Source organism: Lactuca virosa, chromosome 5 (assembly GCF_052849685.1).
Source record: "Lactuca virosa cultivar CGN04683 chromosome 5, Lactuca_virosa_CGN04683_v6, whole genome shotgun sequence".
Taxonomy (NCBI): Eukaryota; Viridiplantae; Streptophyta; class Magnoliopsida; order Asterales; family Asteraceae; genus Lactuca; species Lactuca virosa.
This window is the reverse complement of record NC_136430.1, coordinates 278,479,399-278,551,487: the sequence shown is the minus strand read 5'-3', so window position 1 is coordinate 278,551,487 and position 72,089 is coordinate 278,479,399. Positions and strand designations below refer to the sequence as shown.

General features: G+C 36.5%; 1 protein-coding gene across 1 annotated transcript; it reads right to left on the bottom strand.

Moving 5' to 3' along the window:
- Nucleotides 1–53,238: 53,238 nt before the first annotated feature.
- On the bottom strand, nucleotides 53,239–53,858 carry LOC145116058 (uncharacterized). The gene has a single exon (XM_079052423.1). The coding sequence runs from the start codon at nucleotides 53,716–53,718 to the stop codon at nucleotides 53,410–53,412; it is 309 nt and encodes a 102-aa protein (XP_078908549.1). The 5' UTR covers nucleotides 53,719–53,858; the 3' UTR covers nucleotides 53,239–53,409.
- Nucleotides 53,859–72,089: the final 18,231 nt, after the last annotated feature.

The following is a 72,089-nucleotide window of genomic DNA, read 5'->3' as shown; positions in this document are numbered from 1 at the left end:
TCATATGAAATTTGTTTTTGACTTTTTTCTTTTCAAAGTCCTTATCTCTCGAAGTATTACGATTTTCCTTTTAGTGACGTTAGAAAAAAATTAATCGATTTCTTTATGCCTTCTTGACGTTAATAGCGTTATTAATGCGGTTGATTTTTTTTTGTTACTTTTTATAAAATCATAACTCCTTCAATCGGAGTCATATTTTTACAATGCTTATATCCTTGGGATCACTTTGTTATGTACTTTCCAAATACACTGACCTTTATTGAAAGTGGTGTAACTTTTTGGTCATTTATTTTTGACCCTATTATTATTATCATCTAATTGATCATATTTTTCCTGAAATATGAAAAGCTCTATTATCATTGTTTTCTCGTGGCTAATCTCTAATGACAGTCGATGACAGGAATTTCCCAATAGTCACAATCATCTATCTTGATAAAAAAGATTTGCATTTGTCATAAGACTTGCGGTCAAATGTTATCCAAAATCCAATCCAACTGGATATTTGGTAATGTAATTCTCATGTTCAAGAAGATGATTCTACAACAATACTTCTCATTCAAATAATTGAATTAGCTTTAAACTATTGTTACTATACTAGTTTCACACATTTCATGACTTTCGTTTAAGATGTTAGAATGTTCTACATTTTAAAAAATCTAGAAAAATCTTACAAAAAGTTATACAAACAATTATAAGTCCATACTAAACATTTGGGGAGAAAAAATTGTCTTTTGATCCTATGAATAGTAGTAATGGCTCTGTATTCATGATCAAATTATCATCTCAATGTTTCAATCCTCTTACTTCATTTTAGTCACTGCATATTCTTGCAAATTTCAATACTTAATCCTTAGTAAAATACTCAAAAGTTTAGAAGCAATATTTCAATGATATTGTGAATTCCTATATCTGACTGGAGACTAAAACATTTGGGAGGACTAGTTGTATTTTGATCCTATGGTTAGTAGCATGGGCTGGTAATCCATGATCAAATTATCTTCTCCATGTTTCAGTATTTTACTTCAGATATTTTAGGCATGTATGCTTTCTTAGTCCTTTTCTTATCATGGAAAAGAATTTCCTATCATAACATGTCTCAAAACAACCCTTCCTATTGTCCTTGGCGTTTAGGGGTCGTATTAGGTGTATCAATACAAATCTCCTTTTAACCCATGGGCAACTGACTTTCTTCTTCTTGACACTTCCATTCATGACAGTGATTCTAGGAGTATTTGAAGTTGGAGTTTCTATGATTTTCCATGTTAGTCCCAAAAGGCTCTCAACTGTAACACCCCAATTCAGGTATGAGTAATTTTATGCATGTTGAAGTTTAAATTTGAATTTGGGTAAATTTACCTTTCCGCGGCATGGTAGATGTTTTACCCGGTGTGGTGATGCCACATCACCATGGTATGATGGTCATTTAATGATCGCATCACGACACCGCTTTGTGCATAAAACCCTAAGTTTCGGGCCTTGAGTCCTATTTAAGGGATATGATGGCTAGGGTTTCCTCAACCCTTCGACTCCATCACCTCTAAGAGTAGAACATCAAACCCTAACCTCCTCTTGTCCATTTTGAGCTCATTTTGCTTGTTTTATGTCCATTAAAGGAATAAGGAGTGTATTTTTGTTGCAAGGAACCATCAAGAAATCAAAACAAACCCTTCGCGTATCTTCTAGACTCTTATAAGTTTTCAAGGCTCAATCTTTATGGTTCATTTCTCTTAGATCTTGAGTTTATAAGCAAATGAGTAAATTACTGAAATCGTCCCTGTAGTTTGGTCAAAATTACGTGTTTAGTCCCTAACTATTTTTTGCACTCGGACCATCCTTATGGTATCATTTTTCTGCGTTTTTCCGTCCCTAACAGATAAGACTATATTGCCCTTTATTTCTTATTTTAAATCTTTTTATTCTTTTTGTTATTTATTAATTAAAAAAATATTTTAATGTAATTTACTTTAGAATATATCACCCCAAAACCATCGTCACTTCCATAGACCACCACCATTGCCACGGAACACCACTATCACCGACCACCACCACCACCACTGAAGCTAAAATGAAAACTAAAACTGAAACTAACTCCTAACCGCCACAAGAAACAGACCGAAGCTCAAATCAAATAAAAATATCAAACCCCCAAAATTAATTCCTAACCACAAATCAAAATATCAAATCCTATAAAACTGAAAAATATTGATGCCCTGTCAAATACATATATGAAATCCTAACCTGAAACTAAGAAAAATGAAGCCTGAAATGAAATCAAATGCTAACCTGAAACTTAAAACCTAACAACAAATTAAATCTGGTGGCGCCTAGATGCATAACGACGGGATTGTCAGATACTCTTCAAACGTTGGTAGTGGCAATTTAGGGCTTGAACTTTGACTCTTCAGGTGAAGTCGTTAGTAGTGATGAAGAAGGAAACAAAATCTAGGGCTTGGATTTTATGTTCGATGGTGTGAAATCAAAAACCTCATTGTTACTGTTGGGATGAAAACCCTAATTGTGATTTGATGAACAGGATGCGGAAAATAAGAACAGACACAAATAAAGAAGATATGTCGAATGATCACTCGATTTATTCATAACATGAGGAATAAATTACACTTTCGGAATAGACTAAATAATCTAACTCTACATAAGAAACCTTACAACGTGGCGGCTACATTTTGACGCACTCTTAACCCTAATTATGAATAATACATGACTGTTTATAGGGAAAAGACAAGTCTTGGGCTTTTAACCTACACTTCATCAAGGGGGCCCATTGCCATAATCCATGGAGTACTTTGAAACCCTACAATCTCCCCCTCAAAGTATGGAATGGATGACAAGGCTTCAACTTCCAAACAAGCATCTAGCAAATAAGAAATGATCTCGCAACGAGGAATATTTGAAGCAATCCACGAATCTTTATTCTTCAATAGTCTTCAAAAACGGGCTCTAGGATATATGAACCAAGCACTGAAGTAATGTTTTTAAACTTCATTTTCTAATGTAATCCCAAAGATCTTCAAGAAAGCCAAACCCGCCATAAAAAACCCATTTCAGAATTAAGAAACCAAATCACTTCTTGTCTTTGAAGAACTCCCCCTCCAAGTCACAATGATATTCAAATAAGCTAATGATATAAGCCACCAAAAAATATCATGTAACAACCCAATTTTTTAAGATTCGCAACGCCACTTGATCGAGAAAATACTAGAAGTCGGAGATATAACAAGTCCTTAGAAGAGCTCGATGAAGAACTGCTATTGTAAAGGATACTTCTCTGTAAAATCCTTAGAAGAGCTCGATGAAGAACTGCTACTATAAAAGCTACCTTCATAATTCTACCACAAGCTTTATCAAAAATCTTCAAATTTGAAAAGTCACAAATCCAATTTCGAATGGCCATACCAAATTCTCCCCCGATTTATAATCAAAAACGTGATTATAAAGCCTTCTAATGGTCATGAGAGTGATCTTGAATGTATAAAAAATTACTATGCTCCCCCCCCCCCCCCCCCGACAAAATGATATAAACGATGAAGTATAAAATCCGAAAAAGTCGTGAAAATTTGACGTTATTGCGAAAAACGACTTTCCGAACCGCCAAGACTTGATGGAATCTTTATTTTTCTATTCAAAAAAAATATGTGCATTAAAAATCCAAAACTGTTCACCAGCCCTCAAATTGGCAAACTTTTCGAAAAATGAGCTAAAATTGTCACTTTGCTGAAATTATGGGATTAAAGTAATAAATTTGCATCATATTCCCCTTCATTTGTAACAGTTTCTGGAAATGGTCCAAAACAGCCAAACTGTGAAAGCAACAGGGACCAAAAGTGTCAATTCGCTGATGTTGCAGGGACCATAAATGAAACTTTGAGTTATCTTCCCCATTATATCGATTGATTAACAAATGCGACTAGAATGGCGACTTCAAACGAATGTTCGCAAACGAAACCTCAAGTCTGATTCCGATCAACCAATAACATTGATCGACCCTTTCGTTCTCTTCCTTATATTCGTGCCTACTGGGACTCCGAATCCGAGTCCAATAGTGCCACCGTTCATTCCAAGATCGATGATTCTACACCCAAGGCGAATCTCCACAAAACGAATCCAATCACAGGTGCGAATCCGAGCACAAGGTTCATTTTCTGTCCTTCCTTCTTTCGTTCCAAATACTAACATACGAACCCAAGTTCATTCCAGGTTCATTCCGAGTCCGTCGATTATACCCCTAAGCGAATGTTCGCAGGAAGGACTTTCAAGGCAATTTTGACTTTTCGTTTGACCTGAAGAACGTGAAGACCAATGCGAGACTGTGCTCAGATAGCCTATGTTCTGACGTCTTCAAGATATTGCACCATTGTGAAGGCTTGTTCCAAAAACTAGATTAACAAACAAAGCCGACTGTTCGTCAATTGAACATCACGGGACTCCAAAATTTCCATTCAACAATCACGAAACACAATCGATATTCAATAAACGACTGAATTGACTAGTTTAAACACAAAATCAAATAAAATCTTACTTGATTTTGACAAAATTATCATTCACAAATTACGACTTAAGAATAGAATAACAAAGAAGAGTCAACTGGAGGTATACGAAATCGAAGAACGCTAAATCGATGAATCAATATGGGCTGACGCAAAAACACATGAACAGTGGACGCAATTATGGGCTAAAGTAAATGGATCATGAATAGTATGGGACCAATCGATGGGCTAAAACAAATGAAAACTGATCATCAATTGATTTTGGAATAAATGATCGGATCTAATCAGAAAATACTAGTAGAATATGAATCAGATTAAAAAATACAAGATGAACAGTAGAAGAACATCATAAATTTTCATGAACAATAGCTTGAACATAATTTTGATTCCAAGACGCCAAAACACCAATAATCTTCAATAACTTGTGCAGAAAATCATCAAATCAAGAACCGATACTTTAAAAATAATAGATCTTCAAAGCTCTGATACCACTTGTTGGGATGAAAACCCTAATTGTGATTTGATGAACAGGATGCGGAAAATAAGAACAAACACAAATAAAGAATATATGTCGAATGATCACTCGATTTATTCATAACATGAGGAATAAATTACACTTTCAGAATAGACTAAATAATCTAACTCTACATAATACATGACCCTAATTATGAATAATACATGACTGTTTATAGGGAAAAGACAAGTCTTGGGCTTTTAACCTACACTTCATCAAGGGGGACCATTGCCATAATCCATGGAGTACTTTGAAACCCTACAGTTACAGAAGCAGATCGATTAACCTAGGGCATACTCTTCATGATTACATCCGATGGTGGATGGAGAAGGCAGAGATGGTGTAAAATCAAAATCATCATCTTAAAATCAAAACCCACCGGTGGTGATGAAGAAGGCAATGAAATCTAGGGCAGATTCTTGAGGATTACATCTGGTGGTGGATGGTTGTGGGTTTTTTTTACAGCGATGGATGCTTCTGAGTTTTTTATGGCGGTGGATGGTTGTGGGTTGTTCGATGGAGACAATGGTAGATTCTTCAAACGGTAAGAGATGAAGACTTGCGGTGGTGAATGGTTGTTCGAAGGCGACGACGAAGGAGGTTTCCGACGAGAGGGTGCAGTTGTGACAGGCGGCGGGAAAGAGAGGCAGAGTATAGAGTCCGGTGTGAAGAGATAATGGGTTGCAGGTGGGACGGTGACAAGCTTAATTAACATTTTCTTTAATATATTAATTTATTTTTTAATTTAATAAATAATAAAAAACCTAAAAAGGGAAATATAGTCTTTTTATGTGTGTTAGGGACGAAAAACGTAACAAAATGATACCACAAGGACAATCCGAGTGCAAAAAAATTGTTAGGGACTAAACACGTAATTTTGACAAAACCACAGGAACGATTTCAGTAATTTACTCTAAGCAAATTTAGTCAAATTTTGTGAGTTTTGAGTGAATGGTTGGAATAAAGCTTGCAACTTAATTGCTCTTTAATGTCCCAAGGGTATTATATGTGTTAGATCTAGCTTTTACTCACCATTTGGTGCCATGCATGAAGTTTGGACCATATTTTTACCCTTTTTGACCTAGTTTAGGGTGAGACTTACATGATATGTTCATGTTCATAAAGTTTCAATTTTATGGACCTTAAGGGAGTATTAAAGCCTTTTGGGAAGTATAAGGCTTAGAATTGATGGATCAAGGGCATAATGAAAAAGTTGTTCTACCGGATGAACTATGACGCAGTCATGGGCTGACCACGACGTCGTGGTCGTAAGTTTCATGTCTGTTTTGTCGATATTTGTCACAACTAGCATTTTAGCTAGGAAATTCTATTCTTGTGTAATCATTCAACTATTGTAAAACCTATACTCTAAGTAGATATCACTCAGTGCTAATTTAAATTCACCTTTTTATGTTCAACAAAGAATCTAAAAACCCTAAGAATCCCGGTTTGAGTCCATATTGGACTAGGATTTCCTTATTGGACCTAATGGACCAATAAGCATCCAACTCAACCATTTTGGGCTTGGAAACCCTATTTGGATTCTAAATGGACCCAATTCACAAATCTATAACATTTTGGACCATTTGGGCCTAGAATGATTCATTCTAACCCTAATGGGCCTTATTGGGCCATAACAACTCCAATTAACCTTAATGGACCTTAGAACCCATTCTTTTATACTATTGGGCCGTGAGATACCCTAAAGGCCCAATGGGCCGAAAGATTTTATGATTAGGCTCCAAAAATCCTAACTAAAGTTTAATGGGCTCAAGCTATTCCAATTCCTACCTTCTTGGCCCAAAATCTCGGCCCAACACCATTTAACAAAAAAAAAGAAATGAAATGGGGGTTGACTTTGGAGGTGCCACCTCCATATTATTCACCATACAACAAGGAAATTGTTTCTCATACTTCTATGTAAACTTGTATAACCCAACATACTTCAAGACTAGTCTCTCTCCCTCTCTTCTCTCATTCTCGGCCAAAGATACACACACACACACTTCACTTACAAACTCTCTCAAATAATCTCTCAAACACTCACAAGAACACTCCTACATTTTCCTCTAAATTTTCGAGAATTAGAGTATACTTCAAGAGATTCTTCTTCAAGATCATCAACTTTGGTAAGTTCTCATTTAGATCTATGATTTGACTTCTTGATCTCTTTAAAAATCTCCTCTTACACCCATATTTTTTTGGATCATGTTCTTAGAACCATCTAAGTTCAAGATCTACTCAAGAAAGCTTGCTAGGATCAAAAATCTTCTTCCACTTCTTCATCAAAACCGATCCATCACCCCAAGGTGAGTTCATACCCCCTATTTTCGGTTTTTACTTGGTTTTGGGGGAGAATACAAGTTGATTTATGTAGATCTATGTGTATATGCATGAATATGTGTGTTTTTTCATGACTTATTTGTTGATTATGTGCTATTTACTTCATAAATCTAAAAATATGTTAAGAATATTAAGTTATCACTTGGATCTACATGAAAACCTTGAGAAAAGTATATGTTATCACATATAATACATGTAAACTAGTAGATCTGGGATTTATACACTTAAAATAGCAAAAATGAGTGTTGTGTTCAAAGATCTATAAACTAAACTCAAAAATCAGCCCTTGGCAGAAACGTTTTGGTCGAATCTCGAACTGTTTTGACCACCTAAATGATAATATTTTTCAAAACTGTTTTACCTGCACAAATTTCAGGTTTATACCTTTAAAATGACTACTCTCACGTTTTCATACGATTTTTCTACAATATTTGGCGAATTTTACAAAACTGCCTATCAGATTTGAAATATTTTCGGACCAGCCTGTGAAGGTGAGCAATTTCACACCTATTAGAGGCCATTAAAAATTATGAGAAAAATTGTGAACAAAGTAGACAAAATTTCCAAACTTCTAGAATTTACGGATCCAAATTTCGACTTACGATGATTTTTCCACAAATTTTCCAACAACTAGGTCAGAAAAGCCAAAAACCAGAAAAATGTGTGTTTTCACAAAAATCAAGCCAAAAATGATAATTTCGACGAAAATGGGTTTAAAATGATATTTTTACCACAAACTAGTCATAAACACAAGTTTTGAACAAAATGGGGACTAAAGTGTTATTTTTACAAAAATTGGGCCTTAATTGTAAATTTTTGGCTTATTGGGCAAAGAACGTCATTTTTACAAAAAGTGGGCCTTTTATGCTATTTTAGTGAATACTTGAACCAAAACCAACAATAAACTAACAAACGGATTAATTTTGATCATTTTCTAGGTTATTGGGCCTTAGTGGCCCATTTATATGGTTGATAAATTTCGTATACTATTTGCGTGCTATTTGGGCCTACAAATACCTTACATGTGAAATAGGCATTAGTTGTCCTTTTACATATATTTTGGGCCCATGTTATATAATCTCATTCATATTGGGTTTTGAAATGACTCACATGTTTAGCGATGCCCTAGTGGCTCACTTACATGGTTCGTTGGGCCTGGAATGAGTTTTATACGTTTATTTTCGCGTAAATTCGATTAAGGATCTAGTGAGTTTTTGTCGGTTGACACCTATTAAGTGTTCGATCGTAGCCTGTAGTTATAATTAGAGTCTCTTGGAAGGAGAGCGGGGTTTGGTGTATAGATCTATACGAGGATGACACCCCACACCTAAGTTGTTCGCTACAGTTAGACTACATCAGTCTAGGGTGACGATAACCTTATTCTATTTTTCAGTCGGCGTTCACAAACGCCAAGACAGGTGAAATTGTCATTATTTAGTATGGTTATAACGGCTCACTTAGAGGAATTAACGTTATGAAGTTTGCGGAAGACTATTTTATTTTATGTTAGATTACTAGGAAACTTACTCACACTGGTACCCCACCTCGGTGTTGGTACGGCAACATTATCTATTTTCTTTTATGATTGGATTACTCGGTAATTTACTCACACTGGTACCCCACCTCGGTGTTGGTACGACAGCATTAACTATTCTTCTTTTACGGGCAACATCGGGTTGTCCGGGGACATTCTATATACATTCTCTTCAATCACTTTTGACATTCTATTAAACAATAACACACATGCATTAATACAAGATCAGACATAAACATACCAAACTATTTTAAGAAAATACAGGATTTTCTTATGATTACAAAGTTATACAAATCATTTTCTCAAATATACTTATGAATGTTGACATTTTCAAAATAACTTGTATTCTCAGGGACTCGTTAAGCAGAAGAATCAACAAGAATAGGGGATTTTGTTTTGTGTACTGTTAAACATCATACATTGAATGTTTTGGTCATGTTATTTAAAAGATTGTACCTGATGTAAACAACGGTAGTTGTATTATATTATACATGGTAATGATGATGTTATGTTTCATTTATAATCATTGTAATGATATTTCAAGATGAAGTCACGCACAAGCCCCCGGACGTTTCCGCCGTCTGGTTCGGGGGTGTGACAATATTAGACTACAACGCGATCAAGGGTTTGCCACGACGCGGTGGACCATTGACTTTTTGACCAGTTGACTTTTGGTTAAATATTAGTAAAAACGGTCTTTTACCCATGACAAGATTAGAAAGAGAATGCCTCATTTATAGAGAGGGAAGTTATGTAGTATACCTTAATTGCTAAATTAGGGTTAACTACTATGTAGTGGTTCGAGGAAGTATCAGTTCCACCTATCTCTCTATGTGGATTAACTTATTAGTCATTATGGTGAGTTCTCACGAACTTTCTTATTATATGGACTATGTGATTATGTTATGCACGACCACGAATAGCCTCTTAGAGGGAAGTGTGGTCGGGAGGATCGGGCAATTAGAGAATAGCCTCTCAAAGGGAAGTTCTGGTTGTACCATAGCAGTATGATCATGAGCAGCCTCTCGGAGGGAAGTGTGATCGGATGATATGTGCTTCTAGAGAATATCTTGTCAGGGGGAAGTTCTAGACACAATGGTTAGAAATATGATAACATATGTTATGTGGTAGAATATAAGTAATATGTGGTTTATTACTTGATGTTATGTGTTGATGGGTTATTTCATATGATATGTATACTGAGCAAGTTTTGTGATTAATCATTAAGCCTTAGGCTTACAGTTTCTACTTTATATCTTTAGTTGAAGGTCCTTCAGGTTTGAAGGACAAAGAGATGGTGTGATTGGAAAATCTGGACATTCATCGGGGGCATGGCATCCATTTTATGTTTATCTTTTTCTGACTTTGTTTTTCAAAAAAAAAGTATTAACTTCCACTTTTTGATGATGAATTATGATACATTTTGGTTGATGGTGTTATGCATGGAACCCTTTCTTATTATCCCTACTCCAATTTTATTAAAAAAAATATTATTGATTTTGGGATGTTACTAGTTGGTATCAGAGCAATGGTTTGAGAGAATTAAACATACTTCCTAGTGTTCTTAGACTCAAAGCATTGCATATTTTCATAAAGGAATAGTTCTTGTAAGCAAAGATAAATAAAAGGGACTAGTTCTGTGTAGTTGTATATGCGAATTACATGATTGCCAGGTTGGACGGTAGCTTATGATAGGGAAATGAGTGACATGGATTATGAATACGTATGTAAATAATGATCACCAAACACTTAGTTAAGTAGGGAAACTTTGAGTGATCTTCAAGGGAAATTACTCATAGGTGTTAATGATTGTATAGGCCCGTACCATCTGAAGCACAAGATGGGTAGGTGGATCTGGAGGAAGCGCTAAGGGGCCCGAAGTACTAATAGGAGGTGTTATAGGATTTAATATTATCTTAATTGATATAGTAGTATATGATATTTCCTTATATTAATTGTACCTTTTGCGTTCAACTATGGTTAACACTAGGGGTAGGCCAATAGGCAGACTACGGGAGCCCTTCATGGACGAGGCTCCAGATTTCAGGGAGGTGATTGCTAGTGAGGCCAGGGAGGCAGCTCAGTAGCTTCTCCCTAAATTATTCACCCATATCAGGACCGAGTTGTTAGAGACTATGACACGGAGGATTGTTGATGCTACTTAGGGGCCAGGCACAGGACATGATCGAAGAGCAAGCTGTCGGGATTTCTTTCAGTTTCGTCCACCACAATTTAAGGGCAAGAAGGATCTCATTGCTAATATGAGGTAGATTGTGGATATTGAGGTTGCTTTTCATACCAATTACTATCTCGAGGAGTCCAAGGTTCGTTATGCTACGAGCCTTTTGAGAGATGCATCCAAGGATAGGTGGAAACTTATCGGTAACACTCATTTGCCTGCTTAGGTTGCGGTTATGAGTTGTCATGTGTTCTCGAGACTGTTCAAGGAGGAGTTTATTCCATATGTAGAGGTCTAATAGCTCATTGAAGAGTTTGTACCTTTAGTAGTAGAGGTCTAATATTATCTTAATTGATATAGTAGTATATGATATTTCCTTATATTAATTGTACCTTTTGCGTTCAACTATGGTTAACACTAGGGGTAGGCCAATAGGCAGACTACGGGAGCCCTTCATGGACGAGGCTCCAGATTTCAGGGAGGTGATTGCTAGTGAGGCCAGGGAGGCAGCTCAGTAGCTTCTCCCTAAATTATTCACCCATATCAGGACCGAGTTGTTAAAGACTATGACACGGAGGATTGTTGATGCTACTTAGGGGCCAGGCACAGGACATGATCGAAGAGCAAGCTGTCGGGATTTCTTTCAGTTTCGTCCACCACAATTTAAGGGCAAGAAGGATCTCATTGCTAATATGAGGTAGATTGTGGATATTGAGGTTGCTTTTCATACCAATTACTATCTCGAGGAGTCCAAGGTTCGTTATGCTACGAGCCTTTTGAGAGATGCATCCAAGGATAGGTGGAAACTTATCGGTAACACTCATTTGCCTGCTTAGGTTGCGGTTATGAGTTGTCATGTGTTCTCGAGACTGTTCAAGGAGGAGTTTATTCCATATGTAGAGGTCTAATAGCTCATTGAAGAGTTTGTTGCTTTAAGACAGACTACAGAGCCTGTGAATGATATCACCGTACTATTTTACGAGAAGTTGCTTCGTCATGAGTATGTGGCTACAAAAATGTCCAAGGATATACTATGTTGAAGGATAAGATCCGTGACCGTGTCATCGCTGCAAGGTGCAACACTGTCCATGAGATGATTGAGGTAACTTGCCTTCGCAAGATCGAGCTAAAGAGACAACCGAATCTGAAAAGGCCGACCCTACCCAAATGAATAGTAAGCCAAAGAAGAATTTCAAGATGTTTGGAGGCAAGGGATGGCAGGAAGGCTACACCGAGGTGTAGTAAGTGTGGGAGATACCATGAGAGTGAGTACAAGGTTGGGCAGTCTATGTTATAAGTGTGGTAAGTTGAGGCATTTCATCAGGGATTGCAAGGAGCCTTCAAACTATGCTTAAAATACAATCAGTTTGGACACATAAGGTCAGAGTGTCCGAACAGGACCGGTCGATGACTTATTTGATCATTTGCAAGGAGTATCTTGGTTTTCCAAGATTGATCTACGCTCTGGGTATCACCAGATGCGATTCAAAGAAGAGGATGTACCCAAGATAACAATTCACACTCATTATGGGCATTATGAGTTTGTAGTGATGCCTTTTGGCCCGACGAACACCCCTATAGCCTTCATGGATTTGATTAACATAGTATGAAGGCCTATATTATACAGATCAAAAATAGTGTTCATAGACGAAATTGTAACACCCAGTTCCAGGTAAGCATCATTGTGGAGTTTCTAATTTAAAATCATCGAGTTTAGACCCAGGTCACGGCGTGAGCACTAAGGTGTTACAACTGAACCCATTTGGAAGAACGTGCATTTCCTTGAGGCTCACGACGTGACCCTTATGGGTCACGACGTGTATGTACGCGATATCGTTGCTCGCCACGAGGTGCCAGTTTCTATCATCTCTGACCGTGATGTACAGTTTACTTCCTAGTTATGGCAGAAGTTCCTCGAGGAGTTGGGTACTAGACTACTTTTCAGCATGGCTTATGACCCTCAGACTGATACACAGAGTTAACGGACCATTCATACACTTAAAGAAGTGTTGAGGGCTTGCGTTAGCGATTTCAGTGGGAGTTAGGATTCCTACCTTCCCCTAGCTGAGTTTTCTTACAACAATAGGTCTTATTCCAATATCGGTGTGCCACCTTTCGAGCTTCTCTACAGAAGTAAGTGTCGTACACCCGTGTGTCGGGGATATAGTTTACTAAAGGTATCTCCCTGGAAGGGTGTCATACGCTTCATGAAGAGGGGAAAGTTGGGTCTCCGATTTATTGGACCATTCAGAGTAGTAGACAGGGTAGGCAAGGTAGCCTACCGATTAGATTTGCCTAAGGAGCTCAGCCAGATTCACAACACCTTCCATGTTTTTTAGCTACAAAAATGTGTGGTCGATGATTCACTTGTAGTTCCCATGAACGAAATTCAGGTCGATGAGTGCCTAGATTATATGGAGGGGCCAATATCTATCTTGGATAGGAAGAAGAAGGCCTTGCGCAACAAGGTGGTACCCTTGGTCAAGGTCAGGTGGCAACATCGGAAGGGTTCCGATTGGACTTGGGAACCTGAGGCGGAGATGCGTGAGCATTACCCATATTTATTCGCAGCACCGGACTTCAAGGACGAAGTCTGATTTTAAGTGGGGGATAATTGTAACACCCAATTCTAGGTAAGCACCATTATGGAATTTCTGATTTAAAATTCTCTAGTTTAGACCCAGGTCGCGACATGAGCACTAAGGTGTCATGATGTCACCCTATTTGGAAGAACACACATTTCCTTGAGGCTCGTGACGTGAGCCCTTATGGGTCACGATATGAGAGCTGGATGTGAGGCAAACCCTAATTTATGGGGGTTTTCCCATATTTAAAGGAAGTGAGGGCTAGGTTTATCCCACCCTCAGCCTCCATCACCTCCTAAGACCTCCTTTTGAAACCCTACCACCCCATTGTTGATTTGAGCTCATTTATGGTGATTTCTAGCAAAGAAGAAAAAGAGGAAGAGCATACAGTTCATCATTTCTATATTCAAGTCTCACCATCATTCATCTTCACACCTTCAGGACCTTTACGAGTTTCCAAGTTTATTGCTTTTTGAGGCTATAAGATTAGATCTAGGTTTTTATGCCTTATCTTTCATGTATAGAATGATATAGTTTTTGGAATCCATAAAGTTGCCAACTTTATGGATCTCCAATGTCCCTTTGGTTATATAAGTGTTGGATCTGAAGAATGGTTGGGTTTTAAGACTCTTACATGAGCTTCCAATGCCATTTCTTCCTTTTGTGACCTAGTTTTTGTTTGGGACATGCATGTCCAAACAGCCATGATTTTTATGATGTTTTGGAGTAGATAAGACATTCTGGAATTTTTGGTTGCATATATTAAGGGATTAAGATCTTTGTTCTTCAAATCTGTTCAGCTCGTTCCTCACATCGTGAGCACTTGAGTGTCACGACGTGAGAATGATGATTCTCGATTATTTTGTCTTATAAAGTCACGACGTGACCAATAGATCGTCACGACATGATGAGTGGCTGGGTGGCTTTCAATTAAGGATTTTCACCACTGACCATTAACCGCTAACTTTGACCGTTGACCAACTTTGACTTTAGGTCAAATAGAGTAATTTGATTAATATATTGAGGTTTGGTCACTGTTTATTGTATAAATAACCTGTAGAGTCGGTTTTTAGGCAACATTCAGTTCAAATATTTTTCAGACATTTAGGTGAGTTTTCTTCACTGTACTCGTGGGTCGAAGGCACAAATTCCAGCCCACTAGATTATGTATCCTGATATATAGGATGAAGCCATGTTAGATTGGTAGATCTGTATGATTATCTCTATTCGTTGATTTTATGTTGGATTGGTAGATCTCTATGATTACCTGTATTTATTGTTATACATTCATCTGTTGCATATGTCGACATAATGTGTTTTGGTTGAGGCGGTACTACTTTGTGATGTTGGCCAATAAACCCAAGGCAATCCAGCCAGGAGACTGTGTTCCATGGGCAATCCATTCATAAGACTGTGGGCCAGATGGGCAATCTAGCCGGGAGACTGTGGGGAAGACGGGCAATCCAGTCGGGAGGTTGTGGACCAGATGGACAATCTAGTTGGTAGACAATGGGCCGAGGGCAATCCATTCGGGAGACTGTGGACCTAGCATGCAAAGTGTGATTATGTTTTTTTATGTGGGGTATTTTGGGGAAACTCACTAAGTTTTGGCTTACATTTTGATTTTATGGTTTCATGTACTTCAGATGGCAGGGGCAAGACAAAGGCTTGATTGTGCACATCATCCTGGATTTTTATATGATTTGTGATCATGGGATACTCTGATTTATGTTTACGGTTTTGAGAACTATGTTTTTATGTAACTTATGGATTTTGATATGGTTTGAAAAAAGAAAAAATTTGTCATGATTTTGGGATGTTACAAACATCCTCTTATATTCGAAGACCCATGAGGGGCATTTAAGGAAATTATTAGAGACTTTAAGATGTAAAAAGTTGTTTGCTAATTTCAAGACGTGTGATTTTTGGTTGCGAGAAATTCAATTCCTTGGTCACCTCATCAACCAACAAGGGATTTTGGTTTATCCGACCAACGTGGAGGACGTTATGAGTTGGGAGGTTCCAAAAACTCCCACTGAGATTAAAAAATTTCTCGGATTAGCTGGATATTATCTACGATTCATCCATGATTTCTCAAAGATAACATTTATCTAACAAAGTTGACAAAGAAAGGTGTTACTTTCAAGTGGGGAGATAATCAGTAGCGGGATTTTGAGACTTTAAGAAGCTCCGATGTTGACATTACCGAAGGGTGTGGATGATATGATAGTTTATTATGATGCTTCATTACTGGGATTATGGGAAGTCTTTATGCAGAGGGGCAAGTTTATTGCATACGCTTCATGGAAGTTGAAGCCGCACGAGACTAGATACCCGACTGATGATTTAGAGCTTAGGCTGTTTGCTCACCTTAAATATTTGGAGGCACTACATGGTCGGAGTAAATTGCACATTGTATATTGATCATAAGAGTTTGAAATATCTTATAGGTTCAACAGGAGTTGAATACGAGACATATTTGGTGGCTTGATGTGTTGAAGGATTATGACCTGGAAATACTTTACCACCCGGGTAAAGTGAACGCCATTACGGATGCGCTGAGTTGCAAGAAGAAGAGTGTGCCCCTACATGTTACTTGTTTGAGGATGACACTTGGTACCTCTCTATTTGACATGATCAGACAAGCTCAGAATGAGGCACTTGCGATGGAAAATCCGGTTCGGAAAGATTAAGGGGAGACTCACAATTTGGTTAGGGATAGTCAAGGGCTATTAATCAGTTTGGTAACACAGTTTGAAAAGTAAGAAATCCACTTGTTTGGTAGCTATTAATCACATGTGATTGATAAAATAACTATAATTGTTCAACTTGTATCCCCCCCCCATAAAAGCATTTAAAAACATTTAAAAGGTTAATTAAGGGGTATGAACTCACCTGTAGTGAGTGGTTTGGATGAACGGAAAGTATAGGATGCTAGGTGTCAAGTGAAGACTTGTACACACTCAATGATCCTATATAACATATATTAACACATATATGTATTCAATTAGCCTTTACACAACTAATTAACAAAGTTAAGACACCTAGGACATGTAAAACACTTTATATAAGTGTTATAAGTGCTAAGGATTGCATCTAAGTGTTGTAGGACATTGCTATTGAGTTTAGGGTTCAAGGGAACCCCTTACATGAGTTTACGGTTTTATGACCATAACTCATTGAGTTTACGGTCGTAAACCCATGAGTTTACGGCCGTAAACTCACACTTCTTTGACCAATTGATGTTTTGAAGCTCTACAAGTCCTTAGAAGCATTTCCACTTGAAGTATAAGCCTATGAAAGGGATTAGGGCACCATTTCACTCCTAAATGGAGTTTACGGTCCTTGGACCATTTGCCTTTGGGTTTACGGCCGTAAACCCAAATGGTTTATGGTCTTTTGATGTTTTCATGTTCTTAACTCATCAAGGAAAGGACCCAAGCTAGTTCCCAAGGCTTAGAAGGGTAAAGGGCACACTTTGGCACCCTTTTTAGGGTTTACGGTCCAAGAACATCTTGGACCGTAACCACCTTTGATATTGCCTTTTCTTAGGTGATTTCTTGATATATGGAAGTGTAACAAGCCTTAAGATACTCTAGGATAGAAGTACTTACAAGATAGAAGCTTGAAAATGTGTAAAAAGTCCAAGAACACTAGTGTGTGTTCTTGGTGTTCTTGGTGAAACTTGAAGATCTAACCTTTTGGAATGATTTCATGGTTGGAAGTGTGTTAAAACACTAGATTAAGTAATATCTCAACTTAAAGGGGCTAGAAACACTTACAAGTTGAAGATCTTGAAGAAAAAGTCGAAGATACTTGAGAGAGAATTGAGTTTGGATCTTGAGTTTGTGAAAAATGGTAAATAAATGACCAAGTGTCATATATATACCCCCAAAATAGGGTTTACGGCCGTAAACACCCTTGTTTAGGCCGTAAACTGCAACTTTTGGAGCTTTAGGGTATTATTGTTGCACAATAAACCCTAGAGCATCCTCTCTCCTGATATCTCCTAAAGTGCTAATCCTAAAATTCTCAAACTTATTCCAAAAAGCTTGAAATTTAGCGGAAACTTTTCTGACTTCTATTGAATTGAAATGTTGTACAGAATAGAAATTTCGGGTTGTCACATTATTTCGGTAATAGTCGGCTTGTTGATGAACAGTACGCATTTCATCGCCATCAGAGAGAGTTCATATGTTGAACAACTTGCGGACATCTACGTGAAGGAAGTAGAGTCTCGACATGGAGTACCGGTGTTGGTAGTGTCTGACAGAGATAACTGATCCACGTCCCATTTCTGGAAGCGATTCCATGTTGATATGGGTACACAGTTGAGGTTAAGTACAACGTACCACCCGCAGACAGACAGCCAGAGTGAGAGAACCATTCAGACATTGGAGGACATGCTAAGAGCTTATGTGATGGATTTTAAAGGTAGTTGGGATACCTTTTTTCCACTAGCTGATTTCTCTTATAATAATAATTATCATGCTAGTATTGGAATGCCACCTTATGAGCCATTATATGGGAGGCGTTTCCCAACCTCTATTTGATAGGGGACGGGGGGCAGGACAAAGTGAGCTTAGGAGCACGAAGTGTTGGATTAGTGTCTAAGTCCATAACTATATTTGGTATGTACTTGACCCGGTTGTAGCATGATCCTTTTGGGTTGCCTTCACCAAAGCAACTTGACAGGATGATTTATGGAGAGAGAGGATATTATGGTTTATTAATATATTATATGAATAATATATTAAAGGAGAAATCATATTGTTTAATTAATACTGGTCAAGAATTAATTAAGAATTAGTTTGTGGCTAAAAGAGATTAATTAAATAAAGGGGACTGAAATTGTCAATTATAAGATAATTGATTTTGGGATGTGGATCCTTATGGATATGAGGGTGGACGAAATTAGGGTGGACGCCCACCTTGAAATCGTCCAAGCCCTATTCCAGAAGGTTCTTGGATCTGCTTAGGGCCTAAGTTATCCAATTAGGGTTTTGACTGAAACCCTAGCAGCTCAGCTATTTAAGGACCCCTATGGTTGCATATTTCGGTTACCAGAAGAAACCCTATAGTTCCTATAGCCGAAATTGTGCCTCCAATTCCCTCTCTTCTAGATCATCTTCTTGCCTTGGTGTTTGTAATCCATTATAGGTATTACACTTGTGATACTAGGCCCTCAAAAGATCTAGGGTTTGTAAGCTTTGGATAAATTTGCATGTATAATAGAGAAACCTAGATCCAAAGCTTTAGGGTTTTGCATGTGCACATAGGAATGTTCTTTTGCTCAAAACCCATCAGTGGTATCAGAGCCTTGCTTGGTTTCTATTGTATTTGATGCATTGTGTGTTTGTCCTTTGCTTAAAATCGATTTTCTGGCCTTCTGCCTGACAGGCTAGTCGAGTCCCAAAGTGAACTCGACGAGTCCAAAAGGGGACTCGGCGAGTCGGGCTGTCAGACAGAGGGAAATTCGGGATTTTTGCTTATTTTGACTTGGGATATTTACCATAATTGTTTCTAATTAATAAAATCTGAATTTTATTGATTCCTTATGATTATCTTTGTCAAAATAAAAGATATTTGTCATCTAATTAAATAATTATTACCTTATTTGATAAATCTTAATGATTTGAATTATTTGATCAATTATCCTACATGAAAGTGGATTAGGTCAAAATTAGATAATCACCAAATTAATTGTTTATTTGTATTATTTGAATTTTGATCAAGATAGTTTTAAAATGTTTCAAAACTTGCCCTCAAGTTTAGGGATTTAAATTTTTGGATTAAAAGCTTAATTTTGAAATAATTAAATTCCAAACCCTAGAATTTTACAAGTTTAAAATTCGACCCTATACGATTATAATATTATAAGAATAACTATTATATATGTATAAGTTAAATGCTAGTCTTACCGTTAGTAGGCCTCATTCACGAAGCCGATCAATAAGGGGGGTATAAGGTTGCTGCCTATAAAATGGCAGTTTAATGGGTGTCCACTCTCACCCACCGCTTCCTTGATTGGTGGAGGGTCGTTAGCCGAACGGGTAGGATAGGGAAACTAATTCCTCATTACAAGTATAATGAATATATAAAGTAACTAAATGTTTTTTTACAAAATTTCCAATCATAGTTACTTTAGGGAAAAAATGTGAAAATGATGCTATTCCATGGAATTACACTTTGTACCCTTGCCAAGACGTTAGCGGAGCGTGTGTGGTTAACCGGCACACTAATTTGGGTCTAACAAAGGTGGAAAAGGGTGACTCGATGTTTTTCATAGATCAATGGAGCGTGTGTGGCTAACCGGCACATTGATTAGGTGACTGTAACATCGAGGGTACCGTGTACATTTGCATGGTTATTCACACCTTGTTTGTGATCCTCGGTATCCCAGTCACAAACTTGAAGGGCATATCGAGATTTAAACATGCCATTGAAAAGTTCAATGAATCTCAAAGATCTAGGAATTTTCAATACATTTAAAACTTAAATTTTTCTTTCGTTTTTCATGGTGGAAATTAGTGAATCGTCATTCACTTACCTTCAAATTATTTGCAATTTATATTACGGCGTCCCTCTTTTAAGTTGTGAATAATGTTGTTGGATCCTAGCCCTAATTTCTCATTTGGGTGTTTAATTGGGGATTCTTATCTAATCAACTTTGTCTCTTTTCCCTTTCAGATGTCTAACTCGAACAATAACAACGCTTCAGGCTCAACCCCTTCAGGCTCATTCTCACTCATGAGTTTGTGTGGGAGGGTGATTTTTGATGGGACCGATTTCAATGATTGGATCCGCAACATCCGCATGGTCACTCGCTACGAGGAAAAAGGAGTATGTTCTCGATGGAAAGCTGAAGGAGGTCAATGTCAACATTGCTACTCCCAAGGAGATCGCTGCCTTTGAGGCCCAAGAGCGCGATGCTACGAAAGTCCATTGCATCATGCTCACGACTATGACTGCCGAACTCCAAAAGTCCTACGAGGATTTCTACCCCTATGAAATGCATCAGGATTTACTGGACATGTACCACGAAAGCGCCAGGCAGGAAAAGTACGGGATCATCACTTTGATGATCACGACCAACATGAGGGACGGAGAGTCTATCACTGCTCATCTCCAGAGAATGCAGAGATATGTTGACCGCCTGCTGAAGTTAAATGTTAACTTCGAAGAAGAGCTGGCAATTGATATTATTCTTCATTCCCTGCCTCCTTGCTACAACCAGTTCCGCATGACCTACCACATAAACAAAGAGGAGGTCTCATTGAGAAAGCTTCAAGGCCTGTTGAGGACTGCTGAGAGCAACCTCAAGGACAAATCCGTTCCACCAACTCCTACTAATGTTGCCCCCGTCTTGGCTATTGGGCAGGGGAAGGGTAAGAAGAGGAAGGCTCCTTCCAAGAGCCACCACAAGGGAAAGTCTCATGATGGCGCCTCTTCTAGTGGAACCAAGGTTAGTACCACTGCACCCTCCTCCAACCCTAAGGATGCAGATTGCTACTACTGTCATGGCAAAGGGCATTGGAAACGAAGTTGCCCGAAGTATCTGCAGGACATCAAGGATGGAAAGATAAAACCATCCTACTCAGGTATTTATACTATTCAATCTAATGACTCATCGCATGCTATTTCTTGGGTACTTAATACAGGATGTGGTTTTCACATTTGTTCTGATTTGCAGGGCCTAAGAAGAAATAGGGATGTGGAGCATGGGAAGATAAACTTGATCATGGGGAACAGAAGATCGTCGCTTGTCACCAAGATTGGAGTTTACTCTTTAGTGCTTAGTAGTGGGTTAGGACTAGAGTTGGATAATTGTTTCTATTCGCCAGAAATGGCTAGAAACATCATTTCTTTTCATGGTTTATATAAACAAGGATTTAGATTTTCGTTTGATAATGAAAAGGGTTCTATTAATGCTTTCTTTAATGGTGTTTTCTATTTTGAAGCATTGCCTTGTAATGGAATATATGAAACTGTGATGGTTGTAGACAATTTAGAAAATGATGTGTTGCATATTGATTCTTCCAATGATTTGGATAAAGCATGCTTGTGGCATTGTCGTCTTGGACATGTCAACAAGAAACGCATAGACCAACTCCAAAAGGATGGAGTGTTGGAGTCATTCGACCTTAGGGACGATGACGTGTGCGAGTCTTGTTTACTTGGAAAGATGACCAAGTCACCCTTCACTGGTTCTTGTGAAAGGGGTGAGGGTTTATTGGATCTCATACATACAGATGTATGTGGGCCATTTAGATCCACCACAAGGGATGCAAGCCACTTCTATGTGACTTTCACTGATAATTATAGCAGATATGGCTATATCTACTTAATCAGGCACAAGTCAGAAACCTTTGAAAAGGTCAAAGGGTTTAAGCAGGAAGTGGAGAATCAGTTGGGCAGGAAAATCAAGATGCTTCGATCCGATCGAGGTGGAGAATACCTAAGTCTTGAGTTCCACGACTACCTCAAGGATTGCGGAATAGTTTCGCAATTGACGCCACCCAGGACACCGCAGTTGAATGGTGTAGCTGAGAGGCGTAATTGAACCTTGCTAGACATGGTTCGTTCCATGATGAGTCGTGCTTCGCTACCTATCTCATTCTGGGGGTATGCCTTAAAGACTGCCGCCCATATCCTTAACCTAGTCCCTACAAAAAAGGTTGCCAAAACACCTCACGAGATATGGACAGGGAAAGCTCCCTCGTTGGCACATATCAAGGTTTGAGGTTGCGAGGCTTTCTTAAGACGAGAGACTCATGACAAGCTCGAACCTCGTAGTGAGCGATGTATTTTCATCGGCTATCCACAGAACTCCTTTGGTTATCTCTTCTATAGACCGAGTGACAATGTTGTCTTCGTTGCGAGGAGAGGGGTTTTCCGAGAGCGAGAACTCATAAGCCAAGGAGACGGAAAATCAATATTGAAGAGCTTTGAGAATCGAACGATGAAGGAACCTCTAACACTGGCACTCAACCTGAGGAGGAAACTTCTGTTGAACCGATTGACGAGTCCTTACCTCTTAGACGTTCCAATAGAGTTAGTGTTCCACCTGTGTTATATGGTTTTCAGATAACAAGCGAAGGTGATACGTTTATTAGTGATATTACACTAGTAAATTTAGATGAACCTAACAGCTATAAGAAAGCCATGGCAGACTCGGAGTCTGCGAAATGGAAAGAGGCTATGGACAACAAGATTCAGTCCATGTATGACAACCAAGTTTGGAATTTGGTTGAAAATGTGCCAGGTCGTAAGACGGTCGGGTGCAAATGGATCTTCAAGAAGAAGACCGACATGGATGAGAAGGTACACACTTATAAGGCACGATTGGTTGCGAAGGGCTTTACTCAAACTCCCGGAGTTGACTATGATGAGACCTTCTCACCGGTTGTGAAGATAAAGTCTATTAGGGTGATGCTAGCCATTGTTGCATTTCATGACTATGAAATATGGCAAATGGATGTCAAAACCGCTTTCCTCAATGGGAAGTTGGCTGAGGATGTTTACATGAGTCATCCAGAGGGTTTTGTCGATGCGAAGCATCCTAATAGAGGGTGTAAGCTTGAGAAATCCATTTATGGATTAAAACAAGCATCTTGCAGGTGGAATCTTTGTTTCGATGAGAAAGTCAAAGAGTTTTGGTTTTCTGCGAAGCGATGATGAGTCATGTGTATATGTCAAAGCCAGTGGGGAGTATAGTTAGCTTCCTCATATTGTATGTAGATGACATACTACTCATAGGAAACGACATCCCGACCCTGCAGGAAGTTAAGTCCTGGCTTGGGAAGTGTTTCGCTATGAAGGACCTCGGAGAGGCTGCTTATATTCTGGGAATAAGGATAGTGAGAAACAGAAGTAAAATACTAATAGGACTTAGTCAGAATACTTACTTGGATAAAGTACTAAATCGTTTTAGTATGGAGAATTCCAAGAAAGGAGAGTTACCAATCCAAAGCAACGCCAAACTGAGTAAGACTCAGAGCCCGACTACCGAAGTCGAGATAGCAGAGATGAGCTAAATACCTTACACTTCCGCAGTCGGCTCAATCATGTATGCTATGACTTGTACTCACCATGATGTGGCCTTCGCTTTGAGCATGGTCAGCAGATATCAAGGGAACCCTGGCAGAGCACATTGGACCGCAGTCAAGAATATTCTTAAGTACCTTCGGAGGACCAAGGAATGGTTTCTAGTCCTCGGTGGGAGTGATGATTTAAGGTTACGAGGGTATAGTGACGCCAGTTTTCAGACAGACAGAGATAATTATCGATCTCAGTCAGGCTAGGTCTTTACCCTAAATGGAGGAGCAGTGACTTGGAAAAGTTCCAAGCAGGAGACCGTAGCTGATTAAACGTGCGAATCAGAGTACATAGCAGCGATCGAAGCGTCAAAGGAGGCGATATGGTTGAAGAACTTCATCGGAGACCTTGGAGTTGTGCCAACCATAAAGGATCCTATGGAGATTTTCTGCGATAATGAAGGAGCGGTTTCCTTGACCAAGGAACCGAGGGATCATGGCAGATCTCGACATATCGACAGGAAATATCACTTTATTAGACATCGGGTAGAAGAGGGACTCCTCGTAGTAAAAAGGGTATCGTCAGAGGATAACCCAGCAGATCCCCTTACGAAGGGACTTAGTAGGGTTAAGCACTTGCAGCACGCTGGGAGCATTAGGTTGAAAGACGATATTAGTTTAGATTAGATAGTTTCGAAACGTGTAATAGATAAATTGTAATTAACATTTGATGATTAAATAAAGGAGTATTATTTGTAAGTAAATTTACTGTCTTGTGTTAATTATTTACCTATTGTTTCACTTTGCATGTTTTGACTTCCTGAATAATAAGATTATTCGAACAGTCCGCAGTCGCTCATACTTTGGAAGTAGGTATGAAAGACGACTATCATGAATTGGTTGTAGACTGTCTAAAGTGTATTAGACATAGCAAAAGTTTGCTACAACGTTCATGAGTGCTTATGAATTAAGATTTGAGCATTAGATTAAACCCACGCTTGCTTTTATCACTTCATGTAATTTATCACGAGTGATCGCAAGACGATAATATCATATAATCTTTAAACCTAGATATATGATTTATTGTTTGCAAGTTGGTTGTGCATTGATAATGTGTAAACACATCAGTAACTTGATGTTATAAAACACATTGTTGTGCATAATTGATGAGTGAATAGTAAATGCATATAAGTCGAAGTTTATCTGTTCCTTTTATCCTAAGAGGGTAAAAGTGATATTTGGGCCCCTCGATGATTTGGTTTGACTTCTGTGTCGGGTCCGGTCAGGACTGAATTGATGTGTTCAATTAAGTTCTATGTCAGATGAATCATAGATCGAGAAACAAACTGCTGGACAATAAGTATGACTATGTTCCATGTATTTGTCCACGCGATATCTAGAGAACGGAGGATTATACGATCCCTTGTCTAGAGGACGAGTCAGAGTTCGACAACGGCTTTTGAGAGCTATGATTGCTAATCGGATCCTGAAGTCGTACTTGAATTTATAGTTATTAGACTTATCCAAGTGGGAGACTGTTGGATTAGTGTCTAAATCCATAACTATATTTTGTATGTACTTGACCCAGTTGTAGCATGATCCTTTTGCGGTGCCTTCGCCAAAACAACTTGATAGGATGATTTATGGAGAGAGAGGATATTATGGTTTATTAATATATTATATGAATAATATATTAAAGGATAAATCATATTGTTTAATTAATATTGGTCAAGAATTAATTAAGAATTAGTTTTGTGGCTAAAAGAGATTAATTAAATAAAGGGGACTGGAATTGTCAATTATAAGATAATTGATTTTGAGCTGTGGATCCTTATGGATATGAGGGTGGACGAAATTAGGGTGGAAGCCCACCTTGAAATAGTCCAATCCCTATTCCAGAAGGTTCTTGGAGCTGCTTAGGGCCTAAGTTATCCAATTAGGGTTTTGACTGAAACCCTAGCAGCTCAGCTATTTAAGGACCCCTAGGGCTGCATATTTCGGTTGCCGGAAGAAACCCTAGAGTTCCTATAGCCGAAATTGTGCCTCCATTCCCTCTCTTCTATATCATCTTCTTGCCTTGGTGTTTGTAAGCCATTAGAGGTATTACACTTGTGATACTAGGCCCTCAAAGCCTGAAGATTCTTGCAACTTGTGAAAGGTAATCATCTAAACTTGTATTAGTTGTTATTTTCAGTTTTGTATACTAGATCTAGGCTTTGTAAGCTTTGGATAAATTTGCATGTATAATAGAGAAACCTAGATCTAAAGCTTTAGGGTTTTGCATGTGCACATAGGAATGTTCTTTTGCTCAAAACCCATCACGAAGGTTGTTCAAAGGACCACTAAATGTATTCAACATATCAAAGAGTGTCTCAGGACCGCCCAAAGCTGACAAAAAACGTTTTCTAGAAAAAGAAGATCAAACTTGGAGTTCCAAGTAGGGGATTTTTTGTTGCTCAAAGTGTCCCCATGGAAATTAATTATTCGCTTTATGAAGCGCAGGAAGTTAGAACACTGATACATCAGACCTTTCAGAGTATTAGCCCATGTCAAGAAAGTCGTTTACCATTTAGAGTTGGACGAGGAGCTCTAGTAGATCCACAATACCTTCCACGTGTCTCAGAATGAACTAATTATATGTACATGTTAGCTAGTCGACTAACCGTAATCAACTCCTAACTTAATTAAATTCCATTTTTCTTCAAAATTTCGGAATACAACGAACATTTGGTGACTGATCTTTCTTATAGTTTAGAATGTAGTGATTTGAGGAACCTCGGGAAGAGCTTTTATCTAAGGCATGATCTTTCTTTTCGTTTATGAGAACTATTCCCAAACTACGAATTTAGAAAATATTGATCATCCTATCAACTTATCCTTTTATGAGGCGTATAGTAATAGATTTTGGTGGATGAAATTATTGGCATCATTTATGCTTATTAATAACTATCCAATTTATTTAATGAGTCTAGGGTCCATATTTGGCTCTATGATGTGTAAAGGGTCACCATAAACACATTACAAAGTTATTTAGGTAGGCAATAGTATTTACCAATTTTAATCACTATGAAATTCCTAGATCTTTGAGATTCGTTGATTGTCAATGGCATGTTAATCTCAAATTATGCTCATCTCAATTATATGATGTGGTCGTCGTGGATCATAGAAAAATGGCAAATCAACCATGCAAAAAATGTGTGGTCGCCAACTTAGTTTACGCTTGAAATTTTTGAGTTCCACGTCATTTTCACCTATACTTTCAAATTGATGTGTCGGTTAACCACGCGAGCTCCACTAACAGATTATAAAGAAGACATGCATGTTTCATGAGTAACATAAGATTCGTTTTTTATTAATAAAACGAAATTTTTGTTTTATACTTTTAAGTTAATACTTTTAACTTGAACATTATCCTATCAAACCCTTTCGGCAACTCCACTCTTAAAATGAAAAGAGGCGGTGAGGGTGGTAAGCAAGAGCTTTAAAAAACTGACTTCATTGGGGCTTGCAAATTCCTTCTTAAACCTCTCTGATAACATTAGAGTGGGTGAATTGGTCTTGGTTTGACTGATAATGTTCTAATTAAGCATGTGAAAACGCATGTTGTAATGATCACACACACACACACACACACATATATATATATATATATATATATATATATATATATATATATATATATATAAAGCAAATTTAAACATTTTTTAGATTTAGTTTCATATTATTAATTCTAATTATCATGCAAGGACACTTGCTAATAATTAATTTTCATATTCAGATTTATAAATTACAAATTATAGATAATATTTCTATTAATTAAATTTTCAAATTTAAATCACTATCTAAATAACATTCTAAAGGGAATATCCAAAATTTGAAATACATCAGATTTGTTTCTTGCACGACAAGTAAGAAAACTTATGGGGCAAGTTAGGGCTTCGTTGGCATCAATTGCAGAGGGTGTGTCACACCTGCAATGGGTGTGTCACGTCCTATCGACATCCAAGTATCTATTCCAATTTCTTTTTATGGGTTTGTGGTTATTTAAACCCAAGCTTATGGCACCAGGGAAAATGGAAAAAAACCAACAAAAAATGAAAATAACAATTTTGTACCCCAAAACCATAATCTAAACAAAAAAAAAGAGTCAAAACTATTTGGAATAGCAGTGCAAGTAATCATCAACCAAACCTCGAATATCAATGATGAGTTTTTTAGCAATCTACACACACTAGTTACATAGTGGAAACATCAAATTATAACCCTATTGAAGGGTCCAGTAAATGGTTTGGTCTAGGCTTTCATTGTATTTTGTTCGGCATGAGTCTGTAATACTGTTTATGAGTTGTATATGTGTTTTTGGTCATTATGTGTGTTTACGACCGTAAACTGTGTTTACGGCCGTAAACACGTTTACGACCGTAAACCCTGTTTACGCTCCTGTCTAGTATAAATAATGGAGTTGTTGGTCTTTGGTGGTTGTTGATGCCATTGCATTTACAGAAGTGTTCCATCGAGTTGTACCTGACGTTTTTTTGAATATAAATGTGTGCAAGCTCGATTTCTTTTCATCTTATTCTTCTTTTTGTGATTGTTTGTTGCTTGATCATTGGTAAAGATCCTTTTCAGGACCTTACAATTGGTATCAGAGCGAAAACCGGTGTCAAAGCTTCATTCAATCGATTTTTGGGTTGTTTAAACTGATATTCTTATTGTTCAAGCCTGGTTTTAGTGTTTTAGTGATTAAAGGAACTGAATCAACTGCAAAAACGTGTTTCTGAAGGCTTTCTGGGAGTTTACTGTCAACCGTAAACTGTGAATCTTCAAAAACCGTAAACAAAGCTTCAAGAACCGTAAACGCATAAACCGTAAACGCTTAAACCGTAATCGCTTAAACCGTAAACATCCATACCGTAAACCTAGTTTACGGTCGTAAACTCCTCAACCGTAAACCCAGTTTACGGTCGTAAACTGCTCAACCGTAAACCAAGTTTACGGTCGTAAACCTTCAACCGTAAACTCAGTTTACGGTCGTAATCATCATCAACCGTAAACACCTTTGTGACTTTAATTTGCCTCAATTTCAAATGGAATCTCAAAGTCAAAATCATTTTCACGAACTTGATACTGTCATGGGCACTACTACGCGCATTCCAAGATTGATGTCTGCAGATGGCTTCCCTGAGTGGAAGTATAGAATTGAAAAGTACATCAAAATGAAGGACTTTAAAGTCTGGAGAAGCATACTTAGAGGACCTATCAGAATCACTGTTACAGTTGGAGGACAGGTGATTGACAAGGCTGTTGAAAACTACACAGATGAAGAGTTTGAAAAAGTGGAAGAACAGGAAAGGGCTTTAGCCACTCTAACCATGGCATTATCTCCTGATATTGCTCAAGGTTTCCGAGAGTACACATCAGCTAAAGATTTGTGGGAAGCCCTAATTGAGGTATATGAGGGCAATGAAGATATGAAGGAGAGTCGCCAGGACATGTTGAGACAAAAGTTCAATATGTTCAACTACATTCCAGGAGAGACTCTTGAGGCTCAGCTGCAGCGGTTCACAACTCTCACCACTGACATGAATATATCTGGGATTTTCTTGACCAAGTCAGAGATTAACAAGAAGCTTCTAAATGCTCTTCCTAGATCATGGGATATGAATGTTGCTGTGATTAAGAAGACTAATGATTTAAATCGCCTCACTCTTGCTGAAATCATGGCGATCATCAAAGCTTGTGATATTGATGACAAACAGAGAGAGATCAACCATGTGAACTCGTACTCTACTGCGAATCTTGGAATCTCATCCAACAATGCTCTCTCCTCAATCATGACTTCCTCAGGCCAAGTGTTTGCTGCTCAACAACCTCAGATTCAAACCTTTGCTGCTGCATCATCCAGTCCACAAAGTCAACCATTTGTCACTCCACAAGCTGTTCCCCATCCAAATGTACCAGTTGTAGCCTCCTCCTCAAACACAAAGGACACTGATGAAAATCTGGCTCTAGCCACTGGGCTTGTTAACTGCTACAATGCTTTTGTGGCTGGAGAGCTTCCACCTCAGCTGTCATTTGCTGACCTGGATCAGATTCATCCAGAAGACGTGGAGGAGATGGATATCACATGGCAGATTGCTATGGCTGTCTTTAGGGCCAAGCAGTTTGCTAAGAAGACATGGAAGAGCAACTGGGGCATGAATGCTGACAAGAAGGTGGGATTCAACAAAGGCATGCTGCGCTGTTTCAACTGCCATGAGCCGGGTCATTTTGCTCGTGAGTGCCCAAAGCCAGATCGTAGGATGAACAACAACAGGACGATGGTTGCATTGGGAAACAATCGTTCAGGTGCTGCAGTTAATGGTGAAACTGCTATGGTCGCTCAATATTTTGACTGGGAGGACCAGATTCAGGCTTTGAATATGTCAGGGCCAGAAAATGCTCACCTAGCTCAGATTGATGATGCTTCCTTGAAGAATGATGCAGCTGATCCCGAAGCAGAGATGATGGAGCTGCAGTTTGCTCTAATGGTGTCTACTACTTCCGAGCCCAAGAAAAGCGAGGTAAATCTACCGTCTTGTTCTCATGCATGTAATGAATATGTTAAAATCTTTCGTGATGAAATTCAATTTTTACGTAGAGAAGTAGAGGACCTTAGATATGCGGGCTACCAACTTAGGAAAGGACAAAAGCCCCTTAAGGCCCAGCTAGAAACTAAAATAAAAGATTTTAGAAGAATTCAGGCAGAATACAGTGAGAAATGTGAACTGTATGATTATGTTAAAAGACAAAATGATGAGTTAATTACCGAGCTTGATACATTGAAAAGACAATTTGAAACTGCAAATTTTGATTTTAGAAAATTTGATGGATCAAGCGAGGTAGTTGCCAACATGATCGATCAATGCATGCAGTTTAAACGAAACCAACAAAAGGTTCTAGGATATGATAGTGTGCCTCCTCCTTATAATCATACATATCAGTATCAACCTTTATCCAAAGATGAGATTGCCAATGAATCTTTTATGGTTTATGGCAAGCCATCTGGTTTCGTTTCAGGAGGATTTATAAATGTTGAAAGTACTGACGCTTCTACTTCCTCTGCAGATCAACCCTTAGATCAGGCGAAGCATGGAGTTGGAGTTTCTGTTTCTGTTTCTGTTCCTAATTCTGATATTTCTGTTTCTGTTTGTGATTCTGATGTTAAGACTGATAATGTTTTGTGTGATGTTTCTACTTCTGATTCTTTTGAATTTAATTTCTTTGATATGTTTGATGAACTGTTTGGTAATTCTGATGCTTGTGATTCTCATGAAAAACCATCAATTCCACAAGTCACAACATCTGAGACACCCTCACTTATCTCACAACCTATTTCTCATGCATGTTCTTCTGAGAAGAGTAAGAGTGTCTGTCAAGAAAATAAATCTGAGAAATGTAGTACAAGTTCAAATAATAAACATATTTGTTTTAATTGTGGCGTTGGTGGTCATATAGCTAGGAATTGTCAAAATAGGACCTTTGTAAACTATATGTCACCAAGAGGAGAGAACGAATCTCGAGGAAGGTCTTTAATTAGAAAATCCTCAAGAGCTCGTTCTCGAAATGATGATTGGAAAGATGATCGAAGCAGAAAAAGGGCTATTTTTCAAAAGAATAAAAAGGTTTTTAATAACAAATCTCCAAATAGTTTGCCAAAACCGAACAAGGCTCCGCCAAGATCGGTTTCGTCAAAAGGCAATTTTGGATCTTCAACCACTTCTGGTAGAACATCCAGAGGCTCAGTGCAAACTCATAAGAAACCTATTTCAAAACCACCTGAGAATGTTTTAAAACCTAAATATCATTGGATGCCCAAATCAATTTCCAATCCATCATTACCATCCTCTGAAGTGATTAGGAATGAGGATTCTAATTTGAAAACATTAAAGGATAAATCAGAGAAAGCGAAAAGGAAACCCAGGACAGTAATGACCTGGGTTCCCAAATCTAAATGATTCCGCTCATTTTGCAGGGACAGTTGCGGAGGAATGTCTTTCGTCCTTGGTACGTCGACAGCGGCTGCTCCCAGCATATGACAGGAGACATCTCCCAATTGAGCGAAATTCAATCTTTTAATGGGGGGTATGTTTCCTTCGCGGGCGGAGATGGTGGCAAGATCACTCAAAGAGGAACTGTTACAAATGGAGTGCTAAGCTTTGAGGATGTCAACTTTGCACCCGAGTTAAAGCACAACTTGTTGAGCGTTTCCCAAATTTGCGACAAAGGCTATTCTACCCATTTTACCGATAAAGAATGCATGATTCTCAAGCCATGCATTGTCATCCCGGAAGAGTGGATTCTCGTCAAATCTAAGCGGGATGGGAATGCTTACATTATTGACATGAATAGCAACCTACCTGAACAAGTCACTTGCCTATTTTCAAAAGTCTCCGAACAAAACGCAATGCTATGGCACCGACGACTTGGTCATGCTAACGCAAAAAACCTGAATCGCCTTGCTAAGAATGAGATGGTCCGAGGCTTACCTGTCAGAGACTTTATTACATTTGAGAAGTGTGTGTCATGTGCTCAAGGAAAACATCACAGAAAACCACACCTGCCCAAGCAAGTCAACTCAATCAGTCAGGTGCTCCAATTATTGCATATGGACTTATTTGGTCCGGTCAACGTCCTGAGCATCAACAGAAGCTCATACTGTCTAGTTGTGATCGATGATTTCTCTCGGTTTACGTGGGTCTTCTTCTTATCCAACAAAGCGGGGGTTGCTGATCTGATAAAGAAGTTCATTGTGATGATTGAGAAGCAAACCAACAACCAAGTGAAGACGCTTCGTACTGACAATGGAACTGAGTTCAAGAATGCAGTTCTTGACCATTTTTGCGCAGAAAGGGGGATCGTGCGTCAATACAGCTCTGCTCACACGCCTCAACAAAATGGCGTTGATGAAAGGAGAAATAGAACTTTAAAAGACGTCATAAGGACAATGCTTTGTGATTCCAAATTACCTGTTTTCTTTTGGGCCGAGGCGGTTAACACTGCTTGCTACGTGCATAATCGTGTTCTAATCAACAAAGCACAGATGAAGACACTGTACGAGATTCTCTATGGACACAAGCCTTCAGTCAGCCATTTCCGCGTATTTGGCTGCCCTTGCACCCTTCTTCACTTGGAATCCAACCCTAAATTCAATGTCAAAGCCGATGATTGTTACTTTATAGGATATGTTGTGCGCACCGCGTATAGGGTTTACAACAAGAAGACGAAGCAGATTGTTGAATCCTATGACGTGCGCTGGTTGGAAGAGAATGAAACAGACGCTCGAGTGGGTCCTGACTGGCTATTTGATTACACATCGCTTTTCAAATCCTTAAATGTGTCTTCAGATGGTTCGAATGGATCCTCTTCTGGTTCGAAGATTGTTTCTGAAGACAAAGACGAAGAAGTTGTTTACAAACCTCCAACGGTTGAGGGGGAGTCCTCTGCTCCATCTGAGGGGGAGTCCTCTGCTCCACCTGAGGGGGGGTCATGTGATCGACCTGCTAGTCCAGAGTCTAAAGTTCAAGATGGAACTCCTGATGCTGATGCTACACCTCTTACCCCTATTGAAAGAGAGTTCATGTCTAGAGATGCTTCCGCTGTCAATCCAACTTTTATGGAACTACTCTTTCCTGAAGAAATTGCTAATGAGTTTGTAGCAGATCCATATAATGTGGATCAATCAGCAAATGATGGAGGTTTCAACATTCACACTCTTCCTGTTTCACTCAATGATATCAGCCAAGACATTCCTTCAAGAGTTCAACGCGATCATCCGATCGATAACGTCATTGGCCAGCTGGGTGACGGAGTTAAAACTAGAAGTCAGAGTGGAGATGTAAATGCATGTCTCTATTCTTGCTTTATATCTCAAATAGAGCCCAAGAACGTTGACATGGCTTTGAATGAGCCCAGCTGGGTAGATGCGATGCATGAAGAGCTAAATCAGTTTGAAAAGCTCGGGGTTTGGAAGTTGGTTGAGTTACCGAAGGGCAAAAGGTCTCTTGACACGCGTTGGGTCTATCGAAACAAACAAGATGATTCTGGTGTAATAGTGCGCAATAAAGCAAGGTTGGTGGTTCGCGGGTTTCGACAAATTGAGGGTCTTGATTATACTGAGGTTTATGCTCCCGTGGCTCGATTAGAGGCTATTCGTATCTTTCTCGCATATGCTTCCTATATGAACTTCACGGTCTACCAAATGGATGTCAAGACTGCCTTCTTGTATGGCAAGGTGAAGGAAGAAATTTATGTTGACCAACCCCCTGGGTTCGTTAACTCAAAGTTCCCTGATCATGTCTACAAGTTGGACAAGGCGTTGTATGGGTTACATCAAGCTCCTCGAGCATGATATGCGACTCTAACAAAGCACTTGCTCGAGCATGGATACTCTCGCGACACTATTGATCAAACTTTATTCATCAAGCATGTTGGTAATGATCAGATACTAGTCCAGATCTACGTTGACGACATTATCTTCGGGTCTACCAGTCCACAGCTTTGTAAAGGGTTTGCAGGCGTGATGAAAAAGCGGTTTGAGATGAGTTCACTGGGTGAAATGACCATGTTTCTGGGGCTTCAGGTCAAACAAAATTCAACCGGAATCCTGCTACACCAAGCTAAGTATGTGGAGGATATTCTTGAGAAATTCGGGTTTCAAGACGCAAAACCTGCATCGACACCAATGGCTGAAAGACCCCTGCTGAATCCAGATATTGATGGCGAATCCGTAGATCAGACACACTACAGGTCGATGATCGGATCGTTGATGTATCTTACTACAAGTCGTCCCGACATCATGTTTGCAGTTTGTCAATGTGCTCGCTATCAGGCTAATCCTAAACTCTCTCATCTTATTGTTGTCAAAAGGATTTTTCAGTATATCAAAGGCAGCCCAAAATTGGGTCTTTGGTATCCGAAGAATTCTGAATTTGATTTATATGCTTTTGCTGACAGTAATTATGGAGGCTGTGAGCTTGACAGGAAATCTACTTCAGGAGGGTGCCAATTCCTTGGTGATAGGCTGGTGTCGTGGCAGTGCAAGAAACAGCATACCGTCTCTACCTCAACAGCAGAAGCGGAATACGTTGATGCATCTGCCTGCTGTTCTCAAGTTATCTGGATCCAACATCAGCTGTTGGATTACGGTTTGAATTATCTAGAAACCCCAATTCACTGTGATAATGAGGCCGCAATTCAAATCACTAAAAATCCGGTCTAACATTCCAAAACCAAGCACATTGACATCAAAATTCATTTTATCAGAGATTGTTATGAGCGCTCGCTCATTAGGCTAGAATAGGTTCCCACTACAAATAATGTGGCGGATCTGTTCACCAAGCCCTTTAACAAAGCTCGATTCGATGTGCTTGTGGGATTTTTAAAAATGATTCGTTTTGAGGATTAAATTTTTTTTTTGGTTAGGTTCGTTTAAATTTGCGCATTTTAGTCATTTCATTCTCTCCCATGCACAAATTTAGGAGGAGAAATAAACAAAAACCAAACAAAAAATTAGAAATTTAAAAAATCCAAAAATAGTGTTATTTCTGTTTTTTTTTTTTTCAGAAAACTTTCAAAAATCCAAAAACATTAAAAATTCAGAAAAATCAAAAATATTGTCGATTACAGTTTTACTTGTTGATATAGTACTGGGAAGTGATATAATCATGTGATAACAGGCAATCTGAGTCTGCGTAACGTACCCAAAGTTGAAGGGTCTATGCTCTGGGTTTGATGCGCTGGTAGGCACGAAAGATTCTAAATGGACTTGACTAGGCAGAGTTGAACTTAAGGAATTCATAGACTTGACAGATCTTGACCTACTTAGATCCGTTTAGCCTGACAATACGACGCTTGGATAGATTGAGCAGGGAGATATATATAGGAATCTACTGGTCACATTAAAGAACCTGTACTTGGAACCGTGGATTAACTTTTCCTCGATGTGCGGATTCTGTCCTTAATTTCGGTATTGATGGGGTGACTGGTGAATTCCGATAAGTTAGGTCTGTAGAAGATTATATTCTTTCTCTCTATATGTTAGTCATATGTTGCCTCCTCTGCGTGATCGAAAGATCCGACCTGGAATGTAGCATATGCAACTCTATTTCTCTGCATCCTCTATCTATGCAATTCTTTCTATCTGTTAGCCATATATTGTCTCCTTTGCGTGACTCACAATCCGACCTGGTACACAGTATATGCATCATTCTTTTTCTCAATCCCTCTAAAACTTCAGTTAGTCATATGTTTCACCCTCTGCGTGATTGGAAGAGATCCGACCTGGGTGTATAGCATATGCATTCTAAATCTATCTTCTCTCTTAATGATTGTCTGCTCACCCGATGTAAGGAGTATTCTGGAAGTTCTTGATTACTGGAGCATATCAGGAAGCGGGAACCATGTACTAGTACAATTAACAATTGAACACTTACAGATTGTCTATAGATCTCGTTGCTCGATTTAGGTGGACAACAATATCTCTGGTCGTCGTCAGCTGAATGGTCCTTAGGAAATATTATCTAGGAACTTAGGATTACTTTGTCTTATAATTAATAGTATGTCCTAATTCTGTCACAATTTTTCGTGTTTAAGTGGACCACAATACCGGCGATCGACCAGACAAAGATGTGAAGATGAAAGGTACCGACAAGTGGATTAACGATGTCTAACAACTTTGATCCCAGTATCACAAGAAAATTTTCAGTGAATTTTAAGATAAAAAAAAAAAATTTGTCTGTGTTTATTCTTATTTTATTATTTTTTTTTTATTTTTTTTTTATAATTGTCAAAAATTTAATTTTTAAATCCTTTAATTCTTAAATTTTTAGAAATTAGTTTATTTTATTTTTAGTTTAATTTTTTTTAATTTTACTTTTATTTTAAATATCCTCAAAAGTTTTATTTTTTAAAATTTTAATCGGGATTTGGACTGTGCATTAGACTGTGTGGGAGACAGGTAATCTCGAAGGAAGTATAAAAGGTGGGGCTTACTACCGTAAACCCCTTTTCACCTCCATTTCTCCCTTTTTACTGCCGCAAACTCCCTTTCTCTCTCTACTCTCTCTCCTCGAAAAAAATTTGTGAGTTTTTGCGAAATCAACTAGTCCACTTCGAAGGTATGCTAAAACCGACTGGGGATATGCTACTTGTTCATCGATTCGACTTAAACTGGAGGAGTAATCGGGGTTTAAGTGTTCGTCGGCGTTTACGGTTCTGGGAGGGTTTACGGTTTGGGGAGATTCAAGAACCGTAAACTCATGTTGGCCTTACGACCGTAAACTCTTTTTGGCTTTACGACCGTAAACTCACTTTGGGTTTACGACCGTAAACTCCTCTGAGTTTACGACCGTAAACTCAGTTTACGGTCAGATGACCAAGTTTGGACCGTAAACCCTGTTTGACCATTTTGAACCGTAAACTCGATGTTTGACCATTATTGACCGTATACTCCAATTTTTTATCAAAATATTATTTTTAAAGCCAAAATAAAATTGTTTAATTAAGAAAACTTAAAGCTTTAAATTGTTTAAATACTTTGTTTTCTTACTTGGCATGTTTAGTGCAAATCAATGGCGAATCTTAAGTTTGCTGACATGCACCACCTGGCGATTGTGTTGGATGAACCTCCTGTTGCTCATGGAGACTTCAAATCAATGATCTACAGACTAAGAGAATGTTGCCTAGCTTGTGCCATCACTGTGAATCCTGTCATTTATCAGAACATTGTCCGGGAGTTCTGGCAGACGGCCAAGATGTCAAAAGAAAATGGTGCGATTGCTATTAAAGCTGAGGTCAAAGGATGCAAGATCGTAATCACCGAGCAGTATATCAGAGACACATTGCTGATCGATGATCAACCCGATTTTCCTACTGAAATTGGGATTGATGATGTTCAAAAGATTCTCAGAAGGATGGGTTATGAAGGCATCTATCCTCCCACGGTGAAGAAGCTTTTGCCTTCCTACTGGAGATTTTTAGCACATGTGTTCGTGAGCTGTATCTCGGGGAGGAGATCAGGAGCTGATGAAATCTCTCTCAGGAACACAGGGGCAATCGTTTCATTGGCGGCTGGCATCAAATTCAACTTCTCGAAGTTCATTCTGGATGAATTCTTGGTGAATATCAACGCTATCAGCCGGCAGACCAGAGATGCATTCTTGCTATACCCGAGATTTATTCAGGTGTTCATCGACAACCAGTTCCCGGAGATGATCAAAGATGGTGACAAGCTGGATATAAAGTCACTAGGCCCACACACTATTGGTCTAATCAAGCAGAATCGAAAGGGCAAAGTCGTCTTCCAGGGCTTACATCCTCTCGTGAAATTCGGAAAATTCGCTGAAATCAATGAATCTTCCGAATCTCATGGGACTTCAGACAAGATGTCATCTGAGCCCACTTCCTCCAAGAGAGTTGTTTCTGAAGATGTCATCACAGTTTCAGATCATGATGAAGAAGAAACTCCAGCTGCTAATGCTCAAGTAGCTGAGGAACATGAATTGACATCTGTTCAGGTTCAAGGAGACTACAATGAGGGGTCTGGAATGGAGACTGATTTGTACGAAGACCTCAACCTCACAGGATTCGACAACGATGAAATTCCTCTAAACTTCGGTAGTAATGAAGATTTCATGATTGGGGTAAATCTCAACACGCTGCTTGACATTGTCGATGAAGTTGCTCATCCAGCAACAGAGACAAGGGAAAAAGAAGACGTTCTCGAAGCTACGCCTCCTCCTACAAATCCATCGGCGGAAATAGCAATTCCTATGGTGACAGCGTTAGGGATTCTTCCCCTTGATGTTGTTTTACCTACTTCTGCGCCATTGGAAAGTGATCACCCAGCCACACAAGCCTCTCCTCCACCTCCTACTAAAAGACGAAGACTCGACCCTAGACAGGGAATTCATGATTCTAGTGTACTTCAAAGTTTTACAGCTCCACCAACAACAACTCTAGTTATCATCTCATCTGAACCTATCAGTGAAGGTCCTAGTACCATCTATGAAGCTGGTGGATCTTCATTCCCCACGGATTTCTCTCCTCCCAGGCCAGAGCATGATGCTGCCTCGGTTAAGTTAGCCAGGTTTTTGGCTAGAGAACAACTCACAACGCCTCCTTCACATGGCAAAGGAATTTCTATTGGAGGTGGCAGCTCAGGAGAAGAGAATCCTTCACTTCTTGGACTCCAGAAAGAGATCGATGCTCTAAATCAGAAAAATGTTGATTTAGATCAGAGAAATATTGAGCTTGATATGAAGGTCGCAGACCTTCAGACTGAGAATACAAAGCTCAATATTCAAGTGGCCGAACTTATCGAAGACAAAGATCTGAAGTCAAAACAGATTACAGATCTTCAGACACATTTTGGCCTACTGACTGCCAGCTACTACGATTTAAAGAAGAAGATGGAAGATAAATTTGGCGACGAATTCAAGTCATCCGTTGACGAGCCAAAGATCTATCTTCCCGACCAAGATGCTCCCATAGCTCCACACCCTAAAAGAACAACCACCGTTGTTGACCGTTTTGAAAAGGAACCGGCTCAAGCTCCAAGTATAATGGCTTTAAAACGCGCAAAGTTGGCCCAGTCAGCTGAAAAGGGTCAACTTTTATTCAAAAGGAGCTCAGAACATAATGCCCCCTGGGATCAACAAAAGATCACCGTTACGGATCTGGGAGAACATCGTTTCAGAGACGTTTATGGTGATAGGTCAGGAATCATCTCGTGGGGATTCCATGACACAATGAATATGTTTATGGTGAGAAGAAAGAGCGGCAATACTGAATTATACAAAGATGCTCATGATTTTCATTCCTTTACTAGGATTGATCTTACGGAGCTGTCTAAAGCTCCTTTCTCAAATCCATCAAACAATCCCAGGGCGACTCAGTTCAAATCATTTTTGGAAGATCAAGTAGCTAAGGGTTTCCCTTCAATGAAGACTGCAGAGTCTATTATCAAGATTTATCCTAGCGTCATTGATCCCAAAACAAGTCAGCCACTTCGATCAGTGATGTGGCCCGCTACTGCTCAAGTAAAGCAGGTTCCCGTTCTTCAAAATTATCCAGATGGATCTCTCGCATCCATGCAATACTGGGTGTTTGATGAATCTACTGCTGCTGCTGTCATTAAGCTTAAAGACGATTGTATCCGCTTGTATGACAAGAGGGATTTGCTTCAATTTGGCAAGTGGGACATACATCAGCTCTCCATTCATCAGATCAAGGTGGCTGAAGACATTTTTGAGCCCGTTGCAAAGGAGTACACTTCGATGGTTGCTGAGATTATCGAGAAAGAGATGTGGAACGGAGCTATGGGAAAATCCGATGTACTGGTGGTCGACAAAAGCTGAGTCCAAGCTAGCACCAAACCAAGGGGGAGATTGAAGGGTCCAGTAAATGGTTTGGTCTAGGCTTTCATTGTATTTTGTTCGGCATGAGTCTGTAATACTGTTTATGAGTTGTATATGTGTTTTTGGTCATTATGTGTGTTTACAACCGTAAACTGTGTTTACGGTCGTAAACCCTGTTTACGGTCCTGTCTAGTATAAATAGTGGAGGTGTTGGTCTTTGGTGGTTGTTGATGACATTGCGTTTACAGAAGTGTTCCATCGAGTTGTACCTGGCATTTTTCTGAATATAAACGTGTGCAAGCTCGATTTCTTTTCATCTTATTCTTCTTTTTGTGATTGTTTGTTGCTTGATCATTGGTAAAGATCCTTTTCAGGACCTTACACCAATGTATACATGCACCCTAATAGATCTAGGTTTCAATCTATTATTACAACTACTAAGAAAGGCAGAATAACATACCTCTTTGTAGCTATAGAATTGATGCTTGCGATCTTGTCATTTCCACCTTTCATGGATTGTGAGGACCCATAATAGGAATCCCTCTTATTGTATCACAACCAAGACACCAAAGAGCAGAACCAAAAATAACAAGGAGATGGACAAATTTCTACAAACCTTAATAAGGGTTAAGAAATTGTGTCCACTATGAAGAGATTAGGAATTTGGAAAAATCTCAATCCAATGAGCAAGCGAACTTAAATCTAAAGGGAATACCCAGAATTTGAAATACATAATATTTGTTTCTAGCATGACAAGTAAGAGAACTTACATGGCAAGCTAGGGTTTTGCTGGCATGAATCACAGGGGGTGCACCGCATCCTACAATAGGCGTGTCGTGCCCTGTTGAAATCCATGTATATATTCCAATTTCGTTTTATGTGTTTGTGGTTATTTAAACCCTAACTTAGGGCACATGGAAAAACGAAAAATAACCAACAGAAAATGGAAATAATAATTTCGTATCCCAAAACCCTAAAATTGAAAAAGCCTAATCTAAATAAAAAAGATTCAAATCTATTTGGAATAGCAGTGCAAGTAATCATGAACCAAAGGCTATGATACTACTGATGAGTTTTCTAGCAATCTATACACACTAGTTGCATAACATAAACATCAAACTATAACCCTATGTGTGCATGCACCCTAATAGAACTAGGTTTCAATCTATTATTGCAATTACTAAGAAAGACAGAATAACATACCTCTTTTAGTTATAGAATTTTTGCTTGTGATATTGTCCTTGCCACCTTGCATGGATGGTAAGAACCCATAGTAGAAATCCCTCTTATGGTATCACACCCAAGACACTAAAGAGCAGAACCAAAAATAACAAAGAGATGGACAAATTTCTACGAACCCTAAAAAGGGTTAAGAAATTTTGTCTACTATAAAGAGATAAGGAAGTTGGCGTAATCTCAAGCCAATGAGCAAGGAGGATGTGATCCCTAGCACCCTATTTATAGGTCTTAGCTCCATACCCCAAATATATCTTTGATCTCATGTGGGATAGATGCAGATTTTGAAAATCCCTTATCTCTTAAGAGATTCTGAAATACTCCGATAAGTTAACTTTTAAATAATTAATATCCAACCCCTTTTTTAATTAAAACCATTTAATTAATTTTCAAAATAACTTCCAAATAATTTATTAAACTATACAAAATTAATAAACTTGTTTTCTCCTTTATTTATTCTATTAAATTGGGTCATTAAGGCAACCAAAAAAGTCATTGTTTTTATTAGAAATATTATCAACTGTTAATGACTTTTTGACACTCTATCCAAGAGAACTAACATTTAAAAAAGCTTATAATTCTAGTGACAAAAAGTTTTTCAAAAGCTTTTTCAAATAGGAAAAAACTTTTGAATAAACTACCATTAGTTTCAGTTATTTTTATGGTCTACCAAACACTAAATTGTAATAAACTTAAAAAATAACCTATTCACATCAAATATAGTCTTAAAAACCAAACTTAATTCAATGTATTATTTGTGTGAGCTGATTTCGTAATGTTTTACTATACACACTAATTTGTGTTTTAAAATGTTGTATTGTACAACTCTGTATAACATAAATTGTTGTGTATAGTGAAAAATTATTATGTCTAAATCAATTATCATTATTTATTAGCTAACTTCTTGTTCTTGCTTGTTTGATGTAATAAAATATTTTGATTATTCCAAAAAATCTAAGGATAAAACTATATATATATATATATATATATATATATATATATATATATATACTCTAATAAATGAAATTTTTTTTGCCACATGTCACACTCTCAATGATTTGGTCATATGTTATTTTGAGGTTATTTTTAATTAAATGTTTTTCACATGACATTTTGTGGTTTTTTTTCATTTTATTAAATTCTACATAATATTTAAATGTAATAATTGCAATAAATATAACAATAAATGGACATCAATATCATTAATTGATATTTCTTCTAATTTCAAAATTTCAATTTTTTTAAATATATTTATAGAAGACTGCACTAGCAAGTTGCTAGTGAAGCAAAAAGAGTACAAAACGAGGAAATGAAATAACTTAATAGGGACTCGCCATCTATAACCTCATCCGCATTTTAACGGATAGTTACACCATAAATTCCAATCTAATGCTACTTTTTTTATTCTATGTTTTATCCAAGTGAATAAATCCGATTTAATGTTATCCACTATCTTCGCCGGTTGAATTCTATGATTTCTGAATACTCTTTTGTTTCTTGCTTTCTATAGGCACCAAAGTGTCCCATATTTTATAACATCGTCTACTTTTTTTTCTTTTGGGCATTGTCCCCATTTACTGTCCCACGCCAAAACATCACGAACTGTTGTACACTCCAATGTTGAATCCGCCACTCCACAACATTGTGTAATCGCCAGCCACACTTCTTTCGCCAACGGGCACGAGATGAGTAAGTGATCTGTAGTCTCATAATTATTTTGGCACTCACCACACGTAATTGAGTTAACTGTAATGCCTCTTTTGCTCAGAGCAACCATTGATGAGATTCTATTTTGTTTTGCTCGCCCTACGAAACACGAAACCTTTGTTGGAACAATTTTAGACCATGAGAATTCCCCATCAAAGACCTGGTGGAATTCCCTGTCAAGTCTTGTTCTCAATAAGGCTACCGAGAGATCACCACCTATAGCAAAATATGATCTCCATCTGTCGTTTGAGTTCGACATCTGCATAACTTTTGTTGTTGTCATCCCCAGTTTCTCCATTGCCACGAGTGCTTTGGCAATCTTCGCCCATACGCCCTTTGATGATTTCTTTGCAAAGCAGTAATTATAATTCTTCCCTAGGTTGTGTACGGCAATAACTAAGCGATCCCATAACTGTGACAGATCCATTTTGATTTTCCATAACCATTTCGACAATAGGGCTGTGACAGATCCATTTCGCGAAATTTAGGGATCTTAGAGAACCCAATCCCATACCTCCCACCTGTTTTGGAGTTGTGATTTTTTCCCAGGAGACCCAGTGTATACTCGATTTTTCCTCAGTCCCTCCCCAAATAAAATGCCTTTGAATTTTATCAAGTTATTGGATTACCCCAATTGGTGCAGCAAACAAAGATAGATAATACGTGGGTAGGTTCCCAAGGACTGCTTTTGTCAGTGTTATCCGGCCTCCAAAACTTAATGTTTTTGACTTCCATATCAACAATTTGGACTTAAATTTATCTATTATAGGTTTCTAAGCATTTTTTCGATTCATATTGTCTCCCACAAGTACGCCTAGATAAGTAAAAGGTAGGGTTAATGGTTCACAAACAAGCGGAGCGGACCAATCTCTTACCTCACTGGAATCTCCTCCAATACCATACACACATGATTTGTTGAAATTTATTTTAGTCCAGAAACCACTTGAAAACACCTTAGAATTCTCGCTAAGTTTGCAATATTCCTTTGTGACCAATCTCCTAAAAACAGCGCGTCGTCTGCATAGAACAGATGAGAGATATTAATATTGGAGTTTGGAATTTTCACCCCTTCAAATACTCCCCGTTCCACTGCTGAACTCATCAAAACATGTAGTCCTTCCATAGCTAATATGAAAAGGAATGGGGACATTGGGTCGCCTTGCCTTACTCCTTTTGACATTACAAACTCCTTTGTTGGGGAACCATTAATCAATACAGAAGCTTTCGATGATTCTAAACATCCCACTATCCATCTCCTCCATTTTTCGCCAAAATTCATTTGGGTCATAATCGAATCCAAGTACTCCCAATTGACCGGGTCAAAAGCTTTATTGAAGTCCACTTTAAATAATAGCATTTTTCCGCTTTTTTGGATCCAAGAAACTAGTTCGTTGACCATGAGCGGTCCCTCCAGTATGTTACGTCCCTCCAAGAAAACTGATTGAACTTCATTAATACAACCTCCAATGTGGTTCTTCATACGATTAGCGAGGATCTTCGCTATGATCTTGTATAGAGCCCCGATAAGATTGATGGGTCGATAATCTTTAAGGGATAATGGGTCCTTCACCTTTGCCACCAAAGTTATAAACGATGAGTTGCATCCATTTGAGAATTTACTCCACCTTTCAAAGTGATTCACAAACGCTGCAATGTCATCTTTGACCAAATCCCAATATTTCTTAAAGAACTTGAACAAGTACCCGCCTGGCCCCGGTGCCTTTTCACTACCACATGAACAAACAACAGTTTGTATTTCATCCACTCCAATCTCTGCTTCCAGCATATCTCGAGCTTCTTGAGACAGTTTTTTAAATTTGGGATTTATCAATGGTGAGGTCTGTCTCGTCCATTGCATTTGCAACATTTTCAACCACCACATTATGCAACGTATTGATTGGGAAAACTTCTTCTTCCGTAGATTTTACAGAATTGGAGTGTGTTGGGGATGGATTTCTGTTTAGGTCTAAGGATTGGGTCTGTGGGAATGCACCGTCAACTCTTTGTTTTTTTGTGTAGAGTACAACTCCCTTCTACCTCCGTATCACCGTCTTCAACTTCATTTCCAGGCCCAATATCAAAATATTTAGGAAGTCTCCGTCTACCATCATTAATCGGGCCAGGGGGAAAGGCCCAAAGCATCCCTCTTGTAGTAATCCATCCAATGGGCCCAATTGTACCAAATTGACACGTTGAGTTTGGGATTCTCCATGTGTGTCCACCGTATTGAATACAAACGGCTCATGAGGAGTAATTAATGTCGTCGACTTATGGGGAACTTCAACCGCCTCAAGAACGTCCTCCTGTTTGTCGCCGATCACTGACGATCCACGTATTTGCTGGTGGTCGGTTGTAACGTGAGCGTCGTCGGAATATCCACCAGCATTGTCTTCATCAGTATACCTAATTTCACCTTCTTCCATATCCTCATCCTCATACCCTGTTTCCAAATTTGCAAAGGAATCTGACATCCTATCTACTGTATCTTCTTCTGATTCGGAAATGTATTCTTCTTCTTCCTCCTTTGTAATTTTGAATGGCACCCAGTTGTCGTCTACTTCCGTCACACCAACGCATGTCATGTAGTTCGAACCTACTACCACCATCACATTCTCATTTATCTGTTTAGTTAAATTGGTAAGGATCCCAAGTTTCACGGACGATACGTTTTGTGTTACCAGACTAATTTCCATCGGTTCTATCAACCTTCCAAACTTTTTCGCAATGGCAGAGAAGTTTTCTTCGTCCCATAGCTCTCTGGCAAGCCTTTGTTTTTTAACCAGACGACCCTTTCTCCGTTTAGTTTAACCTTATCCCCCATCTCCCACCATTTGATCTAGTCAGCCCATCTAGACTGGTCTTCCAAGAATTCCTTCACATCCGAGTTCATTCTGAATCTTATTCCTACATTAAATCCTCCTAGGTATTTTATTCCATAGGAGCCTTCATCGCCATTCCTCATTCTTGGGGGGAGATTAGTCAGTGTCGTCAGGTTGTGGGCCTCTCCAACAAGAGTTAAAAATTAAGGCTCATTAGTTTTCTATGTTTATTTATCTAAATTATTAGTTTGAATTTAAAAAAGAAAAAAACATAGAAACTAATGAGCCTTAATTTAGAAATTTAGAAATTAGAAGAAATATCAATTAATGATATTGATATGCATTTATTGTTACATTTATTGTAATTATTACATTTAAATATTATGTGGAATTTAATAAAATGAAAAAACCACAAAATGTCATGTGGAAAACATTTGATTAAAAATAACCACAAAATGACATGTGGTCAAATCATTGAGAGTGTGACATGTGGCAAAATGATTTTTATTTATTAGAGTAGATTTTTTTAAATTTTCTTATAAATTCAAATTTCTCAAAATGTTAAGAATTTCATATTTAATTTTTTTTTTTAAATGAACCCATGTAATATATGGGTTTTACACTTTTGTGCATAAATCAAATTAGTTTGTGGACATCAAAACTAAATTATCTTAAATTAAGGAAATATAATTAATCAAAAGTTGATCAAGAATTCCATTAGTATATTTGACATTATCCTACTTTTCAAATTTGTTTTTGGTCAACAAAAATGAAATTCGAATCGAACTAGAAGTTGAATCGGTCAAAGAACGAGCATTACTTCAATGTCGCCCAATTAAATCGGTCAAAGCCCTTTGAAGCTGCCAATATGAGATAGATGCACCCATAAGAACTCCACTACCCAATCTCTGCACCTATATTTGGAATCTTGCCTCCTTCCCCACCGTGAAAACATAAAATTTGTCTCCCATTCTCTCTCATGGCCTCCTACCCAAATTTGTTCCTTGGAAAATCCTATCTACAATCTGATAGCCACAACCAACCACAACTCCTGCTCTGTTGCTTGCAACTCCTGCTCTGATAGCCACAACCAACCACAACTCCTGCTCTATTTTTCATGATTTTTTTTTAAATTTCTTACACCGCGATCCCTAAACCTCACTCTCTATCTCGATTTCAATCCCTAAAACTCACCTCAATCTTGATTTTTGCAGCTAGGAGACATCCTATGATTTCTCTCTACATCCCAACCATCTATTTTCCGCTACCATGAGTCACCATAGAACCGACTTTCTCTAAGGTGTCTGCCTCCTCGACCTCCGAACGAAGAACATGTTATGGAAAGCTAAAAACAAATTTTTTTGCTATCAAGTGAAGGTCGAGGTAGAGGCCTCGCTTGTGTATCTATATACGATCTCCTGGTAAATTACACCTAAGATACCACTCTTTGATTTCTGCATCTTTATTTTTATTCTTGATTAGTTGCAGGGGTGTGTAGTATGAAAGGCTATATCGATCCAAAGATCATACGGTTTCAGGAATGCTTTGTGGTTAAAAAAACATGTATTTTATTTCTTCATTTCCCGGTGAACGGACCGAAGGTACCATCTACGACCCATATTCCTTCCTTGGTTATTTTTCTAAAATAAAAAAAAACATTTATTGTGTTGGAGATCCATATAAAATTCAATCGATTTTGTACGTGACTTTGAAGAACAAGAGTTAACTAATAGGTCTATTTCCATGATTTTTGTTTTCTTTTGATTTATCATTTATACGATGTGTGTGTGTGTGTGTTATGTAGGGAGTGTGTGTGTGTGTGTGTGTGTGTGTGTGTGTGTGTGACTGTGTATGGCTCTGTGGGTGTATCTGATTATGTGAGTGCAATTATCTTATTTGGATATTAACTTACACACTAGGTTCCAATATGAGTGCTAAACTTTGGTGTTTTAGGCATTGATTTCTGGAGAGAGATCTTTTCCTGGTTATACTGTCTGTTGGTCATGTTTTGCGGTTCAACAACATTTGAGAGGTATATATGTTATTATATCCCATCATAAAACGTGTAGTGTTTAAGCTTTCTTTTTATTTGGATTTGTGTAGGTTATAAGTGACTATCTAAATTCATAAATTTATATATTTTCTGACAATTTTAGTTAGTGTTATGTATGCTCAATTTTTTTTATCGGTAAAGAAGGTGAGGAAGGCCACAAGAACAAAGTTCATGTCTTCCTGATATCTTTTGCTACATATGACGTTTCTCAGAGATAGCAATACATATGTATGAAAATTGAGGTAATAATTTATATATATATATATATATATATATATATATATATATATTTGTTTCTTTAGGGAACTGTTCCATTCTTCAGGTGATGGTCTATTTTTTTTGGTAACGTTGCATTATGATGAAAGGTGACTTTAACAAATGGCACAACCAAGGAAAGTTGGAAAAACTAAGAAAGTTTTGGACTATAATGCTTTAGTGTCATAATAAGATAGTTTTGGACTATAATGCTTTAAAGGGTATACTTTTTCAAAGTACAATAAACATGTTCTTTGATAATGGATTTGCAGGTTGCATCCAAGCATGTTCTTATCTTGTTGGTTGTTTCTATAGAAAAAAAGTTATTATGTATTATAAATTTGTCTAGATGACAAAGGTTTTATAGTAAGTTTGATGCAAAGATGAAGTTTTCGTTCTTTGTAGGAACATACGGCCTCTACTTTCAACTACAATTTGGGAGGTCAACAAATAGTTCAGGGTGGAGGATCTATAACCGTGTTCAAATTTATGGGTGATACACAATTCCAGTAAGATTCCAAATCTTAACCACAAATGATCAACAAGTTATAACCCAAAACTATCTTACTTCATTAAGAAATTGAAATTTTGTCATGTTGGTAGTTTTGTAGTGGAAGATTGGAGTTCTTAATAAAGATCAAATTCTTAATGATGCATATTGATAATATATATATGAACACTAAAAGTGGATTGGTTGTATTTTGTGCTTGTATGTCAATAGTTAAACAAGTTTCATGACTGTATTGATATTTTAGAGGTCATCACATTTTTTTATCATGTGCAAATAACCTTACGTATAGAAATACGCCTATTTTGTGGATTTGCGAATATGAAGTAGTCTTTTTGTATGTATGTGAGTGATATACAAGGTTGAATTTGAACCAAAGATGCTTAAAATAAAGGTGGGAGATTTGGATTTCGCCATTAATAAATACCTTGTGAAATAATTTACTAATATGTGTATAATTTCAGTTTTGTTGATTTGGTTAAATTATAAGTCTAATTACATGATTTCAATTATGCTATACAAGTTTTGTGTTGTGATCCCATAAATGTAAAATCGTTGTTTGGGTTATCTGGAGTTTAAAATAATGAGCGATCTCATAAATGTAAAATCGTTGTTTGGGTTATCTAGAATTTAAAATAATGAGCATATGTAATATGGATTTTAATATTGGATTCTATGATTCCATTTGAAGTTTCTCAAAAAATGATTTTTATATTCTAATTTATTTGATTATTCATACGAACATGATATTTTCATAAATGGAATTCAACAAAATTTAATAGTAAAAAATAAATTAAAATTAATAGTTTAATATAATTTAACCGTTTTTTTATCCTAACTTCTTTTTTACCGGATATTATAATTAATGATAAGCAAATAATTTTATTAGGAAAAAGCGATTCTCAAAAGATATAATATTTTCAAAAAAAATTGCAGAACAAACAATTATAATTAAAGAATCATTTTGTTAATTTTAAATAAATAATATATAAAAAAATTAGCTAATCATCTTTTTGTTTGTTAGATATTTATATTAAAGATATATTTCTAAAGAAAAAATATTTATAAATATAACAATAGGAAAAAACTACAAGTATTGAAAAAGTACCATCAACTCTATATTGTTTATATTTAAAAACACAGTAATAATAAGGAATCTTAAAGATTATTTAAAAAGAAAGACTAAATTCTAAATTTTTATTATATAAGATACCACATTTTGGCTAAGCTAATTACAAACCTAACTAGGGTTGTAAATCGGTCTGGAACCAAAAGAACCGAGGGGGGTAAACTGGGTTCGAATCTCAACATGGTTTCAGCTGAAGGGTGACACCAGCCTCCCAAAGGGATCCGTTAAATGGTCGGAGTGTATTGTTAAGTGGATAAGGAAATGAAGGTTGTCCTTCCAGGTCATTGGTGAACGCTCATGTGAGACCATTTGTTTATTATAAAGTCCTTGTAAGTCCTAAATAAAAACTATTAACCCTTATCATAAGGGCACAAGTAGGGCATGAACTTGTGCAAACTAAAATATTATTTCTCTTTGTTTGGAGAGGATTACAACTATTCGTTGCCACAAAACCAAATGACGACAATATGTATTTGCCTTGTTTTCCTTGAAATTGAACATATTCTAGAATATAACTAATTGTCGAAACAAACTATTGGTCGCCTTCTGTAAACAACGTACAACACCAAACCATTTGTGACAAAAAGAAGTAATCTCCTCTAGAAACTAATTTATAAAAAAACCATTTGCACCCGTCGTTTGGCATGGGTAAACGGCTAGTATATATATATATATATATATATATATATATATATATATATATATATATATATATATATATATATATATATATAACAGGAAAATAGTAATTTCTAAAAGACTTAAAAAGACAATAAAGATTTTGCAATATAATACACTTCGAACACGGTTCTAGCTTTTGGAAATATAGACATGATTGATAATGACCTTGTGTAAATTGTTTATTTATTTTATTTAAAAAATAATTTGAAAGGGACATAATAAATATTAAACGATGACTCGGAAAGCAATTATCTGTGAATCCTAATCTAAAATAGAAAGATAACCATGGCTTGTCATCACATACAGGTGCATTTGCTTTATAGCCTTGTACCATACGTATTGTATAGTACTTTTTTGGAAGAAAAAAAAAAGACAAGACAAGTCCTTTCGACAATTTTATTAATATGTATTGTATAGTTGCATCAATTAACGATTCATATGGTTGTAAGCAAAAAAATAAATAAACATCATAATCTATATAAATGAATACCTTTGACTATATATTTTAATGATTACAAGTATAAAATTGACCTTATGTTGTCGAACATAAACAAAACATAGTAATAATTAGTAACTTGAATATTGAATTGTATCATGTTGGAAGTTATCTTTAAGCAAGCATAAGGGTGTATATCCACAACACTATGCGATGAACCGAGGTGGCTGGTATATTGAATTGTACAGGGCACGGTGAACACTTGCACCAAGTGGTGTACTGTTATTAAAATAAGAAAACATTATTACGTTATAGTTATGAAGAAAAAAAAATCTTATAATCGTTATAAAATTTATATTTCATAAGTGAAGTGTTATTAATATTTGATATAAATAATTAATTAGTAGAATACTAAAAAATATTTAAATTTATAATATAATTAAATAGTAAAATAAAACATGATTAAAATAGAAGGTGTTAGATGTATAAGTAAAAATATATTGACCATATATATATATATATATATATATATATATATATATATATATATATATATATATATATATATATATATATATAATGATTAATAAAAACCAAATATCATTCAATATATATATAATGATCAATAGAAACCAAATAAATTGTATGATTCAATGGTATTTGACCACTCAATAAAAATAAATAAATAATAATAAACTATAAAATAATATACCATTAAAGTATTTTTAGCTTAAGTAGTATTTTGACCTCTTAATGTGATTTACGTATTGTTTTTCTAGTATAAACAGATGTATTGTGGGGCTTAATTCCACCCACCAATCATCACATAATTCTCTCTATTAATTATTTCTAATTGTATTTTGCAATTGTTTCATTTATAATAATTTATATATTATTTTAAATGATTCTTTTTACCCATGGTTGACTCGTCAAGAAATGATAAAAAAAAATCCGTCTAAGGTTTAAAAGAATTTTGAGCACTTCGATGATAGAAAATTAGAAATAACAAACAGCATGAACAATAACAAAGGTGTTTGGACTGGTTAACATATGGTACAATATTCACATCATGAAAGCATTATATTACCTCCGAGTATTTCTAATTAATTTGATACATATTTATATTTGTTGTTTTGCAAGTCTTCTTATCTTCTTATATTAATAAATGCATACGGTGCATTTTGATGCATTAATCTTAATTCTAAATCGTATTGCTTTTAAATAGCATAAATATGACTTAAACAGTAAAAATGACTTAAACGTTAGAAATGTATAAAATGAGAAAGCCCACAGAAGCCTGGACTTTTAGGTCCAACTTGAGTCAAGTAAGGCCCATAAAGTTTAAGGGGTCAGGCCTGTCCTTGTTTTGGCCTTTTGGGCAGTCTCATTGACCGGGCTTTGAACACATCAGCTGAACACATGCTCTTTTAACTGCCACTTTGTACCCAAATAATTATTTTCACTGTTATATTAGGCTTCAACTTCCTTAAATCCATTGAATGTTCAAGTTTTATTTTTAAAAACATTAGCGCTACTATAACATAGCTATTTTCTTTATTGAAATAATTGAAACTAATTGTTTACAGCCTTTGAGCTACCATAAATTCAATTATGAAAATCCCTCGACTTTTTAATTTAATAATTTTGAAAATAAATAAATTAATATTATATGGCGACTGGAATAGTTGTGGTTGGTCATAAAACTTATACACGGGAAATTTGTGACATATCCTTTTAAATTCATTATTTAAATTGAAGGCATAAAGATTATGAAATCATGAATGTATAAATTGTTTCAACTGTATGTATACATTGTAAAACTACTATAATTATACAAATTAAAATATTAAGTAACACCTTTTTTATGATTTAATTTATGAGAAACAGTGAAAATATTGATATTAATTGTGAGTCATATTGTTTTGCTCCTACGTCCGTTATCGAACTTATATATATCACTTGAGTCTTGATAAGTATTACATTCAATTAAATAAAAATGTTGCAACTAATAATATTTAAAATAAATAAATAAATAACTGCGTAATTACGGAATTATTTGTTGGGTCCAGCCAAAAGAACATAATCGATGCCTGGTGATAAGTTGATGTAAGAATATGCGTTTAATTCATGAATTAATTATAAGTATTAATTTTAAATAATAAAAGAAGTTGTCCGATACTATTAATGGTTAAATCACAAACCCTGTCATTTTTTATAATTTGTATCGCTGAAACTTGTTTCTAAAAATTAATATTTCCTCACATGTTTTTACTATCTATACATTTATTTTTATTTTTTAATAACAGAACAAATGAACTAGGAATTAGAGGATAACAACTAGATTTGATATATTTTTCTATTGTTTACAAGTGTTTGCATATTCATACATAAACACAGAGGATGGAAAAGTAGGAACTAAAAGCTGAAAATTACATTTTTATTTATATTACTCATAAAACGAGAACGTAACACGGATACCTAACATAAACATGACTCATGTACCCTTTGAAGCACCATGTAGCCCATCGAAATAACCTTTTGGGTTGCTCTCAAAACCTGTCCTTGAGATATAACCTCCACCGCCACCCGGAGCCTTCATGTAGTTCGAGCCTCCACCACTTTTACCACCGGTCGACCCCGTTCCACCACCCTTGGCACCGCCACTAGCACTCTTCCCACCACCACCACCACCCCCCTTGCCACCCCCACCACTGCTCATGCTGCCTCCACCACCACCCTTTCCGCCACCTCCACTACCGTCTTTTCCGCCGCCGCCGCCACCACCTCCTTTGCCACCGGTCATTCTTATTAATAAGCTTTTGTAAACACTTGACAAATCACTTGTACAAGAGATTGGTATGAATATATATACTATGAGATGCTAGAGTTAGCATTTTTATGTTTATGTCTTTTTGTCTATTTTGTCACATACAATTACAATATTGGCATCAGGGATTCAGGGGGACACTTTATATACGGGATATGCTATAATAATAGGGTTGTCTTCTAGCCTAATTTCCTTCCTTTTATATGCATCCAATGTAATACATATCCAACGATGATCAACACCATGATATTGGAATGGGAAAAGAATAAAGTTATAAATAGACAGATAAGTTCTGATTTTTTGTAATTTTTTATAAAACTTTTATTATTTTTTATATGTTGTTAGTTTTTTTGAGTTATTATTACATATTTTTACAATATCAAAAATAACTTACGATGTCTTTTATATACTTTTGTTTCAATTAGTAGTTACGTAGATACATAAAGTATATGTTCATTGCTTATTCAACGTGAATATAACCATTATTAAGAAATATATGATGAATATGATTTGCGTTATATTTTTTAGAAGTGTAGTTTAGATTTTACTTTTGAAAAAGAATATGAATATATTTATGTTTGTATTTGATATATGGTTTGTATGGTTTGTATCTCTACCTTCTTAAATCAAAATAATAATAATGATATATATATATATATATATATATATATATATATATATATATATATATATATATATATATATCATTATTATTATTTTGATTTAAGAAGGTAGAGATACAAACCATACAAACCATATATATATATATATATATATATATATATATATATATATATATATATATATATATATATATAGGGGAGGGTTCAGGCGAAAATGCAAATAATTTGCGAAAACACGAAAACAAGAAAAACCTATAATATTGTGTCACCTCAACATTATATTTTGGAAAATAATTCATCCAAACTTTGAAATACATGATGATAATCGATGATAGATGAGAAATTGTTTCATATTAGCAAAGTATGATTTTTAATATTTTTATTATAAAAACATGAATTTAAAAATGATTAAGCACGTGAAAAAAAAATAATTATTAAATCCGTCTTTAAATTTATATTATCATAACACTATCAAATGTAAACTTACTATCTTTAATTTATTGCTAATAAATTTATTATTTTATAGTACATATGTTTGATTTTTATAAGATAAAACCTGTTTTCGCGTTTTCGGAATATATTTATGTTTTCGCATTAACCTACTTCTATATATATATATATATATATATATATATATATATATATATATATATATATATATATATATATATATATATATATATATATATATAACGAGTGGTGATGGACGCACGTTGTGGTGAGTTTATTGACCATATATTTTCTACTATAAATATTGGTATGTAATTTATATAATTGGGATATATGTACGCAAAATAATTTAAAAAACACAAATAGAGAGAGGAGCCATCTATTAAAACAAATAATAGATAAATTTTATAATAAAAAATAAAATGAGAAAAAGACAAAATTGAGAATAAAATTGTTATTTTAGAATATTTAATAAATGAGGTTTGACAATGACAGTTTTAGGGATGTGCAATTTTTATCAATTATAGTGATCTTCATTCTTCAATATAAAAGTTTTGATAAAGTGCATAGCTTGCAAAGCATATGTACAAAAACTAAAACTTAGTCTTTTTATAAAAAATTTATAATTTGGACCTAAAATACAGAAAAATGCAAATCATAAGGACTGAAACTGTAATTTAGCATTAAAAATATATCAACCAAAAGTGTTGTTCAATATTTCCTAAATTAAAAATATAAGGACTAAAACTATAATTAATCCATAAAACTAAAAGGTTAAAGGGTAATTCATTGATTTCTTAATTATAAACTTTGGGAACCAAAACTGTATTTAGTACAAATTAAAAACAAAATTACATATACCAAATCTGTAGGTTATTTTCTAAATAGACAAAATTATATGGACATAAACTTTAATTAATGCAAACTAAAATGTTAAATGACCAAAAATTAATTAAATCATAAAAATAATAGTAACTAAAAGTGTAACTCTTGTCATTTCCGAAATTAAATTATATGACTAAAAATATGATGTGAAAATACTAAAAAAGTCTCAAGTTTTATACAGTGGTGGGTAAAAGTTCTAACATTTTTTTAGTAAAAAACACAAGTTATAGATGACCTTAAAAACTACAATAAAGTCCTTACATATTGGCTCCATAATCGATTTAGTCATTATATCTTTTTTTTTTATTCACTTAAGTTTTAAAAACCGATAATCGTATTCAATTTAACCCTTATATCTAATCAACAGGTCATCCAATTTTCAAAAATTACATTTTTGGCCCAGATTTCAAAGTATATTACAAATTTGTTCCAAAATTTACACTTTTAGCCCAGATTTTAAATTTTATTACAAATTTGGTCCAAAATTTACCATTTTGGCCCAAATTTTAGAATTTTGTTATGAATTCATCTTAACTTTAGTTTTTTTACACCTTTTTTTCTCAAAATATTGCTCCGAGTATGTTTTTCCTTTATAAAATCATATTTAATAAAAAAAACATGTTTTCACATAAAAAATATTATATTTTATATATAAAAACTTTTTTTTAAAACCTTTTTGTATACGAAATACTTATTTATAAAAATAGGTATTTATTAAGTATATAAATATATACAAATCCGTTGTTATAAAAATATATACAAACATGTATTTTACAAAAAAAAATGTATACAAACATCTATTTTATTATAAATATAGTTGTATGCAAACATATATTTATAAAAAATATATACAAACACCTATTTCATAGTAAACTTACACATTTCTTTTGTGAAAACATATTTATATGCACTCAAATAAGTGTTTGTATACATTTCTTTTGTAAAAACATATTTATATATTTTTTTTATAAACACCTATTTTATAATAAATGCATTTGTATTCAAACATGTTTATATAAAAAAATGTATACAATCACGTATTATATAAAAAACTATTCAACCACGTTTTTATAAAAGAAATGTACACTTTCATGATTTTATAAAAAAAATATAGATACACACCTATTTGTGTGCATAAATATATATATATATATATATATATATATATACACACACACTATGAAATATATGTTTGTTTACTTTTTTATAAATGTGTTTGTATACAAATGTAATTACAATAAAATAGGTGTTTGTATATATTTTGTTTTGTAAAATACATGTTTGTATTCTTTTTTTTATAATGACGGATTTGTATATATTTATGTACTTAATAAATACCCATTTTTATAAATAGATATTTCGTATAGAAAAAAGTTTTTAAAAAAAAGTTTTTATATAGAAAATATAAGATTTTTATTTGAAAATATGTTTTTTTTGTATAAATATGATTTTATAAATAAAAAACATATTCGGAACAAAATTTTGAGAAAAAAATTGTAAAATAACTAAAGTTATGAGGAATACATAACAAAATTCTAAAATTTGGGCCAAAGGGTAAAATTTGGACCAAATTTGTAAAAAAATTAAAATCTGGGCAAAAAGTGTAAATTTTGGACCAAAATTGTAATAAATTTTGAAATATTGGCCAAAAATATAATTTTTGAAAGTTGGATGACCTGTTGACCGGGTAAAATTGTAACGGCCCAAAAATCAAGGGAAAAATTTTCATTTTTATTATAGTCAAACAGATATATCATTTAATCCAAACATTCCAAAAACGATGCTAATTAAAACATTTATCAGAGTTCATCCCAAAATCACATATTGCGGAAAACACGGGTGTGTGCGCTGCGATCAAGCCGGGCCATTCCCTTCCAAATTGATGATACCTGAAACCATAAACAAAACTGTAAGCACGAAGCTTAGTAAGTTCCCCAAAGCATACCCCACATAATCCACATAACCGTATAAACCATATCAATCACATAGGCTATATCAATCACATAAGCCATATCAATCGCATAAGCCATGCATATAAGCATATAAGGATGTCGTGGGCTCCTCCCAGGGTCTTACTCCAGGATGTCGTGGGCTCCCCCCAAGGTCTTACACCTATGTGTCATGGGATCCCCACATGGTCTGACATCCAAGTGTCATGGGCTCCCCCATGGTATTTACTTGAAAAGCTATGGGCTCCCCCACATGGTCTTACATCCAAGTGTCATGGGCTCCCCCCATGGTCTTTACCTAAAAAGCCATGGGCTCCCCCACATGGTCTTACATCCAAGTGTCATGGGCTCCCCCATGGTCTTTCATGCGAATATCACATAAACAACTAGCATAGCACATAGCATATAACCAACTAGTATACCACATATCACTACATCAACTAGTGTACCACATATCACAAAATGGGCCAGCATTGGTGCCTTCGACCCATTGGTATGGTGAGGAGACTCACCTCACAATTCTGAAGTCCCACGGATAAAACTCTAGTTGTTGGTTGACAGATTTCTGAACTGTCTGTTGGATTAGATGTTTAAGCCCATAACTATTATTGGTATGTATTCGACCTGAGAGTAGCATAGTCTATTTGGGTTGCATAACACCAGGACAGTTTGTTAGGATGGACTCTTGAGAGAAAGTTATATATGATTTGTTAATATATTATAAGTTATAATATATTAATATGAAATCATATGTTTTAATTAGTATTGATCAAGAATTAATTTGGAATTAATTTAGTGATCAAAAAGAGACTAATTAAATCTATGGGGACTAATTATGGTAATTAGTTATATTTATATGTGTTGGGCTTATGATCCATGTTGGACCAAGTTTATGTATGGATACATAAATAGTTGGGCCACATGAACCATGGATCATAAAACCCATGGGTATGGATTTGGGTTATACCCATGACCCTTGGAATCCACCACATATAAATATGAAGTCCATTGCCTAAAAACGCCACTAGAAGTTCTTGGAGTCCTTGGAGGTGTTTTTGGTGCATGGAGTTTCTCTCTCAAGAGTCACCTTTGTCCTAGGTGAGTTGTGATTCCATTTGAGGTGCAACATTTGGGGCACTAAGTTCTTAAAAGGCCAAAGTGTTTCAAGCAACATCAAATACATCAAGACTTCAAGCCACATAAAAGGTATGTTATTCTAACTAGCATCTTGTATTGTTTATATCAAATTGCATGCTAGTTATAGGTTTAATATCTTGGAAACAATTTGCATGTATAATTAGTGAAAACATAGATCCACGGTATTTAGGGTTGTATGTGCACCATAGGATGTTGTAGTATACTAAAACCCATCAGTGGTATCAGAGCCAAGGCTTGTTTTCAATTATACTTGATGCAAATTGCTGAAAAAGCTGAAAAAATCGAAGTTTTTTGCTGTCTGGACAGGGGACTCGAGGAGTCCATGGAGGGACTCGACGAGTCCATGTACAAACTCATCCATCTCGTTGAGTTTGTTCTTGCACTGGGCGAGTTGGACCCCCTGACAGCATATCTTCGAGTTTTTTGGCTGGAATTGGACTAGGAACATTACCCCAAACTGTTTTTGAACTTATAAACCTATTTTTTATGTGGTAATGTTCATGCTAATTCAATTCAAAAGATAATTGTCAATAGATTCATGCTTTGTATTAGTTTAATGGTTAGGCTAATTACATGAAAATTGTTTGATTTGAATTATCTTGTTCTTATGAGTTAGTTTAGATTAATAGAAAAATTATGTGATAATTTGTTTTCGATCCAAATTGATCTAAAAGTTGTTCATAAAATGTGTTTTTGTAACTTGTCCTCAAGTTATATGAAAAGTCTCATTTATGATTTTTTAAAACTCATAAGATTTCCATAAGTTATGAAAAATGAAGAGTCTCATTTTTAAATGTTTTAAAGTCTTCCATAACTTGTCCTCAAGTTATGGAACTTGAAGATTTTTTCCACTAAAACTACTTTAAACTTATAAGTTATGGAAACCAAAAGGTTTTTTGAATTGTTCAAAACTTGCCCTCAAGTTTTGGAATTTGTAAAGTTCCCCCCCCCCCCCTCATGAATACTTTAATTCCAAGTAAAACCCTTTGAATTTTAAAAGTTAAAATTCAACCCTTATACTATTATAATATTATAGGTTTAATATTTATATATATATATGTATAAGAGTAAGTCAGTCTTACCGTTAGTAGGCCTCATTCACGAAGCCGGTCTATAAGGGGGTATAAGGTTACTGCCTATAAAATGGCAGTTTAATGGGTGTCCACTCTCACCCACCGCTTCCTTGACTGGTGGAGGGTCGTTAGCCGAACGGGTAGGACAAGGACTATAATTCTCCCTTCATTAAAAGTATAATGATAAATACTAAGTAACTAAACACTTATAAATTCCCAGTCACAAACTGGAGAGGGCACAATCAAGATTTAAACATGTCATTGAAGAGTTCAATGAATCTCAAAAGATCTAGGAGTTTCAATCCAATTAAAACCCAATACCCTATTAGGTTTTCATGGTGGAAATTGGTGAATCGTCATTCACCTACCTTCAAATATTTTATAGCTTGGATTACGGCATCCCTCTTCCAAGTTATAAAATAGTGTGTTGGGTCCTAGCCTTAATATTTCATATTGGGTGTTATATTAAGGACTTAAATCAACTAACTTGAATATCTCCCATTTTAGATGTTTGGTTCAGACAACTATGATCATCCCAAATCCCTTGAAACAAGCTTTCCTAATGAAGATGATGTCCCGTGGTTGGATCATGGAAATCATACTTCAATTCCTCCACCTCCTCCAATTATTCTCCCTGACCCACAAGTTCTTGAAAAGTTCAAGGTCACTCAAGCCCTATTGACAAGCAAAGTCTATGTGTGTTCACATCTTGGAGATAAAGTCACATATTGACAAGCCGGGAGAGTTGGGTGTCAAGGTCTTGAGAAATTTGGTTGTTGACTAGGTTCTTCAATCACTTCCTGAGTCATATAGTGAGTTCCTTTGGGACTACTATATGACAGACCATGACATGACCCTTAATGATCTTATCTATTTGCTTGATACTGCTGAATCAACAATGATTTGGAGCACTGGTAAAGCAAATTTGATTGGAAGATCGACTTCCCAAACTTCCATGGACATTGACAATGGTAACATTGGAAATCCAGAAAAACTTTCTCTTCCCAATGGAAAGGGATCGGCCATAGTCAACTCAGTTGACCAAATGGTAAAGAGAAAGGCTACGTCAAAGATAGTCCCATGTACCATTACCAAAGAGTCCATATGTTTCTATTGCCAAAAGAAGGGGCATTGGTTGCGAAGCTGCCTTATTTACCTGAAATTTCACTAGGATGGTTAAAGTCAAAGATTAGACTATGCTTCAGGTAAAGTCCACTATCTAACTCTATTAAGTTCCTATTTGAGATTCTTATTACATGATGTGACTAGGTCGCATTTTGATGTTTTGTAGAATCAAAGAAAAGAAAGGAAGCTTAAAAGAAGAATATGTTGATTCTGATCGCGAAGATGGATTTCGATCGCATGGTTCGGTGATCAGAATTTTGAGTTGTTGCTTAAGAGTTGGGATAGATTGCCTAGGAATAAATAACAACATTGTTTTCATATGCATTTGCATTGTAAGGATAAGTGTTTCTGCAAGTTTTTTTAAAATAAAAGAGAAAATTTTGATTTTATTTATTTTAAGTATCCTTACAATGACATTTGTGAAAATTGTTATTTATATGATTCCATTAATAGCAATATTGGAAAATGGATTTGATTCTTTCGTTTGTGGTAGTGTCATAATTTACCAAATAAGGAAAGATTCTCATCACCCAAGTTTCAGTTGGATAGAAACTTGGAATAATGCAGCTTGTATTGTATGATGAATGAGGATTTTCATCTTTGGGAAATTAAGACTAATTCCTTGATCACATGTATATGTGAGTCAAATGAAGGCCTAGGGGATCGGATACACTTGGGTGTGCGCTGGTCAGGTCCACCACAGAGAACGATAAGACTATTCATCATGATTTACTAAAGTTTAGTAAATATGGTTGTGCTTACAAGTTTAAGTATAATTCTGAAACATTGGAAAAGTTTCAATGTATGGCAGGACGAATGAGAAGAATCAAATTAGGAAAAAAGATAAAAGTTTCTCCAATCTGAAAAGATGGGAGAGTACTTGAGTATCATGTTTTGTGATTATCTTAGTGATTATGAAACCGTATCACAATTGATCATCTAAGGACATCTTAGTGCATTTGTTTGACTAAGAAGAGGAATCGTGAATTGTTGAAATGGTTGAATCAAAAGATAAATCATACTTCGTTCCAAAAAACAAGTCTTAGAGTAATACTCTAAGATTGTAACTTGAGTGACATAATCTTAAGAAGGTTTATAACACTTGTCAAATGTAGAGTAAAATGTTTTATTACTCCTAAACATTTGAAATTGGTAAGTTGTGATGTTTTGGATAAAACAAAAACCAACTAAGGCCAATTGTGTGAAGTGTTTGTCTTGATAAGAATCCGCACTAACTCTTGAATATTTGCTTTGTCAAGGAATGGTTCTTGACAAGAGAATCTTATATGTCAAGAGGCCAGTGGGAGTCTTAAAGATCTTGAAAAAGGTTCAAGAACTAATCTTATATGTCAAGAGGCCATTGTCATAAGGTTTCTCTTCGATTCATGAAAATGATGGTGAGGAAACGCTTTCACTAAGTAGATTTTAAGTAGATAGTAATTGTGATATTTGCATTCTCAAAGTCGTTAGTGGAGCGTGTGTGGTTAACCAGCACACTAACATGGACTTGTGAGAAATGACAAAGGTCTAAACAATTGAGACTATGATTACGGCATCCCTTTTCATAGTTCTAAAAATTGTTTAGATACACATGTGAGCTATCTAAGAAAAGGTGTATGATTTTGATAAAGTCTTATCAAAGCATCTCGTATCAGAAATCTGAACTTTGGTAAGAAAGTCAATAAAGTATTGATTTCTAGAAGTCCAGCTGATTTCTGGATACATGTCAAAGCTAGGGAGCATAAGTGTTATGTTAATAATAATTATTATCATGTTAGTGGGAGCATGATTATTATGTTAGGTGCTGCAACTTAGCAATGTTAATTATAGAAAACAAAAGTTTCAATTCATGAAGTTGCAGGGGTTGAAAAAGTTGTTTTGCTATAATTAAGGGAGAGGAATTCATACTTCATTTCAAATCTAAAAGCTTAGATTGTGAGATTTTAATCAAATTTAGTCATGATTACATTATTTGTGTTCTAAAATTCGATTATGATTACGGCATCCCTTTTCATAATTTGAATTATGAGAACATGGAAAATTATAAGAAATATTGTAGCAAAAGACTAGGTCAAGTATCAAGTCTTTATGTGAGACATCATGAATCGTGTCCCATATGCTTCGGGTATAGGATCGATTACATGTGCTATAATATTTATCCGTTCTAAATTTTCCGAATGTCTAGGGCATTAAGAGGGAAAAAGGATTAGAACTGGATATGACTAAAATGATTAAGCAATTATTGAGGACAATCTGAGGTTTATCAAAGATTGGTTGCTCATGGACAATTGGAAGTATGGTGTTAATTTTGGAAAGGACCATATTGACATATTCTGAAAAAAAAGGCAACTCTTGTTCATAAGTGATAATCAAAATGGGAATATGGAAATGTTTCCATAAGTGGAAGTTATTCTTTAAATCTGTGTAAGATTAGAAAACTCATTGCAAGAAGGATGTTCAAAGGAATGTACTTTGAATGAGAGACTTCGTTTCCATGGAATTGCCCTCCATTGGAATACTCTGTAATGTCTGTTTGCCAAGTCTTTGTGACTTGTGCATAGTCATTACAAGAGGATCAATGCATACAAGTTTAGAATCTAACAGATTATAGTAAATGACAAGGGTTTGGCATTCTTACATTTACGATAAGGATTTGGAATTGTGAAATGAGCATTATTGAAATGTTGTCAGTTGATCTATTTCACAAAGGAAGGACAATAGGTAAATATAGTGTGCATGCTTGGAGCATAGCATAACTATTGTTTTAATTTAAGTATTAAGTTGATTATTTGAAACATTATACAATGAATAATGAGTAATCAATATGGTGTTTAAATAAAAGGTGTTTTATTTACTCTCAAAGGTGCTTGGGGCCATATAGGATTAGTATTATTCTTGTGTTTCACTTTGCATGTTTTGACTTCCCGAATAACTAGGTTATTTAAACTCTCCACAGTCAATCATACTTTGGAAGTAGGTATGAGGCAAGACTGTCATGAATGGGTCTGTAGTTTGTCTAGGTGGCCTAGACATAGCTGCAGTATCCATGAGTGCTCCTGGAATAAGATTCGAGTATTGGATTAAACCAACGCTCATTTGACTCGCTTCATGGATTTTATCACGAGTGATCATGAGACGATAATATCTTATATTCTTCAAATGGAGACGTGTGAGTTGTAGTTGCGCATCGGTTGCACATTGACATATGTAAACGCAACTAGTAACTCGGTTGTTATAAAACATATCGTTGTGTGTAATTTGATGAGTAAGTACAAGCGCACATTTTGGTCAAAGTTTATCCATTCCTTTTACCCTTAGAGGGATAAAAGTGATATTTGTGGGCCCCTCGATGATTTGGTGATGACAAACGTAAGGGCTCGGTCGGACCAGGACTGATTTGATTTGTTCAATTAGTCGGTCGTCATAAATCAGAAATCGGGAAACAACAAATGGACAGAGAGAATGATTATAATCCATGTTTCAGTCCATATGATATCTTAAATGGAGGAATATATAATCCGTTATCTAATGGACAAGTCATTGACTAGGTCAGAGTTTGACAGCGGCTTTTAAGAGCTACGATTGCTAGTTGGGATCTTGGAGTCATACGCAATAATAGTTTTAGACTTATCCAAGTGGGAGACTGTTGGATTAGATGTCTAAGCCCATAACTATTATTGGTATGTATTCGACCCGAGAGTAGCATGGACCATTTGGGTTGCATAACACCAGGACAATTTGTTAGGATGGACTCTTGAGAGAAAGTTATATATGATTTGTTAATATATTATAAGTTATAATATATTAATATGAAATCATATGTTTTAATTAGTATTGATCAAGAATTAATTTGGAATTAATTTAGTGATCAAAAAGAGACTAATTAAATCTATGGGGACTAATTATGGTAATTAGTTATATTTATATATGTTGGGCTTATGATCCATGTTGGACCAAGTTTATGTATGGATACATAAAGAGTTGGGCCACATGAACCATGGATCATAAAACCAATGGATATGGATTTGGGTTATACCCATGACCCTTGGAATCCACCACATATAAATATGAAGTCCATTGCCTAAAAACGCCACTAGAAGTTCTTGGAGTCCTTGGAGGTATTTTTGGTGCATGAAGTTTCTCTCTCAAGAGTCACCTTTGTCCTAGGTGAGTTGTGATTCCATTTGAGGTGCAACATTTGGGGCACTAAGTTCTTAAAGGCCAAAGTGTTTCAAGCAACATCAAATACATCAAGACTTCAAGCCACATAAAAGGTATGTTATTCTAACTAGCATCTTGTATTGTTTATATCAAATTGCATGCTAGTTATAGGTTTAATACCTTGGAAACCATTTGCATGTATAATTAGTGAAAACATAGATCCAAGGTATTTAGGGTTGTATGTGCACCATAGGATGTTGTAGTATACTAAAACCCATCACTGTCAACATCAAAACAACACCCAATTAATAATTGGGTTCCAATACATAACCATAAGTCCATGCTTGGGGTAAAAATACTACTTTATCCGTAACCTAGCTTGATCCAAACCCAAGGCCCAAACACACACTCTGAAGACCCAAAAACCAATCAATAAACCAAAGCCCAACATATGGCCCAATTTTTCAAATTGGGCCCAAACCTTTACATGGTCTTATCTTAAGGCCCAACCATTTATTCTAGTCCAAACACTTGGCATTCCGATGGTCCAATATCTCATAATCATCAAGGCCCAATTATGGCCCACCTATGGCCCAATTTTCCAAATTGGGCCCAAGCCTTTCCAATGGCCCTAATCCTAAAGTCCAATAATTTACTTAGTCCATAAATATGTTCCCAATTGGCCCACGAAGGCCCACGGCAACTTAGTCCAAGAAATGGTCCAACAAGAACCCAAACCCAATTAGGGTTTTTCACATAAAATGATAATTAGGGTTAAGTGTTCTTACTTAATCCATTAAGTCCATCACTCCACTAGACCAAACATACACTGTGGTCGGGCGTAATTCAAAATTCCATATCCAATGGTCCAAACGCGGGTCCTGACAAATCCAAAACTCGCATATCCAAAATTAGGGTTTTCTAAACTCTAATTAGGGTTTCCAACCCAATCGCGTGCCAATTAGTCAAATGATTAGGTTTTTAGGTCAATTAGGGCTTCATTAGGTCAATTAGGGTTAAATAAGTCGGGCACCACCCACTACCACCTCGGGTAGTGGTGGTCAATGGCGGCTCACGGCGGCGGCCACCACCTCGTGGTGGTGGTGGTTATGATTTTAGACCAAACATGTCCAAGCACTTATAATAGCAATCCAATCACACAAATGCACACTGCCACCCAACACGACAGTTGGTGGCGGAAAAAGGTGGCAACCACCACCTCACGGTGCTGGTGGTGGCGATTTCCTTGATTATTCTGGCCAAAAATATGATTATACAACATTATATTCCAAAATAAACACACACACACTCAGCCACCCTTGTGGCGGCAAGCGGTGGTCGGAGGTGCTAACCACCACCTCACAGTGGTGGTGGTGGCTCTCTTGTGATGTTCGGCCAAGCAACACCCGTCAACCATACTAAACACGCATACATACACGAGCAGAAATACACACCACGCCTAAACCTCCATCTTGGAGGAGGACGATGACGGCGGCGTGACGGAAGGGACGTAGCGGCCACTGAATACGCTCGATCGGTCTCCCCACGACCACAGTATCGGGCTCGAGCTCTCGTATTCTCCGGTGATAAGAGTAATGGCGGTGATGCGTTGGCAGAAAGAAGGAGAAGAAGAGAGATTGTCAGACCAGTAAAAACGACAGCCATAGATAGCTTCTTCTGATCGGCTGCTGCCATAACGCCCCCAAGGCGGTCTTCGTCTTCAACTGCGGTGGGTGCGGCGGAGGGAATGGTGGTCGCGCCTCCTCTGGAAAATGACCACAGTAGCCATGACTCCCGGTTCCCGTCGGTCTTCGATATCTCCGGTCGTAGAAACGTGTGAGGCTAGCTTCGTTGGCAGCAATGGTCCGCCGGTGGCCTTGGTTGATCAGAACAGCTAGATGATGTGGTGGTGGCGGCTGGACAATGGGGTTACAAGGTTGGCGGTTGGAGGTAACTTTAGGGTTAGGATTAGTGAGCACAAAGGTGACGGATTTTATACCCCCGCCCCCCGGTCCAAATTCAACTTTTGACCAGTTAACACATTCAACCCCGCCCCCCCGGTCCATTACAAATCAAGTCCCAGAAGTTACCATATAACCCTCAACATTCCAAAATCCTTGTTATTTAAGTCCAATATTTACCAAACACCCCTTAACTTCTGAAAATCTTTACAAAATAAATCATGGAATTACACTTTAATCCCCGAAATTCCAACTTATATCATTTGGCTCCCCGAAACCAACACCCCGCTAAATATTATGGATTTTAGGGTTACTATAAAATAATATAAAATTTAAATTTACATCTTGTGGTTCAGTGTTTATTATTAAATTACGAAATTTCAAACGGAATGTTACAACTCTCCCCCACTTAACTTAGATTTCATTCTCGAAATCATTCCTCACCACTCTTGACACGCCAAATAACTTGAGCAACACGGCCACAGCCAAAAGCATACCCCAACCTTCCCAGGGCAACCAAAAACATCCCTCGCAGGGTTCTAAAACCCGAAGGTGAACGAATTCCTTGCAACCTGATCACATCTGCTCCATCTGAAATCTAAAGTCTCGAGATGGTCTGTATCCCTGATAGACCGCCCACTCTGAACCATTTCCGAATTCATTGTACTTATCTCCCAACTGGCGACTCAACTTCTGATAATTTGACGTTCCCACTAGAAAACAAAGTCACAGACCAAATTTCCCTGCAAAATACTTATACCTGACAGAAGCTCAAATAATCCTTCGAGTAGGAGACTTATCTCTGCAACGGTTAGACTCAGACGAGAGATTCGCAACAGGGTCAAATCAACCACTATGAGATTATTTAATCCAACTGCAAACAACTTAGCGTATACCCCGAATACAGCAACTCCACACACAAATCCCAAGTCACTGAACCCACTTTGACTCTTCTTGCTACCACTTGCTGCTTTTCAGAAGCATCCGAGACCTCTCTGATCCCACCTTATCTGTCAACTACTCGAAACAACGGACACCTAACCGATTGTTGAGCCAAAACACACTCAGTAGTCCCACGCGACCTCCGAATGATACCTCGTCTGACAATAACTACCCTATCTATACTGCCACTCATGGCTCCTTCAATCCTTCTGGTTCATCCGATCATGATTGGCTGACAACCTGTTGCCACTGAATCCGATGGAAAAAGGTGAATGCTACCATAATATATGTAGTCTTACATCATACCCGGCCTCTGACGACCTGCCGTGTCCTGATTCCAATCATGTTGTGGTCTACCCACAATCTTGATAACTGGCCCACCCTGGCCTAATCATCTGAAAGAATCCGTGAATGCTACGGGTCATGTAACATCCTAAAATTTAAGACCGGGTTCTTAAATTAATAAAGTAAATAAATGAAAAATGATTTAAATAGTTAAATCATCAAGGGATAATCATATTATTAGTTGATATGATGTTTAGAAAGTTATAATTGAAAATAATAACAGTTTTGAAAGTCAAAGGGATAAAAGTGTCAAATTAGAAAAATAGAATGAGTTGACCAAATGGTTGACTCAGTTAGTGGAAAGGACTGTAAAAGTTATATGACGGATGTAGAAGGACTTATTATGTCAAGACTTAAGTTAAAATCGCAAATATTAAGGTTTAGCGAGTTTTGGACAAAATGAGCAAATTAGAGGGACCAAATGTTAAAAATCTGAAAATAAATTTGCACTCTCTTCATTTCCAGCCAAGGGAGAACGTAGAGAGAAGAAAGGAAACTATGAAATGGCGATTCAAGCATAAGAAAAACCCTAGGATTCAATCTCAAGCTTTCTTGGTTCATTTGGTGCAAGTTGTGAAGAAATCAAGTGATTTAAGGTATATTTTCTTCCTCCCTTAGTGTAGAATTCGAGTTTCATCTATGGATTAGGAGTTATATATGATTTTCATTTCATTTTATGGTTAAGGTTTGGTTTTATAACCTCCCTTGAGTTGTTTTGATGATCTCATTCTCAATCCAATCATCTCATTGATGGATTTGAGGATTTGGGTGAAAACCCTCATGAACCCTAGAAATTCAAATTGGGGATTTCATGTTTATATGTTAGATTGGAATGGATTCAATGACCTAGATGATGTTTAGAAGCAATAAATCCAATTGGAATGCTCAAACACATCTATGATGGGAGAATGTTGCATAAACATGGAATTTAGATGATTTTGGGGAAATTATAATGAAACAATGGAATCCTTTGAATCTGAGCATTTGATGAGTATATGATACTCATAATCATGAGTTGATATTAAAAAATGATTTGAATGCAAAAACTTGGAGACTTGAATGATATGTAGTTGAATTTATGGAGTATTTGGCCATAAGGGCATTTTGGGAAATCTAGGGATAACCACATGGTGATTTGACATATAAGAAGTGAATGACATTCATGAACATGAATTGACACTCTAGATATGTTATTGAAACATTAACATCAAGGATTGCTAGTGAAGTTATAGCTCTAATGATTGTTTTGACCCAAGGTAATTTGGGAACATGGAATGGAATTGAGGATTCCATAGTTGGATGAAGTACTTGCAATGAGATAAATTGTGGTTCTATGTACTTAACAACACCCAATGATTTATTAAATGATTTGGGAATAAGTCATATTGGTTCAAGAGTGTTTTTGGGAAACTTGAGATCTTAACCCTTCATTTGAGTATTTGTAAGCATTATGAACTTAGCATTTTGATTGAGGACTTAATGAATTAAGTTAAATGTTTTAATATGATAAAACATCCTCTAGTAGTGCTTGCAAACCTTTAAAAGTGTTACAAATGGTTACCTAAAAGACCAATACCACCCAAGCAAGTTTAGGACTCAAAAAGTGAGTTTTTGGGGGTGTTTGAGCTGCTACAGGATGCGACCCGCGTGGTCAGGCACGCGGCCCGCGCACATACAACAGAGTGCTCAGCTAGACCAAAAATCTAAACTTTAGTATTTTCCTTATAACTTTTGCATACGGACTCAGATTTACGCGCGGTTTTCGCCTACATTCATATTTTTACATAAGGAATGAGATGAAACAATAAAATTTAGTAATGGAACCTTTGAGGGGTATTTTGCTCATTTTAATGACTTGTGTCCATGTTATATAGGTGTTGATTGAGAGTGCTTCAATAAGGAAATGAACTAGAAGACGACTAGCTATCCTACGTGTGGTTGAGGTGAGTACGTGTTGGCATTTCTCCTACTTTGGGGTACATGGAAAAATGATTTTATGATAATGAAATGCAATGCTTTGATATATGAAATGTTTTGAAACGAAAGTGTCAAATGTTTGTGTAAAGGGTATTTTGAAAGAGTTCCATAAAGGCAAGAACGTTTTGGAAGATGAAATGTTTTGAAAATATGATTGAAATGTTTTAAAATATAGATGCTTTACTTTTGAAATGATTTTAGGATACTAATGTATGAAATGTGTAAAGCATGGAAAGTAATGAAAAGAAATGTAAAGTAATGAAAAGCAATGGAAAGTAATGAAAGGAATTGGAAAGTAATGAAATGAAAACTGCTCGGGCCATGATACCTCGTAAGAGGCACTAGAGGAATCTATCGGGGTGGCGCCTCCCCTTCGCGAGATAGATGTCCTAATGGAAATGATGCCTTGGTGGATTGATTTGTTCTTTCCACCTTGGTCTAGACTTGGAAGTGGTTACTTTATTGGACGTAGACCCTAAGTATAAAAATGGCAACGGTTTAATACCGGAATTAGCCCTTAATGATAAAAGAAAATGAAATATAGAAATATGACTTTTGAAATGAAATGAAAGGAAAGATATGATACGATAAGTATGAAATGATATTTATGACATGTATGAAATGAGTTTTCCTTGAAAATGTTTTGTGGTCTAAAGCTATGTTTTGTAAAGATGAAATGTTTTGGTAAAAATGTGATAAATGTTTTGGGTCACAAACCCACGTAGCTCACGAAACATGTTTGTCTTACGTATCTCTTTTTAATGTCATGTATTCCAGGTTGCAATTAAGGAGAAAATTGATAGATGGAAGTTAGAAGATTAAGAGATAGAGAATGGAGTGGAACTTGTTAAGTTCCTTATTATTTTGTATTGATGTAATTCTCATTTGCTTGCTATGGATTTATTGATGCTTAATGGTAACACCCAACGCTTTAATTTATAAAGGTTTTTGTGGGACCGGTTTTTGTTAAATGTGGGTTAATACCCGAATGTTTTCAAAACCATAGCATTTTAAAGTTTGAAAAATGTTGGGGTGTTACAGGTCATCCCGCAGTCTTACAACACCTCCCACACTATGTGGCTACTAGTGAATGCTACAGCTCCCCCGTAGTCTTACAACACTTTCACTCTATCTTACCATTAGTGAATGTTACGGCTTCCCCATAGTCTTACAACACTTTCACCCCAACTGAATACTCGTGAATGCTACGGCTCTCCCGTAGTCTTACAACACTTTCACCCTAATTGGCCGTTAGTGAATGCTACGGCTCCCCCACAGTCTTACAACACTTTCACCCTAACTGGCCATTAGTGAATGTTACGGCTCCCCCACAGTCTTACAACACTTTCGCCCTAGCACAACCGCATACCAATGCCTTACCTCTGATTTATCGATTCGAAACGCACACAGAGTCAAGCATATACTCGACCGAACACCCATACTGAACTCAATTCATGACTGGAACCCCAACCTGATTTCCCCAAATTCTGCTATCAAGCACCAAGAAGACGCGATTCACATGCTGGGGAGTTTTACCGAACTCCCAACTCACGCAACCCTCAAACCAAACAGCCATTTGGGCCGCCATTTTCCCTCGATAGGGATGAGAAACTCATCCCAGTCTCATACCTGCTCCTGTCCTGAATACCTGTGTGATTCTCCCCCACTTAGATTCAACTAAGTCTACGGAATACATGA

What these genes read in the sequence shown, in the direction of transcription:
- LOC145116058 (XM_079052423.1), bottom strand. Translation starts at nt 53,718, where the DNA reads ATGACCGGTGGCAAAGGAGGTGGTGGCGGCGGCGGCGGAAAAGACGGT.